Genomic DNA, 72089 nt, shown 5'->3' with positions numbered 1-72089 from the left:
AGAGTGCAATTCTAAGTTCTATGCGTGATTCAACGAAGAATTAATAAGTTAGTGAATTTTAGTGCTAAATTCTTGATCTACTTATTGGAAGCTCGGTTATATAGACCCATGGTCCTCGCACTAGTTGAGATAATATTGCTTGTAAGACTCATATAATTTGTTTTTATTAATCAATTATAATTCTCAAATTAGACTATGTCTATTTGTGAATTTTTCACTAAGTAAGGGTGAAATTGTAAAGAAAGAGTTTATAGGGGCATATTTATTAATTATGATACTTTGTATGGTTCAATTAATAAATATTATAAATGACAATATTATTTAATAATTATTTATAGTTATTAAATAGTTAGAATTGGCATTTAAATGGTTGAATTAGAAAATTGGTGTTTTTGAGAAAATCAGATGCAGAAAAGATAAAACTGCAAAATTACAAAAAGTGAGGCCCAAATCCACTAAGCATGGCCAGCCACTTTTGTAGGCAATTTAAACTGATATTTTCATTATTTTAATGCCAAATAATTCAAACCTAACCCTAGTGGAATGCTATAAATAGATAGTGGAGGCTTCAGGAAAATTACACTAAAATTTCACACTTCTGATTCAGAAAAAACTGAGCCTTCTCTCTCCCTATCTTTGGCCGAACCCACTCTCTCTCTCTCTTCCTCATTGAGATTTCGAAATTCTTAGTGTGAGAGTAGTGCCCACACACAGCAAGCGATACCTCAATCATAGTGAGGAAGATCGTGAAGAAAGACTTTCAACAAGAAGGAGTTTCAGCATCAAAGATTCAGAGAAAGAGATCCAGGTTCAGATATTGATAATGCTCTGCTACAGAAAGGAATCAAGGGCTAGATATCTGAACGGAAGGAGTCATATTATTCCGCTGCACCCAATGTAAGGTTTCTTAAACTTTATATGTGTTTATTTCATCGTTTTAGAAAAGTTCATATTTAGGGTGTTAATCAACATACTTGTGAGTAGATCTAAGATCCTGGTAAAATAATTTCCAACAGTAATGAGATTTGGAATAAAGGGTAAGCTAGCCCCAAGGTATGTTGGACCTTTTGAGGGTATCAAGAGGGTTAGGGTGGTTGCTTACTGATCAGACTTACCAGCACAGTTGGGGCATATTCATAATGCGTTCCATGTGTCTATGTTGAGGAAGTATACTCCAGATTCATCACATGTCATTGAGTATGAGGCCATCTCTCTTCAGGAAGATGTGACATATGAGGAACAACCTGTTAGAATCTTGGCGAGAGAGCTAAAAGTGTTAAGGAACAAAGAGATTCCAAAGTCAAGGTCTTATGCCAAAACCACAAAGAAGATGAGGCTCATTAGAAGTAAGAGTCCGAGATGTATATGAAGTATCTTCACTTATTTAATTTTCAACTTGTGGTTGTACTTTTAAATTTAGGGAAAAAATTTCTTCAAGGAGGGAAGAATGTAAACAATCGGTCAAACTGAGTAAAATGAGAAAAAAAAATTAGGATATAGGATGTGGGATCCAATTTTTTTTATTTAATTTCTTTTTCCCCCACCCACAAAACACACTCCCTCTCTCTTTCTCTCTCTTTCTCATTTCTCTTTCTCTTTCTCTCTCTTCAATCACTCAAGAAACCATAACCACCACCGAACCCCAACACTGATTGAAGTATTCAACTATCGAGAAGGCCATCTCCAGTGCTGTGCCTTCAACCATTTATGCCACTGAGCCCCAACACTACAAGGAATAGGCCTAGAAAGGAAAAGTGAACGTACTCGGTGAGTTCAAGCTTTGAAGCTTACTGCTACAATTCTATCACTACTACAAAATGTACTTTTGGTGTCGGTTCTAAACTGACACTTATACTTTTAGTGCCAGTTCACAAAACCGACACCTATTCCATAGTCACAAAAAGTCAAAGTTTTGTTGTCGGTTCTAAACCGACACTATTGAGTTTTGGTGTTGGTTCTAAACTGACACTTAATGTATAAATATATGTTTTTCCTTTAGTGTCACTTTCAAAACGAAATTATTGAGTTTTAGTATCGTTTTAAAACTGGCACTAAAACTCCCTTTAGTGTCGGTTTAAAATTGACACTTAAAGTGGATTAAAAAATTAAAAAAAATACTAAAATCAACAAAAAGAATTTAAAAGCATAATATAAATATTATTTACAATAAATTTAAATAATTTACTTATTAAATATAATTGAAAAAAAACTACTATCATTCTACAATAAATTATAAACTTGTTTATTCACCACTACAAAAATACATAACAAACTTAAACAATCAAACTAAATCTTGAAAATAGTTGCTAAATACAATAAGCTATATAATATGTGGATGTAAACAATACATGGCTGCAATAGCAACTATTTAAAAAATCAATGTTGAGAAGAAAACAAAGTTAGTTGTTTCTCCACTAGTGTTTCTCTGTTGATTAAGGAAGACCCTGAAAATAAAAACCAAACACAAAGCAGTAAGTGGGAAAAAGAGAAAAACAAGCATAACCAATGCTATTAATGCTTCTACCAGAATCCTTACAAGTTACAATCAATAAGTAAATAAACATTGCAATGTATTGAATTGATTATTAGTTTGGTTGTTGAATTGATTATTAGTTTAGTTTTGTTGTTGATTATTGAATTGATTATTAGTTTTGCCACTAAAACTGAAACTTTACGAGGAGAAACGTTATATCCTAAACCAAATACACAATATCAATCAAGCAATAAGTTGCTTGAATTAGAAAGAAAATGAAATATGTACACCCAAAAAAATATAATAGTATGATCAATAATTGAACATTAGAAGTAGAATCACAACTTATTATCAATATTGATATATGATCAATAATACTTTTATTAATATGGAGTTTACTATATAGCTTCTACACAACCTGAATTGTGCAAGTGAACAACAAATAGTTGAATCAACAAAACAGAGCATGTGGAACACCTCTAGAATTTATACTTAAATGACATTGTTAAGTTCTCCGGATCAATGCTAGTACTAGTGTAATGGAAGAAAAAGTAGACAAACTGAAAATGAAAGATCACAGAGCAAAACTGATCAGTCAAACCATAGAAATACGTCAAATAAATGTTAAACTTAAATACTAGTTTCATTCCCTAAAAATAATGAGTAAAGACACTATTGCTTATACAATAAGCTCTATAATATGTCTACATTATGATCAATAGCAAGCAATAGAGTTTTTTACTAAATTGTTCCTAACAATGCAACACTTAATAGGGCTTGGAAATTATCCACAAACAAAGAAAAAAGGAAAGTTGCAAGCAAAATTTCTAGAAATGTATGTTATTGATTTGGACATAGCCCCTGAGTTAAATTCCATGATAGGCTCAACATATTTAATAACATAAAAGGACCGATTCATCAAAAAATAAAAAAGGGAATGTTCATTAAACAAAACTTGCATGACAAACTCAACATCACATACAATTAATATTTCAAATTACTAAAAATTTAGCATAAATTTTATTAAACTATCTGATTCCCCTTTCATGCCATACATAGTTTAAATATTTAGATCTTATCATTCTCAAGCTTTTTTCACAAACTTTCCATTAGCAAACAAACCCATGATTTCCATGAGTTAGATTGAAAAAAGCAATGAACTTGTTCTAATTTCTACTCATAATTCATAGATTCTATAATATGCCCAATTAACCAAATCCAACAAACATAAAACACCACTAATACATAACGATTAAAGAAAATGATGATGAAATGGGTACTGACCAACTAGAATTTATAAGCTCTCTCCAATTAACAGAAAAGTGTTGGTATTATATTTATCCAGGACCTTAGATGTATTGCAAGTATGTTGATTTAACAACCTAATATTGAACTTCTAAAACGATGAACTAAACACATAAAAGTTAAGAATAACTTACAGTGATTGCAGCAGAATTTATGTCTCCTTCCACTCAGATCTCTAACCCTTGATTCCTGTCTGTAGCAGAGTATAATCAAGATCTGAGCCCGAAAGTTCTTCAGTTGGATGTGATCCTTCACAGTCTTCCAAACTATGATGAGATACTGAATGATGTGAGTGGGCACTTCTCTCTCACTAGGGAATTTCGAAATCTCTCTCTTGTTTTCTCTCTTATTTTCGTGTGATACACTTTGCAGAGCAAAGTTTCTCAAGCAACACATGCATACAAAGAGAAGAGAGGGGCTGCTATAAATAGGAAAAGAGAAGACCACAACTTTCCAACTAAACAGTTTCCTCTTTTACTGTGTAATAGAATAACTGCTTTATTTAGTGTGATTCACCACTTTCCTATTTAGGCTAGGCTTTGATTAGCAATTAAATGACAAATTAAATTGAAAAATAATAATTGGGAAAAGGCATTGATGTGGCCGGCCATGGTGTGAAAAGGGCCTCACATTGATTTTGCAGTTTCCTCAATTTTATTTCTATTTCTCCAAAAATGTCATTTTTCCAATTCTAATCATTTAAATGCCAAAACCAATTATTTAATAACTAAAATAGATTATTAAATAATATTGCCATTTAAAATTAATTATTAATTCAGACATGCAAAGTCTCATAATTAATAATTAAACCTAGAAACCCTCTTATTTACGATTTCATCCCTAAACTGTGAGAATTCACAAATTAGACATAGTCTAACTTTTAGAATTATAATTGATTAATCATAAATCAATTATAGAGTCCTACAAACAGTATAGTCTCAACTAGAATGGGGACCATGGATCTATATTCTGAGCTTCCAATAAGTTGAACCGATTTACCAAGTAAATCCCTAACTTATTAATTCCTCGTTGAATCCACTCTTAGAACTTGGAATTGCACTCTCAGACTTATATAGAGCATATCATATGTTTCACGATATCAATATGTTATCTCATTTAACCATTGTTATAATCTTAATGTGATTTAGAGATCCTCTATATAGATGATTTACATCGAGACAGGACCAATTTACCGTTTACACCCCTCAATGTATTTTGCCCATTTGAACACTTAGTTACCTGTAAATGATGTTTTAGTGATCTAATATATAGTCACTGAAACAAGAGCTCATCCATTTACTTCTATTTAACTAAGCTCAAAAGGAATCATCACTTTACTTCTATACACCAGTAGAAGCTATAGATTTCCATATTTATGTTTAGCACTCCCTATTCAGTTATGCTATCATGTTCCCAAAATATATGTATCACCCTGACTCAAAACAGGCTTTAACTAATAAATCAAAGAACAAGAATAGCACTCCTGAAATTGAGCCTAAGCATATCAGGATTTAGATTCTCTTAATCTAAGATCAACTTCTGACATTGACTTGGAAAGATACAACGGTAAGTTTACAATATCTTTAACCAAGTTCAATATCGGTCCAGTCCAATGCATACTCCATGCATTCGAAACCAGTATACTTTGCCAATGTTCTGGAAAGAACATAACACTTACTCCAAGTGTAAGTATACTTCATCGCTGATTATCACATCAGTGTAAATCCAAAACACTGACGAACAGGGACCAAATCTTTTGAATTATATAATCACAATCACATTCCACTGTATTGACGATACTGTAATTGTGAATAACTATATGTTCTGGATTTAACTGATTTTGTGCATATATCAAATATATGTATTAAACCATAAACATGTAACATACATGTAAACATGCTTCACTTCTAAATTGATAGCTAATCAGATTGTAATGAGTTTTATTTAGGGCATAAAACCCAACAAACTCCCACTTGCACTAACATAAAACAAGTTGTGCATTACAATCAATCTTTTGTCTTGATCCTCTGATCAAGTGTAGTATCTTTGAATCCACCCATATATCTGGAATCAGGTTCATGAAACACATGAAACTTTCCTAACTTATGCTTTACTCATCAAGGGATACTGAAATCCTTACTGCCCATTAAGTACATCTGAACAACCAGAAGACATATCTCTCAAATTTTAAAATTTGGAATTGAGATAATGCAGTGTAGAATTTTCTTCAGTAAAATAACTTTCTGGTAATTTTGAATTTACAAAGTTATATCTTCTCTGATGAAGCTTGAATTATTATAGATGGGTTTTAACACTCTTCTATAATGATTCCTCCACCCCCAGAGTAACCACCATCTCAAAATGAGTCGGTGTGCATATCAGGATTACTAATGAATAGTTCCTTAATAACATATACGTCACTTTTGTAAATCTTTCTTGATTGTCCCCTAATGTTCCCTATTTGATTACATCTCAGATGGCTCCCACTCAATAGCAGATGTCTGGTTAGAAACTTTTAACCTTTTACTATTGTTTCTGGGAACATCTCGTTGTGACTTATTATCTTAAGCCGAAACTGTAAGTTTCTTTAAGATTAGTTCAACAACATAGCAGTCGAGTATTTGAAGTGAAAAAATACATGCTAGAGATTTAAGCAATCAAATCAAGATACCATAAAATGTTATGAGAAATAGACATCTTGAATCAGTCTTTCGAATAGACTATGCAAGAATTCTTCTATCTTACTCTCATAATTCTGATAAGTTATTTCTATCCATGTGAATGGTTAGACTTGTTTTTATCAGAGGTGTTCTTAAGTTCCTATCACAATTATCAACCAAACGAAGATGGGTAAAGAATTTTAATATTCTCCCACTCAACCAAGGTAATGTGAAACATTATCAAAGAACTTTAATGGTATCAATAACTATTACAACAGTAAATCTAAACTGGAACATATAATCAAGATCAAGAATTTATTCTGATAATAGCTAATTTATTATATTATTTCCATGTTTAAAATTATGTGTCACAAAGGGTACTGTAGAATAAAGTCCACCCCTAAGTTTATAGAGATTATGGTCCACCCCTAAAGGTTGTAAATCTCTAAGTGTGATACAGAGTCTGTGGAGTTGAATATAATCCAGAGTTCATTAGATATAAAAAATCGTTTGAACTGCATATTATTCTTAACTTTTCTCCACCCCTATCAGATCAAAAGATCTTTTTATTAAACAAATTCTCAAATAATTGTTTTTGAAACCAACAATTATTCATAAACATAGAAATAACTTCAAGTGTTTATGTAGTAATAACTCTGTAAAGAGTTTAAATACTTTTGAATTTGCATCAATAATAAAAACACATACACATTCAAACATAATAAATATAATAATCGGTAATAGATAAAATAAAGAACTGAAGCTCAACTCATAAATTGCAATATAATTGAAAAAGATATTTTATTATAAACCAAAAATTGTTTGCAATATTTATGAGAACCAAACAGGGAATTAAGATCCCAAACTTGAAATCCAAATTGTTTGAAAAACTAAACAATTAATTCAAATGAAAGAGCTTCTTCTTTATTATAGACAATCTCCATCCACCATCCAGCTTTCTAATCCAACTCGTTAAGACAGCATCCGAGTTTAAGAAGCTTTAGCTATAAGAAGAATAATAAACAAGGTTAGTAGTCCAGAATTATTAATCCAAAAGGATAATAATTCACTAAAAACACATTAGTTTATAAAGAAAATACCTTGTTTCTTTGCAAGATACTTAGGACATTGGGATTTCCAATGGCCTTTCTCATTGCAGTAGAAACATTTTCCTTTTTGTGTATTGCCAGAAGCTCCAGCATTTTTGTTCCTAGCTGCATTCGCAGCTTGAGCTCGCTTCTTGGCATTTTTCCACTTCTTCTTATGATGGGATTTGGAAGTAGAAGCAACAAGTGCTTTAGGATTACTTGTCTTATTACCATTTCTAGAATTCTGAGGTTTATTCCCTCTTTTCTTGGGACCTCCAATAAAATTTTCATATGTCTGAAGGTCATTGACTAAAGTATGAAAGTCTTGTTCCTTCTTATTCATGACATAATTTGATGTGTAGGGCAGAAAATCTGGAGTCAGGCTATTCAAGATGAGACTCACTTGAGTAGTCTGATCCATTTCAGCACCATGATTCTGGGCTTCCTGGAAATAACTAGCCATCTGGAGAAGGTGATCACGCACATTCTGATGGGGTTCCATCCGTGCATCGATGAATTTCTTAGTCGCGTCGAAACGAGACTGAATAGATGCCATACCGAATAGCTCAGTTAACTGCGTCATGATTTCTACAGCCGTGACAGTGTTTGCAAACCTTGTTTTCAAGGTGTCAACCATGCTGGAAAGCATGAAGTAACGAGCTTTATTGTTAGCATTATGCCAACGCTCAAACTTCTCTTTTACAGCTTTGGTTGCATTGTCACTTGGCTGCTCAGGGGGCGGCTCAGTCAACACAAACGAGGCACTTTCACCTATGAGAGCAATATGAATGTTCTCTCTCCACTTTGGGAAGTTAGACCCATTTTGCTTATTTTCAGTTAAGAGTGACAACATGGGATTTGACATTTCAATTCACGATACTACAAGATAATACATAGATATCAGTTATGGTTTATCACAAAATCTCATTCAGAAATTATCAGCATACAGCAAGTAGGAATGACTAGAGAAAATACAAAAAAAAATTCAATCCTAAATAATTTCCAAGGTTTTCAACAAACTGATATCAGTGTCCCGTTTAGGCGAGAGTCAAAGCTATCATTCATTGAATTGAGTTGTCAGCTCATCTAGAATAGCAAACCTTCTAGCAACCTTTTATTCGATCGAAAAGAGAATCCGACGTTGTCCCGTTTAGGCGAGAGTCAAGGTCATTCTTATTTCATGAGCTTCTACCATTGTTTCATATGTTTGTAAGTCTTATACAGTACCCACCATTAGGGTGGTTAATACTAATATAAAACACTTACAAACATACTTATCTTTCGAGATTAAACGGCACTAACTTGCTAATGAACGTTCCTCCATTAGGGAGGATTACTCACTAAAACAATAGCTATGTAAAACCAACAATGGAGATCGAATATCTCAAAATAATAAAGCTCATTATTTAAATTGTATTTTCTTCTATTATTTATTTATTTTAAATCTATATATATTTATTAAATTTCAAATTTAGAATAGAATCTAAATAAAATTTAATTCAATATTTGTAAAATTAAACTTAGATGGTTAGGAAAATAAAATGAATTATTTCCATCTTAGTGTTAATTTTCCAACAAATATTAAGAAAATTACTTAATTTAAGTTGTATTAATTTAAATTAATTTGCAACTCAAATTAAAATTTTTCTACAAATATATATATATTGTATTTCCAAAAATACACAATTTTTGAAATACATTTAAAATAAATCAAACTTTACTTAGAAAAAATACCTCAAGCAAAAATATTATCTATCTAGATTTTCTTGACTAATTAATCCAATTTCTAATAATATATTTCAGTTCCTTTATTTTAAATTAATCATTAGATGAAAAGGTCATTGATTTAAGTTGATTCAAAATTAATTAAAATAATTAATTTACAACTTCAATCTATCTTTCAAGATAAATTCAAAATCATCTTGCATAATTAAATGCTATTTTGAAAAATGATTAATAAAATAAATAAAATATATTATGAAAATTATTCAAATTTAAGTTGTTATGGAAATACCCAACTTAAAATAATTTTCTTATTTAATTAAATATCATGAAAATATCAATATCCAAGTATCATTATGAAAATCAACTTAGACACTTAATTTTCAATTTAATTAAATGTACTAAATTCAGGAAATAAATAATTAAGTATAAAGAAGGCTTAATCATTAATTTCCAATTTAATACAAGGAAAAATATCCTTAATTGAATTGTACCAAAATTAATTATTAACCAATTAATTTCACAATCAATGATATTTTCCTAGATTAGAAATAATAATTAGTATGGAAATAACTATCTAGAAAATATCTCAATTCTACTAAGTATCTTTTCAAGATCTGGAAAATATCTAATTTAAGTTATTATAGAAGGAATCTATAATTTACAAACTTAAAATTTTCCAAACATCATTTAATTAAATATCAAAATTAGGTAGTAACTACCTAATTTAAAGATATTCCCTTTTTAAGTTTAAAACCAACTTAAAATAATATCTTCTAAGAATCTTCAATAACTAATTCCTAGAATTCCTCAACTTAACATTATTATCAAAATATATTCAAATTTAAGTTATTACGAAAAATTAGTAATTACTAATTCATAACTTAAATAAGAATATTTAATGAAATAATAAAATAAGTTTCAGAAAGAATCTAGTTAGTTAAAATTCTTTATTTAATTAAATACAAGAAAAATACAAATAGTTTATCCAGAAATGAAATTCATTAAACTATGTTTTTCTTAAATTAATTTCGAAGAAATTAATTATGTTGCTATTCAATTTTTTTATTAGGTCAAACTAATATAATTAACCTAGCACAGTTATCCAAATCAGGCAAATGGGCCTTCACAATTGGGGTTGTTCATGTGAGGGGGGGCTGGGTCCAGTATATCGCACCCACTTCTAAGGCTCCCAACTCTCACACAAGGCCCAAAAGAGAGGAATTTAACCTTAAAATGAACAACTGTTATTAATTGAATAGGCCCATTAACTAAATGAGCCTATATAAAATCTATCAGGTTATGACATTTTATTTAGCAACAACAACCTATATGTATCTATATTAGAAATTAAACATATAGGCTCACACAGGCACACAGATTTGGATGGATCCTATCATGTTACTAGGTCATACACAGATGAAAGAAGTTTGTAAAAATTACCTGTTACAAATTATCAACTTGATCTATCATCAATTGAACCATGGGTTAAAATCAGATCATTTGATCTGTCAACAAGTTAACCCTGGCAATTTAGATCAAGTAATAATAGGTTTTAGAAAAACTTACAAACAATCTAAAACACATACTCCTGCAACAAGGTTAGATCTGGATAGTTGGATGTAGGATTTATTTAATTTTAAATCTATATTTCGAAAAATAATATTAAAATTAAACCTACCATTTTGAAAAATTAGGTTTTGGGTAACCTAAATGTCATTTCAAAATAAATTGCTAACTTTCCTTTTAAATTTCATGTTATTTAATAAATTAAATAATAAAATAGAAAATGGTAAATACATACCCTTTTCTTATTTTACAACTTAATTTAATTGAAAAATAACAAAATTTAAAAGTTAACAAAAAAACCTTATTTCCTCTTTTAAAATTATCATGATTATTTGGATCTTATTTTAATTAAGGTCAAGTTACCAAAAAAAATTAATATCTGACCTTAAAAAAAAATAAAATAATCAAATTTTAAAGGAAATAAGAAAAAAAAATAAGCAAAACTTGATTTTTCCCATTTTCAAAATCAAATTGCACTAATATCTAAAATTAATTTTAAAAAATTAAAATTAATTTATTTCTGATAATTAGATTTGAAATTTGAAAAACAAAAATCAACATACAAAACTACACAAAAAATCGGAATTTAATTCCATGAAATAGCATGAAAAATCGAAGAAAACGAAGAAAATAGCAGGTGGTACGGACACCGCGCGCGTGGGAGAGGAGCCACAGCCCAAAAATCTGGGCGCAAGCACCCCTGCGCATGATTTCCGCGCGCGTAGGGGAGGTGCTCACCACCTAGGTTTTTCCCGATTTTCAAAAATTCATAACTAATTCAAATTAAATCGAAATCGAGTTCTGTAAAAAATAAATTGCTTAGAATTTTCCAAACTATCCAATAAAAATAATTCCAGATACAGACAATCAATTATTTTTCCCAGAATTCACAAACATCAATCAAACATCAATATGACACAACATGAAACCATCCAAATCACAAGCAAATCGTTTTAAGTCCAAATTTCTTGGAAGTAAATCAATTACCATGGCTCTGGTGCCAGTTGTTGGTATTATATTTATCCAGGACCTTAGATCTATTGCAAGTATGTTGATTTAACAACCTAATATTGAACTTCTAAAACGATGAACTAAACACATAAAAGTTAAGAATAACTTACAGTGATTGCAGCGGAATTTATGTCTCCTTCCACTCAGATCTCTAACCCTTGATTCCCGTCCGTAGCGAGTATAATCAAGATCTGAGCCCGAAAGTTCTTCAGTTGGATGTGATCCTTCACAGTCTTCCAAACTATGATGAGATACTGAATGATGTGAGTGGGCACTTCTCTCTCACTAGGGAATTTCGAAATCTCTCTCTTGTTTTCTCTCTTATTTTCGTGTGATACACTTTGCAGAGCAAAGTTTCTCAAGCAACACATGCATACAAAGAGAAGAGAGGGGCTGCTATAAATAGGAAAAGAGAAGACCACAACTTTCCAAATAAACAGTTTCCTCTTTTACTGTGTAATAGAATAATTGCTTTATTTAGTGTGATTCACCACTTTCCTATTTAGGCTAGGCTTTGATTAGCAATTAAATGACAAATTAAATTGAAAAATAATAATTGGGAAAAGGCATTGATGTGGCCGGCCATGGTGTGAAAAGGGCCTCACATTGATTTTGCTGTTTCCTCAATTTTATTTCTATTTCTCCAAAAATGTCATTTTTCCAATTCTAATCATTTAAATGCCAAAACCAATTATTTAACAACTAAAATAGATTATTAAATAATATTGCCATTTAAAATTAATTATTAATTCAGACATGCAAAGTCTCATAATTAATAATTAAACCTAGAAACCCTCTTATTTACAATTTCATCCCTAAACTGTGAGAATTCACAAATTAGACATAGTCTAACTTTTAGAATTATAATTGATTAATCATAAATCAATTATAGAGTCCTACAAACAGTATAGTCTCAACTAGAATGGGGACCATGGATCTATATTCTGAGCTTCCAATAAGTTAACCCGATTTACCAAGTAAATCCCTAACTTATTAATTCCTCGTTGAATCCACTCTTAGAACTTGGAATTGCACTCTCAGACTTATATAGAGCATATCATATGTTTCACGATATCAATATGCTATCTCATTTAACCATTGTTATAATCTTAATGTGATTTAGAGATCCTCTATATAGATGATTTACATCGAGACGGGACCAATTTACCGTTTACACCCCTCAATGTATTTTGCCCATTTGAACACTTAGTTACTTGTAAATGATGCTTTAGTGATCTAATATATAGTCACTGAAACAAGAGCTCATCCATTTACTTCTATTTAACTAAGCTCAAAAGGAATCATCACTTTACTTCTATACACTAGTAGAAGCTATAGATTTCCATATTTATGTTTAGCACTCCCTATTCAGTTATGCTATCATGTTCCCAAAATATATGTATCACCCTGACTCAAAACAGGCTTTAACTAATAAATCAAAGAACAAGAATAGCACTCCTGAAATTGAGCCTAAGCATATAAGGATTTAGATTCTCTTAATCTAAGATCAACTTCTAACATTGACTTGGAAAGATACAACGGTAAGTTTACAATATCTTTAACCAAGTTCAATATCGGTCCAGTCCAATGCATACTCCATGCATTCGAAACCAGTATACTTTGCCAATGTTTTGGAAAGAACATAACACTTACTCCAAGTGTAAGTATACTTCATCGCTGATTATCACATCAGTGTAAATGCAAAACACTGACGAACAGGGACCAAATCTTTTGAATCATATAATCACAATCACATTCCACTGTATTGACGATACTGTAATTGTGAATAACTATATGTTCTGGATTTAACTGATTTTGTGCATATATCAAATATATGTATTAAACCATAAACATGTAACATACATGTAAACATGCTTCACTTCTAAATTGATAGCTAATCAGATTGTAATGAGTTTTATTTAGGGCATAAAACCCAACAAAAAGATACTCCAAGGTCTGGACACATGAAATGCATACGGGTGAGCCTCTTTTTCTATTATAGCTCCATTGGTCATCTCCTTAGTTTCACGCTTCGCCATTAACAAAACTAACTACAACAACAACAAAGCTTCCACCTATATATATATATAGATCATAATCAATATAAAAAGAGAACAGAACCACAGAAGAGTAGAGGATTAATGCCACAAAAATATTAAGGAAAGGTATTCACCTAATACAGTAACGAGATAGAGAGAGAGAGAGAGAGAGAGAGAGAGTCGGATTGGGGTACCTAGATTTTAGGGGTCGGGTAGTCAGGAAATTGCCTCTATTTAGGCGGTGGACGACCAAAGTTGGTCTCTCTGGTAGGAGCAGGGAGCAGGGAGTCGCGAGGTTTAGGAAGAGAGAGACTGACAGAGTCGGTAGAGAGAGAATGAAAGTGTGATGAAATTAGGGCTTTAAACGACTGTCGTAGTGGTTGTTTTGGGAGCAGGTAGCCGAGATGAGGCCTGGTTGTGGCTGCCGGCGTGGAGCATAGGGAGCAGAGAGAGAGGGTATAGAGGGAGAGTGAGAAGGGAAGAGAGAAGGTTTTCCAATTAAGGTTTTCAAATATTCTATTTATACTTTTTTAATACTGAAATTTTTTTTATTATTTTTTTAAAAAAACAGTGTCTTTAAGTCTCAGTTTATAACTGACACCAAAAGATCTTTTAGTGCCAGTTATAAACAAACACGTATACTGAATCTGAATGTATAATTTTCTTTTAATTTTTTTTTTGTCTCAGCTATACTTTTAGTGTCGGTCTACTAACTGACACTTAAAGTCATTATAGGTGTCAGTTATAAACTGAGACCAAAGAGTTAGGGTGATCTTTAGTGTCGATTTTTTTAAAAAAAAACGTCACTCGAACCGACATGAAAAGTATATTTTGTAGTAGTGCGAGGAGGAAACAAGTGACCTCCACAGGAAGAACAAAAGGTTAGAAACTAGTGTGGCTGGTATGCAGAAAGTGTTGAGTAGCATACTCGATGGCAAAGCCCAAGCCCGTAACGCCCCGATATTTTGCCTTATTTTACAAAAAATACTATTTTCATGCATAATTTCAAAAGATGAAAAAAAAAAATTTAAATACAACAGTGGATTTTAGAAACCAAAATGCAACAGAGAAGGATCCTTCATTTGTAAAACAAGATACAGTAAGTAAATAATTTTAAATAATGTATTTCCACTGTGTTAGATTTATCAACTGCTTAAAATGAAACTAAGGCACCACCGGCGTTCTAGATCGTTTGCCCGTCCGTAGCCGCTCACAGTATACGTACCAGAACTGACCGTGCTCACTATACATACTTCCCTGTCTAATACCTGTAGGGAGAAAGTAAGGGGGGTGAGCTAAAAGCTCAGTAAGGAAATGCTTATCATACAATACCATATAATATCTCACATACCATTAATATATTTATTAAGTTTTAGCAATATCATACACCTTATTTTATAACCATAACCAAATAACTGTATACATAGAAACCTTTATCATATAGGTCCATAATAATTGTTCACACCATACATATATACAGAGATCATAACTCCAGTATCATATTCATAACATAATCATATCAATAATATAAATAATAATGTAATTACCATAACATTGGCATATCATAGCCATTACATACATAATCCAGGCCAAGCCTGGCCCTACAATATCCTGGGCCTAATCTGCCCATATAATAACCTAGGCCTATGCAGCCCTACCATTGTTATAGGATAGGCTATCTCTATATTCAACAGTAATATCACTGTATCATACCCACCATAACAATCTCATACACGGCTCAGTAAAATGTAGGGTAGGGTATCTCTACATTCAACGGCCTTATCCCGTATCATACCCCACCATGGTCCCTCACTTTACCTGAGATGTTAGCATACAACATATAACATACAACATATAACATACACCATACACCATACACCATACACCATACAACATACAATACACAACATACAACATATAACATACACATATACAAGTCATAACAACCGTAATTTATATATCAGTTTACGAATATTGTGTCCATACCACACATTCTCAGTACCATATACATACTTATAATAACAAATCATAACTCATATTTCCTTTTTGATTAATCATAACTCATATTTCATTACACAAAGAATCCAAATTTATGCAGATAAACACATATAAAACTATCTAATTTCCTTACTGAGCTTTTAGCTCACCCCCCTTACTTTCCCCCTACAGGTATTACACAGGGAAGTATGTATAGTGAGCAGGGTCAGTTCTGGTACGTATATTGTGAGCGGCTACGGACGGGCAGACAATCTAGAACGCCGGTGGTGCCTTAGAATTATTTTAAGCAGTTGATAAATCTAACACAGTGGAAATACATTATTTAAAATTATTTACTTACTGTATCTTGTTTTACAAATGAAGGATCCTTTTTTGTTGCATTTTGATTTCTAAAATCCACTGTTGTATTTAAATATTTTTTTCATCTTTTCAAATTATGCATGAAAATAGTAATTTTTGTAAAATAAGACAAAATATCAGAGCGTTACAGTTGGTATCAGAGCCTTGACCCAGCTGGAAGTGTGGTCGACGAGGACGTCGGACCCCGTCAGGGGGGTGATTGTGACAGTCAGTAGTTCCGTGATCTATAAGGGGAAGTATCGGGTAAGCTGTGCAAATAAATTGTGCAAATAAATCAATCTGTTGTCTTGATCTTCAAATCAAGTGTAGTATATTTGAATCCACCCGAACTTCTGGAAACTAGTTCATAAATACAATATGAAACATCCTTTACTATATGCTTTACTCATCAAGGGATACTGAAATCCTTACTATTTTTAAGTACATCTGAATAAACAGAAGACATATCGCTCATATTTTAAAATATGAAATTGAGATAATACAGTGTAGACTTTTCTTTAGTAATATAACTTTCTGGTAATTTCGAATTTACAAAGTTATAAATCTTCTCTGGTAGAGCTTGAATTATTATAGAATAACTCCTCCACCCCAAGAGTAACCGCCATCTCCAAATTTCGAATGAGTTGGGGAAGACAGAAGGATAACTGATGTACAGTTCCTTAATATCTAACATATAGATCACTTTCATAAATCTTTGTTGAATATCTTCTAATGTTCCTTATTTGATTACATCTCAGATAGCTCCCACTCAATAGCAGATGTCTGGTTAAATAATACTTTTAACCTCTTTATTCTTTGGAGAGTTATCTAGTTGCATGTGACTTATTGTAGTAGTCTGAAACTTTAAGTTTCTTTTAAGACTAAAACATCAACATAGCAGACTAGTATTTGAAGTGAAAAATACTTGCTAGAGATTAAGTAATTGAAATTAAGATACCATAAAATGTTATGAGAATTACGAAATCTAGGTTCAAGTCATTCGAATAGACTGAATCAGAATTCTATTATCTTATTCTCATAATTCTGATAAGTTATATCTATCCATGTGAATGGTTAGATTTGCTTTTCAGTAGAGTTCTTAAGTCCCTATCACAAGTTTCAACCTAATTAAGATGGGTAAAGAATTTTAAAATTCTCCCACTCAATTAAGGTAGTGTGATACATTATCAAAGAACTTTTATAGGTGTCAATTTTACTAAAACAGTAAAACTAAATTGGAACATACAATCAAGATCAAGGATTTATATTGATAATAGCTAAGTCATTATATTACTTCCATGCTTAAAGAAAATATGTTTTACATAGGGTATTGTGGAGTAAACTCCACCCCTAAGTATATAGAGATTATGATCCACCCCTAAAGGTTGTAAAGATCATGATTCTCTAAGTGTGATAGAGTTTATGTGGAGTTGAATACAATCCAGAGTTCATTAGATATAAAAGATCGTTGAACTGCATAGTTTTCCTAACTTTTCTCCACCCCTATCAGATCAAAAGATCATTTTATTAAACAAATTCTTAATAATTGTATTAGAATTAACAATTATTAATAAACATAGAAATAATTTCTAGTGTTTATTTAATATAACTCTATGAAGAGTTGTAAATATTATAGAATTTGCATCAATAATAAAAACACTTACACATATAAACATATAAATATAATGTGGTAATTGTGGTTTAAGATAAAGTAAATGAAGCTCAATCTCATAAATTGCAATTTGTTTGAATAGAAAATAAAATAAACTTTATTAATAATAAAAAAAATATATATTGCAACAATATGAAGAAAACAGGGATAAGTATCCCTAACTAAAATTCGAAATCCAAATTGTCTTTAAACTAAAATAATTAATTCAAAAATAGATAAATGAGCTTCATCTTCATCTTGGACGATCTTCACCCTTTGTCCAGCTTTCTGATCCAACTCATGAAGATAGCATCTGAGTTCAAGTAGCTTGGCCTATAAGAAGAAGAAACAAATAAACAAAGTTTTTCCAGAATCAATAATCCAATTGGATAATAATTCACTAAAACTCTTAAAGTTTATAGAAAGAAATACCTTGTTTCTTTGCAAGAAGTTTAGGACATTGGGGTTTCCAATGACCTTTCTCATTGCAGTAGAAACACTTTCTTTGAGTGCCTCACCAGAAGCAGCAGCCTTTTTGTTTTTCATAGCTTTGGCACGCTTCTTGGTGTTTTTCCACTTCTTCTTCGATTTGGGTTTAGAAGCAGAGGCAACATTTGCCTCAGGTTTGACCGTCCCATTACCATTCCTAAAATTTTGAGGCTTACTCCCTTTCTTCTTGGGTCCTCCAATCAAATTTTCATATGTCTGAAGGTCATTGACTAACTCATGAAAGTCTATCTCCTTTTTATTCATGACATAATTTGATGTATAGGGCAGAAATGCTGGAGTCAGAATATTCAAGATAAGACTTACTTGAGTAGTGTGGTCCATTTCAGCACCATGATCTTGGGCTTCTTGGAAATAAGTTGCCATGAGGAGAATATGATCACGCACGTTTTGATGGGGTTCCATCCGTGCATTGATATATTTCTTAGTCGCGTCAAAGCGAGACTGAAGAGATGCCCTACCGAATAGCTCAGTTAACTTCGTCATAACTTCAGCAGCCTTTTCGGTTTTAGAAAACCGAGTTTTAAGGGTGTCAACCATGCTGGAAAGCATAAAGTATAGAGCTTTGTCATTTGCTTTCTGCCAACGCTCATACTTTTCTTTCACAGCTTTGGATGCATTGTCCCACGACACTTCTGGAGACGGCTCAGTTAACACAAACAAGGCACTTTCTCCTATGAGAGCAATATTAATGTTCTCATTCCATTTAGGAAAGTTAGATCCATTTAGCTTATTTTCGATCAAGAGTGATAACATGGAATTCATCATGGCTATACAGGATACTACAAAATAATAAATAGAAATCAATAATGGTTTAACACAAAATCCAATTCAGAAATTATAAGCACATAGCATGTAAGAGAAAATACAAAAAAAAATACAATCCTAAATAATTTCCAAGGTTTTTCAACAAACTGATATCAATGTCCCGTTTAGGCGAGAGTCAAAGCTACGATCCATTGAATAGAGTTGTCAGCTCATCTAAAATGTTAAACATTCTAGCAACCTTTTATTCGATCAAGATTGGAATCCAGCGTTGTCCCGTTTAGGCGAGAGTCAAGGCTATTCTATCTTATGAGCTTCTACTGTTGTTTCATATTTTGCAAGTCAAATATGGTCACCACAATCAGCGTGATCCATACCATATAAAACACTTACAAAGCTACTTATCTTTCGAGATTAAACAGTGCGAAATTGCTAGTGAACGTTCCTCCATTAGGGAGGATTACTCACTAAAACAAACGCTATGTAAAACAAACAATGGAGATCGAATATCTTTACTCAATTAAAGCCCAATATGAAAGTCTATTAGAGTTTTATAGATTATTTAGTGGGTTTAATTTATTGTATGAGTGCATTAAATAACATTATAATGGAATTAATGTTAAAAAAATTCGTAGGTTTGGATAAATTCGCAGGATTAAAAACTGTTTTAGTAAAATGATCATATCTAAAGTTTTAGAGCTCTGATTGAGGTCATTCTAGTGGCGTTGGAAAGATAATTCAAAGATCTATAAATTTTATAGAAATAGTTATATCATAACTCGGAAATTTTCTAGGTGAAAACTGAGCCTAAAGTTACGAGATAAAGGGCTTACTTTTAAAATTTAAAAATTAGATATTTGTTGATTTAATAATATTTTAGCATTTTATTATATATTATTATTTTTAGTTAACCTAAACCTATCTAAATACGATATCTCATAATCTTTTTGTCAAACCCTAAACTATCATAGTTTTATTTTTTCTCTCCCAACCAATTAGTCAAAGCTTCATTCTTCTTCATGGTTGCTCCTCTCAAACCTTCCACACTTCTTCTTATTTTTCTACCTTCATTCTTAAATTTTTGGATTTATAATCAAGGCTTGGGGGCTTGAGACATCAAATAGAAAGTTGTGAAGATGTATGAAATATTTTCTTGCTCAATAATGCTAAATGTTATCTAGGGTTCAGACGTATTATATTTTTCGTTTTCAGAAAAGACAAGCTTCAGTAAAGTGACGATATCTCTCTTGATATTGATCCGTTTTTAGAGATTTTTGTATCGTTGGAAAGCTTATTCGATGATCTAAATTTTTTATCAAGAAACTATGCACCAATTGGGTGTTCTTCTATGTCGAAAATCATTATCTTTCTGCTATGGTTGTAATTCGTTTTCTTTTTATTTCTAGAAAAAAGTACTTTCACTTAAAATACAATAACTCTCTCAATTCGCATCCATATTTGATGATCTATGTGTGGTTTTAAAGCTTATTTAATTTCCCATAAGTTTTATGAAGAAACGTTTTGTTAATTCGAAGTCATACTATGTAAAAAAGTTTGTTTTTTTTTTTTTCAATATCATGTGATTCGTTTCTAGAATCTTGTTCTTGCAAAACTGTTTTGGTAAAATTGTAATATCTCTTTGAATATAATTCCAATTTCAAAGATTTTGGTATTATTGGAAAGGTAATTTAATTTCCTAAAACTTTGATGAAGATGTTATCTTCTAGTTCTGAACCACTCAATGTCAAAAGTTTGTATTTTTTTCTAATTTGTGTAATTCGATACTCCAAATTTCTTCTCAGAAATAGTTTCAGTAAAACAATCATAACTCCCTCAGTTTTAATCAATTTTTAATGATCTTTATATCATTGGAAAGATAATGAAATTTCCTATACTTTTTATGAAGACAACTTTGACTGAATTAGTATAGTTGTTGGTCAAAAATAGTGATCTTTCTGCTGTACTGTAAGAGTACGAATTTTAATGTTAGGGGATTGTCACGATATTTTGGTTTAAGAATATTTCTTTAAAGATTATTGCTCGATTACTTTTGTAAAATTTAATGCTTAAAAATTTGTAAATGAATCAAGTGATTTTGTTTTAAAATAATGAGATCTCATGCTTTAATTATTTTCAATAAATTAGTTTATTGTTTTTATTATAAATGGTTTTAAACGGACTAGCGAGTGTGACGTCTCGGGAAATCGGGGCGTTACAATATGGTATCAGAGCAATATGGTCCTAAAGGATGTGGATGACCCTAACATGTAAAGTTCATTGCCACGAGACGAGCTCGACTCACTGTACTGTAAGTTTTGGTTAATATGTTCATATTAGTTTTACATATTTTATCTTGCGTTACATCTTTAATGTAACTAGAAGTTTTCTTTGTGTTTAGAAAAATATGTCTTAAAATTTTATGGGTAGAATTCGATCAATGAGATATTTTTGGAAGAAAAAAAAATTAAGAAAATGTTTCAAGGTATTGCTATATTACGTAATTTAAGTTTGATTTTTGATAAGTTGTACTTATTTTCATAAATAAGGAGCATAAGAAGAGTATTTTTCAAAAGAAATTGTGTTATAAGCAGATTGGAATAGAGTATGTTAGGAAAAAAAGGAATTTAGTTGTTATATTAGTATTTCTAACTAGAGTGTATGTTTCAGGTCTAATAAATTACACATATATAACTATTGGTACGTTCTTAAGTTTGATTTTTTTAAGTGTTAATGGATAGATAATTTTAAGCTCTACTCTTTTATTAGAAATAATTAAGTTGAATTTTGGTTAAGGGTGAAATCTAATCATTAAGGTTATAATAGAAGAACAGATTGTGACAGTCAGTAGTCCCGTGATCTGTAAGGGGATATACCGGGTAAACTGTGCAATCTCACACCGCTTGGGGAAGGTCAAGTTTGATGATTCTGAGGTTGTGTAGGTATGGGACTACACAGCTGAAGATGGCTTAAATGGATTGATTGGTACCATTAGTAGCCAGAGTAGCGTACTCGTGTATAAGAGTCATTCATTCTGTGGGTGTAAGGACCCAATGGCGGCTTGAAGCGGGGCCGTTATAAATGGTATATGATTAAGCGAGTAAAAGAAAAATGTATATGAGAATTGGATTAAGTGATTTTTGTTCTCGTGTTATTCTTAGAAAGAGTGATTTTGATAGTAAATTTTATTCTATTTCATTAGTTGGATGGATTAGTAAATGTTTCTTTTATAGTGATATGCATGTAGCTCATTCCTAAGAGTATGTTAACTTGTGTGCTTCTAAGCCTATATATTTGCTAGCTCGCATGTGTAAGAAGACCTTTAACGATCTTTAGCTTACATGTAGTTTATGTAATTTATAGAAGACATATGGTCTGTTTGAATGACATCGGTTTGTTGATGATATATTAGATCGTTATGTGTAGGGCAACATTCTTAATAATTATGCTACGAAACTATAATAACGGAATTGTAGCTTTATGGAGGAAATTAAGTAAAAAAAAAATAACATTCAATGAAAGAATGGGAACAATTGAAGAGAAGTTTGCATAAGTTCTTCTACCCTACTCTTTGTTGTTTGTTATTTTTGTATTGTATAATGTGTTCTCAAGTGGCATATAAGGATGTTCATAAGAGAAGAATTTTTTTTATAAAATTACGAGCATGCTATTGCAAAATTTATGTATTTAAAGCACGTATATGTAAGTATTGTGATGGAGTATGTTTTGTTATTTAAGTAATGTATAAAGGAATAACAATACTTAAATTAGACTGTATATGTTATATGTGTTGTAGTTTGACCAATAAGATAAAAGTTAAGTACATATTTGTTGGGTCCATATGGTAGATATGGAGGTCGTGTAGTAAGTGGTGACAAACACATGAAGTCCCTCGTGTATTTGGTAGTAAAATTTCGAGGACGAAATTTCTTTAAGGAGGGTAGAATGTAATACCCGATAAAAATATACATATATTTTGAATTTTATTTGTTATACAATTTGTGTGAGAATAAGTATTTATTTATTTCTACTAATAGTGAATAGAGACTATTGCTTTGAATAGTATTGATAGATTTCTAAACATAGTTGAAATTATAGTAAGTGTCTAAGGTAAAATTATGGTGTTTTTACGAATTAGGATAATTACTCAATTAAAGCCCAATATGAAAGTCTATTAGAGTTTTATAGATTATTTAGTGGGTTTAATTTATTGTATGAGTGCATTAAATAACATTATAATGGAATTAATGTTAAAAAAATTCGTAGGTTTGGATAAATTCGCAGAATTAAAAATTATTTTAGTAAAATGATCATATCTAAAGTTTTAGAGCTCCGATTGAGGTGATTCTAGTGGCGTTGGAAAGATAATTCAAAGATCTATAAATTTTATAGAAATAGTTATATCATAACTCGGAAATTTTCTAGGTGAAAACTGAGCCTAAAGTTACGAGATAAAGGGCTTACTTTTAAAATTTAAAAATTAGATATTTGTTGATTTAATAATATTTTAGCATTTTATTATATATTATTATTTTTAGTTAACCTAAACCTATCTAAATACGATATCTCATAATCTTTTTATCAAACCCTAAACTATCATAGTTTTATTTTTCCTCTCCCAACCAATTAGTCAAAGCTTCATTCTTCTTCATGGTTGCTCCTCTCAAACCTTCCACACTTCTTCTTATTTTTCTACCTTCATTCTTAAATTTTTGGATTTATAATCAAGGCTTGGGGGCTTGAGACATCAAATAGAAAGTTGTGAAGAGGTATGAAATATTTTCTTGCTCAATAATGCTAAATGTTATCTAGGGTCAGACCTATTATATTTTTCGTTTTCAGAAAAAACAAGCTTCAGTAAAGTGACGATATCTCTCTTGATATTGATCCGTTTTTAGAGATTTTTGTATCCTTGGAAAGCTTATTCGATGATCTAAATTTTTTATCAAGAAACTATTCACCAATTGGGTGTTCTTCTATGTCGAAAATCATTATCTTTCTGCTATGATTGTAATTCGTTTTCTTTATATTTCCAGAAAAAAGTACTTTCACTTAAAATACAATAACTCTCTCAATTCTCATCCATTTTTAATGATCTATGTGTGGTTTTAAAGCTTATTTAATTTCCCATAAGTTCTATCAATAAACTTTTTGTTAATTCGAAGTCATACTATGTTAAAAAGTTTGTTTTTTTCAATATCATGTGATTCGTTTCTAGAATCTTGTTCTTGCAAAACTGTTTTGGTAAAATTGTAATATCTCTTGGAATATAATTCCAATTTCAAAGATTTTGGTATTATTGGAAAGGTAATTTAATTTCCTAAAACTTTGATGAAGATGTTATCTTCTAGTTGTGAACCACTCAATGTCAAAAGTTTGTATTTTTTTCTTATTTGTGTAATTCGTTACTCCATATTTCTTCTCAGAAATAGTTTCAGTAAAACAATCATAACTCCCTCCGTTTTAATAAATTTTTAATGATCTTTATATCATTGGAAAGATAATGAAATTTCCTATAATTTTTATGAAGACAACTTTGACTGAATTAGTATAGTTGTTGGTCAAAAATAGTGATCTTTCTATTGTACTGTAAGAGTACGAATTTTAATGTTAGGGGATTGTCACGATGTTTTGGTTTAAGAATATTTCTTTAAAGATTATGGCTCGATTACTTTTGTAAAATTTAATGCTTAAAAATTTGTAAATGAATCAAGTGATTTTGTTTTAAAATAATGAGATCTCATGCTTTAATTATTTTCAATAAATTAGTTTATTGTTTTTATTATAAATGGTTTTAAACGGACTAGCGAGTGTGACGTCTCGGGAAATCGGGGCGTTACAATAACACTTACTCCAAGTGTAAGTACACATCATCGATGATTATCACATTAGTGTAAATCCAAAACACTGATGAAACAGGGACTTAGTCTTTGATTCATATCATCACAATCACATTCCACTGTGTTGACGATACTGTAATATTGAATAAACATATGATCTCGACTTAACAAATTTTGTGTGTAAATGTAATAAACAAATTAAACCATTAGCATGTAAAATTCATGCAAACATCAATCACTTCAAATTTCTTATATTGATAACTAATCAGATTGTAAAGGGTTTTATTTAGGGCACAAAATCCAACAGAGGTCTCATGCTAGGGGCACTTTGCCTATGGCTCCTCACCAAGTGCAAGGTAAGCAGAAGGCCTTATTCATCAGCTTTAGTGGTAAGTTACACACTATTTGGACAAGAGGAGTACCCTCCACAAGCCCTATACAAACCACATGAAAGACCCAAGTTCCACTCACTTACTCCCGAGAGAGGTGTAAGAAATATGTTTATCTAGGATCTTAGATCTACTCACAAGTATGTTGATTTAACAACCTAATATTGAACTTCTAAAACGATGAACTAAACACATAAAAGTTAAGAATAACTTACAGTGATGGCAACAGAATTAATGTCGCCTTCCACTCAGATCTCTAACCCTTGATTCCTGTCTGTAGCAGAGTATAATCAAGATCTGAGCCCGAAAGTCCTTCAGTTGGATGTGATCCTTCACAGTCTTCCAAACTATGATGAGGTACTGAGTGATGTGTGTGGGCACTTCTCTCTCACTAGGAATTTCATCCTTAAATTTTGAGAATTCACAAATTAGACATAGTCTAACTTTTAGAATTATAATTGATTAATCGTAAATCAATTACAGAGTCTTACAAATAGTATAGTCTCAACTAGAATGGGGACCATGGATCTATATGCTGAGATTCCAATAAGTTGAACCGATTTACCAAGTAAATCCCTAACTTATTAATTCCTCGTTGAATCCACTCTTAGAACTTGGAATTGCACTCTCAGACTTATATAGAGCATATCATATGTTTCACGATATCAATATGCTATCTCATTTAATCATTGTTATAATCTTAATGTGATTTAGAGATCCTCTATATAGATGATTTACATCGAGATGGGATAATTTTACCGTTCTCACCCTTCAACGTATTTTGCCCCTTAAAACACTTAGCTACCTGTAAACGATGTTTAGTGATCTAAGAATTAGTCACTTAAACAAGAGCTCATCCATTTAATTCTATTTAGCTAAGCTCGAAGGGAATCATCACTTGACTTCTATACACCAGTAGAAGCTATAGATTTCCATATTTATGTTCAGCACTCCAACTCAGTTATGCTATCATGTTCCCAAAATATATGTATTATCCTGAACCAAAGGTAGGCTTAACTAATAAATCAAAGAACAAGAATAGCACTCCTGAGATTGAACCTAAGCATATCAAGATTTAGATTCTCTTAATATAAGATCAACTTCTGACATTGACTTGGAAAGATACAACGGTAAGTTTATAATATCTTTGACCAAGTTCAATATCGGTCCAGTACAATGCATACTCCATACATTCGAAACCAGTATACTTTGCCAATGTTCTTGAAAGAACATAACACTTACTCCAAGTGTAAGTATACTTCATCGCTGATTATCACATCAGTGTAAATCCAAAACACTGATGAACAGGGACCAAATCTTTTGAATCATATAATCACAATCGCATTCCACTGTATTGACAATACTGTAATTGTGAATAACTATATGTTTTGGATTTAACTGATTTTGTGCATATATCAAGTATATATATTAAACCATAAACATGTAACATACATGTAATCATAATTCACTTCAAAATTCTAAATTGATAACTAATCAGATTGTAATGGGTTTTATTTAGGGCATAAAATCCAACAAACTCCCACTTGCACTAACATAAAACAAGTTTTGCATTACAATCAATCTTTTGCCTCGATCCTCTGATCAAGTGTAGTATATTTGAATCCACCCATATATCTGGAACCAGGTTCATAAAACTTATGAAACCTCCTTAACTATATGCTTTACTCATCAAGGGATACTGAAATCCTTACTTCCCATTAAGTACATCTGAACAAACAGAAGACATATCTCTCAAATTTTAAAATTTGGAATTGAGATAATGCAGTGTAGAATTTTCTTCAGTAAAATAAATTTCTGGTAATTTCGAATTTACAAAGTTATATCTTTGCTGATGAAGCTTGAATTATTATAGATGGGTTTTTAACACTCTTCTATAATGATTCCTCCACCCCCAGAGTAACCACCATCTCACAATTCTTAATGAGTCGGTGTGGATATTGGGATCACTAATGCATAATTCCTTAATAACATATAGGTCACTTTTATAAATCTTTCTTTATTGTCCCCTAATGTTCCCCATTTGATTACATCTCAGATGGCTCCCACTCAATAGCAGATGTCTGGTTAGAAGCTTTTAACCTTTTACTATTGTTTCTGGGAAAATCTCATTGTGACTTATTATCTTAAACTGAAACTGTAAGTTTCTCTAAGACTAGGTCAACAACATAGCAGTCTAGTATTTGAAGTGTAAAATACTTGCTACAGATTTAAGCAATCAAATCAAGATACCATAAAATGTTATGAGGAATAGACATCTGAATCAAGTCTTTTGAATAGACTATGCAAGAATTCTTCTATCTTACTCTCATAATTCTGATAAGTTATTTCTATCCATGTGAATGGTTAGACTTGTTTTTATCAGAGGTGTTCTTAAGTTCCTATCACAATTATCAACCAAACGAAGATGGGTAAAGAATTTTAATATTCTTCCACTCAACCAAGGTAATGTGATACATTATCAAAGAACTTTAATGGTATCAATAGCTATTACAACAGTAAATCTAAACTGGAACATATAATCAAGATCAAGGATTTATTCTGATAATAGCTAATTTATTATATTATTTCCATGTTTAAAATTATGTGTCACAAAGGGTACTGTAGAATAAAGTCCACCACTAAGTTTATAGAGATTATGATCCACGCCTAAAGGTTGTAAATCTCTAAGTGTGATAGAGAGTCTGTGGAGTTGAATATAATCCAGAGTTCATTAGATATAAAAGATCGTTTGAACTGCATATTATTCTTAACTTTTCTCCACCCCTATCAGATCAAAAGATCCTTTTATTAAACAAATTCTCAAATAATCGTTTTGGAACTAACAATTATTCATAAACATAGAAATAATTTCTAGTGTTTATGTAGTAATAACTCTGTAAGGAGTTTAAATACCTTTAGAATTTGTATCAATAATAAAAACACTTACACATACAAACATAATAAATATAACAATTGGTAATAGATAAGATAAAGTACTGAAGCTCAACTCATAAATTGCAATTTATTTGAAAAAGATACTTTATTATAAACCAAAAAATTATTTGCAATATTATGAGAACCAAACAGGGAATAAAATCCCAAAACTTGAAATCCAAATTGTTTGAAAAACTAAACAATTAATTCAAAAAAAAAAAAAGAGCTTCTTCTTTATCGCAGACGATCTCCATCCACCATCCAGCTTTCTAATCCAACTCGCTAAGACAGCATCCGAGTTTAAGAAGCTTGAGCTATAAGAAGAATAATCAACAAGGTTAGTAGTCAAGAATTAATAATCCAAAAGGATAATAATTCACTAAAAACACATTAGTTTATAAAGAAAATACCTTGTTTCTTTGCGAGATACTTAGGACATTGGGATTTCCAATGGCCTTTCTGATTGCAGTAGAAACACTTTCCTTTTAGTGTATCACCAGAAGCTCCAGCCTTTTTGTTCTTAGCTGTTTTTGCAGCTTGAGCTCGCTTCTTGGCATTTTTCCACTTCTTCTTATGATTGGATTTGGAAGTAGAAGCAATATATGCCTCAGGATTACTCGTCTTATTACCATTTCCAGAATTCTGAGGTTTATTCCCTCTTTTCTTGGGACCTCCAATCAAATTTTCATATGTCTGAAGGTCATTGACTAAAGTATGAAAGTCTTGTTCCTTCTTATTCATGACATAATTTGATGTGTAGGGCAGAAAATCTGGAGTCAGACTATTCAAGATGAGACTCACTTGAGTAGTCTGATCCATTTCAGCACCATGATTCTGGGCTTCCTGGAAATAACTAGCCATCTGGAGAAGGTGATCACGCACATTCTGATGGGGTTCCATCCGTGCGTTGATGAATTTCTTAGTCGCGTCAAAACGAGACTGGATAGATGCGATACCGAATAGCTCAGTTAACTGCGTCATGATTTCTACAGCCGTGACAGTGTTTGCAAACCTTGTTTTCAAGGTGTCAACCATGTTGGAAAGCATGAAGTAACAAGCTTTATTGTTAGCATTCTGCCAACGCTCGAACTTCTCTTTCATAGTTTTGGTTGCATTGTCACCTGGCTGCTCAGGGGACGGCTCAGTCAACACAAACGAGGCACTTTCACCTATGAGAGCAATGTTAATGTTCTCTCTCCACTTTGGGAAGTTAGACCCATTTAGCTTATTTTCAGTTAAGAGTGACAACATGGGATTCGACATTGCAATTCAGGATACTACAAGATAACACATAGATATCAATTATGGTTTAACACAAAATCTTATTCAGAAATTATTAGCACACAGCAAGTAGGAATGACTAGAGAAAATACTAAAAAAATCAAACCTAAATAATTTCCAAGGTTTTCAACAAACTGATATCAGTGTCCCGTTTAGGCGAGAGTCAAAGCTATCATCTATTGAATAGAGTTGTCAGCTCATCTAAAATGACAAACATTCTAGCAACCTTTTATGCGATCGAAAAGAGAATCCGACGTTGTCCCGTTTAGGCGAGCGTCAAGGTCATTCCTATTTCATGAGCTTCTACCATTGTTTCATACGTTTGTAAGTCTTATACAGTAGCCACCATTAGGGTGATCAATACCAATATAAAACACTTACAAACATACTTATCTTTCGAGATTAAACGGCGCTAACTTGCTAATGAACGTTCCTCCATTAGGGAGGATTACTCACTAAAACAATAGCTATGTAAAACCAACAATGGAGATCGAATATCTTAAAATAATAAAGCTCATTATTTAAAATTGTATTTTCTTCTATTATTTATTTATTTTAAATCCATATATATATTTATTAAATTTTAAATTTAGAATAGAATCTAAATAAAATTTAATTTAATATCTGTAAAATTAAACTTAGATGGTTAAGAAAATAAAATGAATTATTTCCATCTTAGTATTAATTTTCCAACAAATATTAAAAAAATTACTTAATTTAAGTTGTATTAATTTAAATTAATTTGCAACTCAAATTAAAATTTTCTACAAATATATATATTGTATTTCCAAAAATATACAATTTTCGAAATACATTAAAATAAATCAAATTTTACTTAGAAAAAATACTTCAAGCAAAAATATTATCTATCTAGATTTTCTTGACTAATTAATCCAATTTCTAATAATATATTTCAGTTCCTTTATTTTAAATTAATCATTAAATGAAAAGATCATTGATTTAAGTTGATTCAAAATTAATTAAAATAATTAATTTACAACTTCAATCTATCTTTCAAGATAAATTCAAAATCATCTTGCATAATTAAATGCAATTTTGAAAAAAATGATTAATAAAATAAATAAAATATATTTTGAAAATTATTCAAATTTAAGTTGTTATGGAAATACCCAACTTAAAATAATTTTCTTATTTAATTAAATATCATGAAAATAACAATACCTAACTATCATTATGAAAATCAACTTAGATATTTAATTTTCAATTTAATTAAATGTATTAAATTCAGGAAATAAATAATTAAGTATAGAGAAGACTTAATCATTAATTTCCAATTTAATACAAGGAAAAATATCCTTAATTGAATTGTACCAAAATTAACTATTAAACAATTAATTTCACAATCAATGATATTTTCCTATATTAGAAATAATAATTAGTATAGAAATAACTATCCAGAAAATATCTCAATTCTACTAAGTATCTTTTCAAGAATTTGGAAAATATCTGATTTAAGTTATTATAGAAAGAATCTATAATTTACAAACTTAAAATTTTCCAAACAAAATTTAATTAAATATCAAAATTAGGTGGTAACTACCTAATTTAAAGATATTCCCCCTTTTTAAGTTTAAAAACAACTTAAAATAATATCTTTTAAGAATCTTCAATAACTAATTCCTAGAATTCCTCAGCTTAATATTATAATCAAAATATATTCAAATTTAAGTTAAAAGGGAAAATTAGTAATAACTAATTCATAACTTAAATAGGAATATTTAATGAAATAATAAAAGTAAGTTTCAGAAAGAATCTAGTTAGTTAAAATTCTTTATTTAATTAAATACAAGAAAAATACAAATAGTTTATCTAGAAATGAAATTCATTAAACTATGTTATTCTTAAATTAATTTCGAAGAAATTAATTATGTTGCTATTCAATTTTATTAGGTCAAACTAGTATAATTAACCTAGCACAGTTATCCAAATCAGGCAAATGGGCCTTCACAATTGGGGTTGTTCATGTGAGGGGGGGTTGGGTCCAGTATGTCGTACCCACTTCTAAGGCTCCCAACTCTCACACAAGGCCCAAAAGAGAGGAATTTAACCTTAAAATGAACAACTGTTATTAATTGAATAGGCCCATTAACTAAATGAGCCTAAATAAAATCTATCAGGTTATGATATTTTATTTAGCAACAACAACCTATATGTATCTATAACAGAAATTAAACATATAGGCTCACACAGGCACACAGATTTGGATGGATCATATCATGTTACTAGGTCATACACAGATGAAAGAAGTTTGTAAAAATTACCTGTTACAAATTATTTACTTGATCTATCATCAATTGAACCATGGGTCAAAATCAGATCATTTGATCTGTCAACAAGTTAACCCTGGCAATTTAGATCAAGCAATAATAGGTTTTAGAAAACTTACAAACAATCTAAAATACATACTCCTGCAACAAGGTTAGATTTGGATAGTTGGAAGTAGGATTTATTTAATTTTAAGACATTAATCTTTATTTCGAAATTTAATTAAAAAATTTCGGTTTTAAAGAATAAATTAAAATTAAACCTAAAATTTTTGAAAAATTAGGTTTTGGGTAACCTAAATATCATTTCAAAATAAATTTGCTAACTTTCCCTTTTTTTTTAAATTTCATTTTATTTAATAAATTAAATATTCAATAAAATAGAAAATGATAAATACATACCCTTTTCTCATTTTACAATCTAATTTAGGTAAAATAACAAAATTTAAAAAAAAAAAGTTAGCAAAAATATCTTATTTCCTCTTTTAAAATACCATGATTATAGTAATCTTACTCTAAATAAGGTCAATTTACCAAAAGAAATTTTAATAAAAACAAATAATTTCCGACCTTTTATTCAAAAATAAGATAAAATAATCAAAATTTAAAAGAAATAAGAAAAGAGGTAAGCAATACTTGATTTTATCCTATTTTCAAATTCAAATTACACTAATATCTAAAATTAATTTTAAAAAATAAAATTAATTTATTTCTGATAATTAGATTTGAAATTTGAAAAACAAAAATCAACATACAAAACTACACAAAAAATCGGAATTTAATTCCATGAAATAGCATAAAAAATCGAAGAAAATGAAGAAAAATAGCAGGTGGTACGGACACCATGCAAAGCATGCTGTCCGCGCGCGTGGAAGGGGAGACATAGCCCAAAAAACTGGGTGCAAGCACCCCTGCGCATGATTTCCGCGCGCGTAGGGAAGGTGCTGACCACCTCGATTTTTCCCGATTTTCAAAAAATCATAACTAATTCAAATTAAATCGAAATCGAGTTCTGTAAAAAAGTAAATTGCTTAGAATTTTCCAAACTATCCAATAAAAATAATTCTAGATACAGAAAATCAATTATTTTTCCCAGAATTCACAAACATCAATCAAACATCAATATGACACATCATGAAACCATCCAAATCACAAACAAATCGTTTTAAGTCCAAATTTGTTGCAAGCAAATCAATTACCGTGGCTCTGGTGCCAGTTGTTGGAAATATATTTATCCAGGATCTTAGATCTACTCACAAGTATGTTGACTTAACAACCTAATATTGAACTTCTAAAACGATGAACTAAACACATAAAAGTTAAGAATAACTTACAGTGATGGCAGCAGAATTAATGTCTCCTTCCACTCACATCTCTAACCCTTGATTCATGTCTGTAGCAGAGTATAATCAAGATCTGAGCCCGAAAGTCCTTCAGTTGGATGTGATCCTTCACAGTCTTCCAAACTATGATGAGGTACTGAGTGATGTGTGTGGGCACTTCTCTCTCACTAGGAATTTCATCCTTAAATTGTGAGAATTCACAAATTAGACATAGTCTAACTTTTAGAATTATAATTGATTAATCATAAATCAATTACAGAGTCTTACAAACAGTATAGTCTCAACTAGAATGGGGACCATGGATCTATATGTTGAGCTTCCAATAAGTTCAACCGATTTACCAAGTAAATCCCTAACTTATTAATTCCTCGTTGAATCCACTCTTAGAACTTGGAATTCCACTCTCAGACTTACATAGAGCATATTATATGTTTCACGATATCAATATGCTATCTCATTTAACCATTGTTATAATCTTAATGTGATTTAGAGATCCTCTATATAGATGATTTACATCGGGATGGGACCAATTTACCGTTTACACCCCTCAATGTATTTTGCCCCTTTGAACACTTAGTTACCTGTAAATGATGTCATAGTGATCTGATATACAGTCACTGAAACAAGAGCTCATGCATTTACTTCTATTTAACGAAGCTCAAAAGGAATCATCACTTTACTTCTATACACCAGTAGAAGTTATAGATTTCCATATTTATGTTCAGCACTCCCACTCAGTTATGCTATCATGTTCCCAAAATATATGTATTATCCTGACCCAAAGGTAGGCTTAACTAATAAATCAAAGAACAAGAATAGCACTCCTGAGATTGAGCCTAAGCATATCATGATTTAGATTCTCTTAATCTAAGATCAACTTCTGACATTGACTTGGAAAGATACAACAGTAAGTTTATAATATCTTTGACCAAGTTCAATATCGGTCCAGTCCAATGCATACTCCATACATTCGAAACCAGTATACTTTGCCAATATTCTGGAAAGAACATAACACTTACTCCAAGTGTAAGTATACTTCATCGCTGATTATCACATCAGTGTAAATCCAAAACACTGATGAACAGGGACCAAATCTTTTGAATCATATAATCACAATCACATTCCACTGTATTGACAATACTGTAATTGTGAATAACTATATGTTCTGGATTTAACTGATTTTGTGCATATATCAAGTATATATATTAAACCATAAACATGTAACATACATGTAATCATAATTCACTTCAAAAATCTAAATTGATAATTAATCAGATTGTAATGGGTTTTATTTAGGGCATGAAACCCAACAAGAGGATGAGCGAAATGATGAAGGAGTTAGAGGCAAAAATGTAAGACCTACATCGAAAGATAATGTAGACCTCTAAAATTGATCAACCAACAAAAGGATCGTACAGATCTGATGCTTGCCATGTGTGTGCAAAAATAAGAATAAAAAGTAATAGACAATAAGATTTGTTATAGAGGTTCGACCCACTGTGAAAGAGGGTAATGACCTACTCCCCTTTTAATTGTATTATATTGAGGGAATTACTATTTAGATTATTATAGGTGGGATCTACTATAGTACCCTTAGGATTACAAGGTATAAATCAATATTGATAAAACTCAAGTGTTTAAGAGCACTAGTGTTTAAGAGAGAGAGAGAGAGAGAGAGAGAGAGAGAGAGAGAGAGAGAGAGAGAGAGAGAGAGAGAGAGAGAGAGAGAGAGAGAGAGAGAGAGAGAGAGAGAGAGAGAGAGAGAGAGAGAGAGAGAGAGAGAGAGAGAGAGAGAGAGAGAGAGAGAGAGAGAGAGAGAGAGTTTATCAGACACTTAGAGTTTAAGATCAGGTTTCTAGCTTAGAGGTGTTGGAATTTTATGCTCTAAATAAAACCCATTTCAATATAATCTGATTTTTATCAATAGAAGATTAGAAGTCATTTATGTTTACATGTAGTTTTCATGTTTATGGTTTAATGTGTACATTTTCTATTAAGTCCAAAAAATATAGTTATTCACAACCACAGTTATATCAACACAGTGGAAGGTAATTGTGATTATATGCTTCAAAAGTTAATGTCCCATGATTCATCAGTGCACTAGATTTACACTGATGTGATAGTTAGCGATAAAGCTTACTTATACCTTCGATAAGTGTTATGTTCTTTCCATAACATTGGTAAAGTATGCTAGTATCGGATGTATGAAGTATACATTGGACTGGGACCGATATTGATCTTGGTAAAGATATTATAATCTTACCATTGTATATTTCTAAGTCAATATCACTGGTTGATCTTAGATCAAAAGATCTTAATCCTAACATAGTTAGGTTCGATCTCAAGAATGTTATTTGAGTTCTTTAATTTGTTAGTCAAAGCCTACAATTTGGTTCGGGTCACACGTACAGCTTGGGAACATGATAGTATGATTGCATTGGAGCGCTAAACATAGATATGAAATCTATAGCTTCTATCTAGTCATAGAAATGAAATGATGATTTGCTTCAAGCTTGGCTTAATAGAGATAAATGGAGATCATGGGCTCTATGGGCTTCTGTTGCTTTGAGCTTTTGTCTTCGACAACTAGGACTTCGAGTTTGGGCTCGTGATGGAGTGTCATATCATAGAGCTCCCTAGCTTTTCTATATTCTCCAGCAATGCGGGGTCCTCCTATTATGACCCCTAGATGTCCTGCCACGGATGGTGGCATCGTATCTCCATTTTAGCCTCCTCGCACCTAGGTCTGATTGTCTTACAAATAACAATGCTGGTGGGGATTTTTATGCCTTATTGAGTACTCAATCTCCCTCTTCAGATTTTGACACTCATTAGTGTCGTGGCCGAAGTTGGTTTGATATTTGTAGAACTTCGACATGTCCCTCTTGACCATCTCCCTTCTAATGGGAAAGGGCTTTTGGTATCAGACCGTTCCCTAAGTGGCCATGAGGATGGTTTTAGGCTTCTCTGTTAGGAGGGCAAAGCAACTATACTTCTCCTCCTTGTTGGTGTCATGCTTGTTTCTAGTGTTTTTACCACTAGAAGTCTTGGCAGAGTTGCTTTTGTCTGCCTGTGCGCCTTGTGGGTCATGAGGCTGCTGGGTGCCTCATGAGTGCTTGCTGTTAACATGCCCTGCCTAGGCCTGTCGTATGGCTTCCTCAAGTTTGATAAAGTCATCTGCTCTATTGAGGTACTCCTTCATGTTATTGGTGGATATCCTCTGGATATCTTTCTAGAAGTCGCTTAGTGAGAGTATGGCCCCCAGTATGGCTGTATATCGACCTTCTTCTGTAAGGCATTTGACTTTTGTAGCCTCGACCATAAATGTCTGAATATAATCCTTAAGAGATTCCCCTTGTTGTTGTTTGACTTTGACAAGGTCTTCCAGCTGTAATGGTACAAGTCTTGAGGACGAAAATTGTGTATAGAATTCTCGTGACAACTTAGCCCAAGAGTTGAATCTTCCCGCGGTGAGTTTAAAGTACCATTGTAGGGTTGTCTCCGACAATATGGCTAGAAATATGCGACAACGCACATCACCAGTAACCTTCTGGAGGTCGAGCTACATCTCAAAGTATTTGATGTGAGCCAGCGAGTCCTCTCGTCTGGTATACATCTTCCATACTAGCATTTTGAACATTGGGAAGGGCAAGGCATTTATGTATGCAGAGATGGTGATCCCCTTGTTCGATCAAGTTCAAGGTCTGAAGGCTTTGGGCCAGCAATGCCCTTGTAACACCCTAACTAGCATAGGCGTATTACGTGATTTTTAAACATACTGTGCAGCTCGTTGCTAATCAACGAGGTTTATGGAAAACGTGATTAATTAAAATTTTTGCTTTTTAATTAAACTTGTAAAATATTTATACAAAAGACTCGGGATCCCGATTACAAAACCATTAACAAAAGTTTACTGTTTATACAAAATACTTGTCGCCTAGCGACTAATTACAAAAAAATAGCCTCGCTGTCCCGATGATCGTACGCTCCAGGCCTAACTGCCCCGACATGTACAATCTTCACCGGCTCGCTCACTGTCCATCAGCTCTAGCCTTGCCCTTACCTACACATAAACATAGCACTGTGAGTCCACAGACTCAGTAAGAAAAGCATAATAATATTCATACATAAATCCCGGTCATGATCAGACGCCCATACCCCTGATCATAACCCTAACTGCCGTGTCCAACACGATACTGAGTCCCCCTAACTGCCGTGTCCAACACGGTGCGAGTTACGAACGTTCATAGGGACGGTACTATTGACAAATAACAGCCTAATCGGTCGAACAGGTCATACTCGACTCTTTGGTCATACTCCGGCTGTACTGACGTGTTACGGTATCGGCCTAATCGGTCGAACCGGTCATACTCATTTCTTGGTCATACTCGAGGCTGGTCATACTCCGGCTGTCTCGTACCGATGTGATACGGCAAATAGTACGGATCCACCCACCTAAGTATCAGCCTAATTGGTCGAACCGGTCATACTCCGGCTACTGGTCATACTCCAGCCTGTACCGACGTGATATGGCAAATAGTACGGATCCACCCACCTAAGTATTAGCCTAATCGGTCGAACCGGTCATACTCCGGCTGCTGGTCATACTCCAGCCTGTACCGACGTGACACAGTTGGATGGTTCAAAGCCAACATACATATCTAATGTAATCTAACAGGCTTCCTACATGCACGCTAAACATTTAATCTACAGATGCATACTGTTATACTAATCTTACACGGATTCGAATTCAGTGTCTTGCGGTCAACCCGATTTGGAACTATCTGCGCGGCGGATTACAGGCTCCTAAACCATAAAAATCACAACACTATAAGTGATATGCTAAATCACTTCCCGGGGACTTTAACTAGGAACTAAAAGTTTCTCTATCGATAAAAAGCATGGCAATACCTCAAATAACATAAAAACGAGGAAAACTAGGGTTTCTGAAATTTCCCCAACCGGTCGACCGGTTGCCCAACCGGAATTTCGGTTCTGGGAATTTTCGAAACCCATCCGGAATTTCGGATGCACAACCGGAATTCTGGTTCCTCGCAGAAAGAACTTCAAAAATTCACACAATGCTCAAATCTAATCCAAACAACCTCAAACCTTCCAGACCTGTTCTATAGGACCCAAATAACATTTCTAAGGCAACAAACTCACCCAGATTGCACAGAAACAAAAAGTGCCATTAAAGCCTCAAGCTTTGAGTTCTAAACTTAAACTTGATCAAACACTATTAACATGCATTCAAACCAGTCCAAACCTACTTAAACATGCATAAAATAATCTCTGAAAACTACTACAAACATCAACAAAGTCACGGCAACAGATTTTGACCAATTCTCTTTGAAAACCATAGTTTTGAGCTAAAAATTCCAAGCTTGAAACAAAGCAAATATCATGCATTACTAACAGCTTAAATACTTCAAATTATCATGCTTTAACTACAGAATTAATCATCAAAAACCATCAGCAAGAACAACTTAAAACTAAGCATGCAACCTACCAAATCTCTTCAAAAATTCAAGAAAACATACAAGAAAGGTGTAGAAAACATACCAACAACTATGAACACTTAAACTTGCTAAGGAGGGCTTGAAATCCAAGAGGAAAATCCTCTTTTCTTGCTGCTCAAAGGGGGCCGAAAGAGAGAGGAAAAGAGAGAGAGTTTTGAGAAATTTTCTATTTTTTTTTCTAAGTTTTTGAAAAGAAAAAGAAATTTAAGGCACTTAACATATTTTACTTCAGCCAAAAAGAATAATTAAATAACATATATTTTTCAATTTATTAAGTCACAAAAGACAAACTAACAATGGGGCAAAATGACCATTTTGCCCCTTTACACTAAAATCATAAAAATAACACTAAAGGGGTATTTTTGGGAAATTCTATATTCCCGGCCATTCCCGACATTCCCAAAGTCTGATAAATCGTCCCAAACTACTAACATACTAAGTTGTGATTTTACTGAGCCAAACACCGAGTTCCATGATACCGGGCACCGGAAAAGCAAAATTATGAGAACTACTAAATGACATAAAAATGCATCTCTGAATTCAATAATAACAGTATAAATAATTATTTAAATAGCTATAAATAATTTTCATAATTAAACATGATTAACTACTAATTTCCAAATTAAACTAAGCGGTCTTTACAGCCCTGGATCATGTCCCTAAGTTAGTTAATTGCACTTGCACAGAAATATCTATTGCCTTAGGGACTTGATTGACTGGCCCACCTTAGGGAGGTTGTAGATTCTGAAGAGATAGGGGCTAGCTAGCCATACCCTGGAGAGTGTATGGTGAAAATTAGCAAGGCTCTACAGACCGTGGATGGCCATTCCTAGGTACGGAAGTTGGCCTACGTCGGCCAAGCTTACACATGGTTGCTATGTTTAGTCAGCTAGACGTACATTGGGCAGGGTCTGGCCACCCAGTACTCCTCCATGGCCAACCAAACCTACAAAGGACAGGGTTTGGCCACGGGTGACGCTTCCTTAGCTGGCCAGACCTACATTGGACAGGGCCTGGCTGCCCTAGACTCCACAGTTGATTGGTGTTGGTTGTGTGTTGCTTAGGGGTAGATCACACCATTTATTGGAGTTTGGTGGATCTACATGCCTGAAGTGATCAGTTTCACTTCTCAAATTGCCATTTTGGGTGTTTCCACCCACTCTTGATCCTCTTCGGTTGAAGATCATCCTCTATGCACCTCACTCCCTTTATGGAGGAAGTGATGTACTCTGGGCGGCCATTGGTACTCATGTTGATGGCTGGTTGGCCAGTGGCTACACAATGGGGGTGCTGTTAAGCCTGAGATCCCTGGCTGGCCCCCCCTATGCTACTGGTTACCGGGATCTAGCTGTTCTTGCCATTTGACCTTTAAGAAAAGGTTTGTCCTCTCTCTATTAGGGGAAGATTTGTCCTAGTTCCTCAGGAACTTCGCAGCAGTCTTCCTTGAAGTGGATCCCTAAGGAGATCTTGGCCTCTTCTATTGGTTCTCTGATTGAACCGTCTTATTAGATTCCTGGCCTCTCGATTGCGGTGATCTAATTTTGCTTGATGAGACTGATCTACTCCTAGTCATCCATCCATCTGAAGAATTCGCGTCTCCATTGAGCAAATACATCGTTATCAGCAGTGTGTGGTTCTTCAGTTAGGCCTGCATGACCTACAGCTTCCCTGAGTTTGGCTAACTCAAGGTCTTCTCCTAGGTCCAGGTGAAGCTCACCAATTGCTGGCTTGCCCACTCTCGGGCTGTTCTCCTAGGTCTAGGTGAAGCTCACCAATTGCTGGCTTGCCCACTCTCGGGCTGATCTCTCTAGTGTAGGACTGGAGTTGACGTCGAGTTGTTGTTCTAGGGGGCTGTCGTCCCTAGGTCCTTTCTTCAGTGGGAGGCGACAATGGTGTGTCTACTCTTAGAGGCGTGGGCCTACCACATGGATCCATTGTTGGGTTTTGTGCTCTAAATAAAACCCATTTCAATATAATCAGATTTACTAATTAATAAAGATCAGGAACTGTATTTTATGTTGCATGGTTCACATGATTTATTTCATGATTATGTTTAATGTATAAATTCTATTAAGTCCAGAACATATGTAAATATATGCATATATGTTTGTTCATGATTATAGTGTCGTCAACACAGTAGAATATAATCATGATTATATGTTCAAAAGTTTAATTCCTATTATTTGTCTGTTCACTGGATTTAGACTGGCATGATAATCAACGATAAGGTATACTTACACCTTGGATAAGTGTTATGTCCTTTCAAGGGCATTGGCAATATAAAGTATACACTGAAAGGACTAATATTGTTCTTGGATAAGATATCATAAACTTACTGTGATATCTTTCTAAGTCAATATCAATGGTTGATCTTAAATCTATGGATCTTAATCCTGATATGGTTAGGTTCAACTTAGTTGTATTATTTATGTTCTTTGATTAGTTCGTGGAAGCTAACTTTTGGTTTTGGTGGATACTTACATCTTGGGAACATGGTAGTTCAATTTAGTGGGAGCGCTAAACATAGATATGGAATCTATAGCTTCTTTAAGTATTTAGAAGTGAAACGATACTTTCTTTTTAGCTTGGCTGAATAGAGATAAATGATTGAGGCCTGACTTTAGTAATTATATAAGTTTACTAGTAGCATTTATAGGTTGCTAAGTGTTTTAAGGATAAACATTGAAGGGTAGAACGGTAAATTTATCCCTATTCAATGTAGATCATCTATAGAGGATCCTTGACTATTAGGATTGTAACAATGGACAATCATAACGTATCTATATCGTGGTACAAATAGAGCATTCTATATAACTAAGAGTGTATTCAATTCGAAATCTATAGTGGCGCAAGGCAGAATTAATAAGTTGAGAATTTACTTGGTGAATTCTAGATGTACTTATTGAAAGCTCGGTTATATAGGCCCATGGTCCCCTCATTAGTTGAGATAATATTGCTTGTAGACTCAGTTAATTGGTTTTAATTAATCAATTTTAATTCTAAAATTAGACTATGTATTATTTTAGAATTTTCACTAAGTAAGGGCTTAATTGTGAAGAAAAGAGGTTTTGGGGTCAATTTGTTAATTAAGAGACTTTGCATGGTCTAATTAATAAATTACATAAATGACAATTTTATTTAATAATTAATTATAGTTATTAAATAAATAGTTTTGGCATTTAAAGGTTTGAATTAAAAAATATGGTATTATTGAAAAAAAGAATATGTGGTTGAAATAAAGTGGCAAAAATCTAACTAGAGAGTGGTCCACTATTGTGTACGGCCATAAGCGATTTTTGCCCAATTTTTTATTCTTTTTTAATCAATATAATTCAACCCTCAACCCTAGTTGAAACACTATAAAAGGAACGTGATACTCTCACGCATCCACTTGATGCCTTCAACCAAATCATACCTAGTTTTCTATGTGAGAGTTCCTTCCTTAGTGACTTCAGCCTCCTTCATTGTTCTTCACCATTCGAACCTTGAGTGAATGAGTGTCGTGCCCACACATAGCAAGTCAAGTACTCAATCATAGTGACTAAGACAGTGGTAACCAAACCCGAAGAAGAGAAAGAAATTCAGGTTCAGATCTTGATAATGCTCTTCGACAGAAAGGAATCAAGGGCTAGAGATCTTGAATGGAAGGAGTCATATTATTCCGCTGTAATCAATGTAAGGTTTTCTTAAACCCTTATGTGTTTATTTCGTTGTTTTAGAGAATTCATATTTAGGATGTTAATTCAACATACTTGTTAGTAAATCTAGATCCTTGAAATATATTCCCAACAACTGGTATCAAAGCCTTGGTAATGATTTACTTTCATGAAATATGAATTTAAAACGTTGAATATTGTTTGTGTGTTGATTTGGATGTGTTCATGTTAGTTTATGTGTTATTTGATGATTGAATGTGATTTACGAAATTTTTCCATGAAAATTATTTTATTTTCAATTTTAAAATATTTTATTTGGATTCCTTGTGAAAAATTAAGCAACTTTGTTTTTTACAGAACTCAATTCCGATTAAAAATGAGAAAGTTATGGAAGTTTGAAAATTGGGTGCCATGTGTTGGATTATTGTTTTACTAGGATCTAGATTTACTACCATGTATGTTGTTTAACATCCTAAATATGAATTTCTAAAACAATGTAATTTAAACACATATAAAGTTGAAGAAATCTTACATTGGTTGCAGCGGAATTAAATGACTCCTTCCGCTCAGATCTGTAACCCTTGTATCCTTTCTGTAGTAGAGTATCACCAAGATCTGAGGTTGATTCTCCTTCACTTGATTTGGATTCTTCACAGTCTTAAACACTATGATTGAGTACCAACTTGTTATGTATGGGCATGTACTCCATCACTATAGGGTTCGAAATTGAAGAGAGAAAGAGAGAGAGAAGGATTCGAATGAGAGATAGATAGAAGGCTCAAAATTTGATTAAAAGGCTTGAATGCATCATCTTTTAATTTGAGACCATCACTATAAATTTATAGGAATCCAACTAGGTTTAGGTTAAATTTTGTGGCATTAAAAAATTGATAAAATAAATGGTAAAATAGACCCCAAGTGGTCGGCCATAGGATGTGGGCCCATCACTGCAATTTTACTATTTTTCAACTATTTATCTTATTTTTCTCAAAAATGCCATATTTTCCAATTCAACCACTTAAATGCCTAAACTATTTATTTAATAATTAAAATTAATTATCAAATAAAATTTCCATTTAATATATTTATTAATTAGGCTTAATAAAGTCTCTTAATTAACAAAGAAACCCTAGAATCTCTTTTCTTCACAATTAAGCCCTAACTTAGTGAAAATTCATACACTAGACATAGACTAATTTTAGAATTATAATTGATTAATTAAAATCAATTAACTTAGTCTAACAAGCAGTATTGTCTCAACTAGTATGGGGACCATGGGCCTATATAACCGAGCTTCTAATAAGCAGATCTAAAATTTACCAAGTAAATTCCCTAACTTATTAATTTCTCATTGAACCACTATAGAACTTGGAATTGCAATCTCAGCTATATAGAACACTCTATATGTTCCACGATATAGATACGCTAAAAATATTTAACGATCGTTCTAATCCCAATAATCAAAGATCCTCTATAGATGATTTACACCGAGTAGGGATAAATTTACTGTTTCACCCCTCAATGTATTTTATCCTTGAAACACTTAGCTTCCTATAAATGATATTTTAGTAAACTAATATAATCACTGAAATAAGAGCTCTTCCATTTATCTCTATTAGGCCTAGCTCGAAGGAAATCATCATCTCACTTCTATTTCCAGATAGAAGCTATAGATTCCATATCTATGTTTAGCGCTCCCACTCAATTATACTATCATGTTACCAAAATGTACGTATTACCCGAACCAAAAGGTAGACTTAACTAACAAAATAAAGAACACAAATAACACTCTTGAGATTGAACCTAACCATGTCAGGATTGAGATCTTTTGATCTGAGATCAACCAGTGATATTGACTTAGAAAGATACAACGTTAAGATTATAATATCATTACCAAGATCAATATCGGTCCCAGTCCAATGTATACTCCATACATCCGAAACTAGCATACTTTGCCAATGTTCTGGAAAGAACATAACACTTATCCAAGGTGTAGGTATACTTTATCACTGACTATCACATTAGTGTAAATCCAGTGCATTGATGAATCAAGGGACATTATCTTTTGAAGCATATAATCACAATTACCTTCCACTATGTTAACAACACTATAAGTTTGAATAACTATATGTTCTGGATTTAATAGATTTTGTACACATTAAACCATAAACATGAAAACTACATGTAAACATAAATGATCTCTAATCTTCTATTGATAACAAATCAGATTACATTGAAATGGGGTTTATTTAGGGCATAAAATCCCAACAAACTCCCACTTGCACTAACATAAAACAAGTAGTGCATTTCAATCAATCTATTGTCTTGATATCCAGATCAAGTGTAGTATATTTGACTAAACCCAAATTACTGGAACTGTAAGTGTTGGGTTTTATGCCCTAAATAAAACTCTTTACAATCTGATTAGTAATCAATATAAGCAATTTGAAGTGATTGATGTTTGCATGAATTTTACATGCTAATGGTTTAATATGTTTGATATGTTTATTACATTCATACACACAAAATCAGTTAAATCCAGATCATATGTTTATTCACAATTACAGTATCGTCAACACAGTGGAATGTGATTGTGATCATATGAATCAAAAGACTTGGTCCCTGTTTCATCAGTGTTATTGGATTTACACTAATGTGATAATCAGCTATGATGTATACTTACACTTGGAGTAAGTGTTATGTTCTTTCCAGGACATTAGTAAAGTATACTAGTTTCGAATGTATGGAGTATACATTGGACTGGACCGATATTGCAACTAAGTTAAGATATTACAAACTTACCGTTATACATATCTTTCCAAGTCAATATCAGTGGTTGATCTTAAGATTAAAAGAATCTAAATCCTGATATGCTTACGCTCAACTCAGGAGTGCTATTCATGTTCTTTTATTTATTAGTTAAGCCTACTTTTGGGTCAGGGTGATACGCATATTTTGGGAACATGATAGTATGATTGAGTGGTAGTGCTGAACATAAATATGGAATCTATAGCTTCTACTGGTGTATAGAAGTCAAGTGATGATTCCCTTCGAGCTTAGCAAATAGAAGTAAATGGATGAGATCTTGTTTAACTGACTAATTATTAGATCACTAAACACCATTTACAGGTAGCTAAGTGTTTTAAAGGGAAAAATACATTGAGGGGTGAGAACGGTAAAGAAATCCCATCTCGATGTAGATCATCTATATAGAGGATCTTTAAATCACAATAAGATTATAACAATGGTTAAATGAGATAGCATATTGATATCGTGGAACATACAATATGCTCTATATAAGTCTGAGAGTGCAATTCTAAGTTCTAAGAGTGGATTCAACGAAGAATTAATAAGTAGGAATTTACTTGGTAAATTTGGTTCACTTATTGGAAGCTCAGCATATAGATCCATGGTCCCCATTCTAGTTGAGAACATTCTGCTTGTAAGACTCATTAATTGATTCGTGATTGATCAATTATAATTCTAAAGTTAGACTATGTCTAATTTTATGAATTTTCACTAAGCAGGGGTGAAATTGTAAAGAAAAGAGTTTCTAGGTTTATTTATTTATTAATGGACTTTATATGTCTAATTAATAATTAAATTAAATGACAATATTATTTAATAATCTATTTTAGTTATTAAATAATTAGTTTTGGCATTTAAAAGGTTAGAATTGGAAAATTGGCGTTTTTGAGAAAATAGAGATAAAATTTGATAAAACTGCAAAATCAAGTGAGGCCCAATACTACACCATGGCCGGCCACTTAATGTGGGATTTCAAATTAATATTTTCATTATTTTAATGCCAAATAATTCCTAACCTAAACCTAGTAGTTGCCTATAAATAGAAAGTGATGGCTCAGTCAAATACACATCTTTGACTATCATCTTCTGACAGAAAATTCTCTCTTCAGAAAAACTGAGCCTTCCCCACTTTCTATACCTGGCCGAAACCCTCTCTCCTCTTTTCTCCTTGATAAATTTCGACCCTAGTGAAAGAGTAAGTGCCCACACACAGCAAGCAGTAACTCAATCATAGATTGGAAGACTGTGAAGGATCAAACTTGAAGAAGAAGGACATTCGGGCTCAGATCTTGATTATACTCTGCTATAGAAAGGATTCAAGGGTTAGAGATCTGAGTGGAAGGAGACATTAATTCCGCTGCATCAATGTAAGGTTTTCTTAACTTTATATGTGTTTAATTTATCGTTTTAGAAAGTTCATATTTAGGGTGTTTAAACAACATACTTGTGAGTAGATCTAAGATCCTGGTAAAAAATATTCCAACAACTGGCCTCAGAGCCATGGTAATTGATTTACTTGCAAGAAATTTGGAGTTTAAAACGATTGTTTGTTTGTTTTTGGATGGTATCATGTTTTATTGAGTGTTATTTGATGAATGATTGATGTTTGTGAATTTTCGTGAAAAATAATTGCGATTCTGTTTCTGGAATTATTTTTATTGGATAGTATGAAAAAAATTAAGCAAGTTACCTTTTTTACAGAATTCAAATTCGATTTAATTTGAATTAGTTATGATTTTTTGAAGATTCGAAAAAAACGGAGCTGTGCTGAAATTTTCCTGCGATCGCGAAAACTGTCCGTACAGGTCACAATTTTTTCCTTTTTCTTCGACTTTTCATGCTTTTTCATGGAATTAACTTCCTTTTTTTGTGTAGTTTTGTATTTATAGATTTGCTATTCCTAATTCAATTCTAATTATCATTATGAATTAATTTAATATTTTTTAAATTTTAATTCAAGATATTAGTGTAATTTGAATTTTAAAATAGTAAATATCTATCTTATTGCTTAATTATCTATCTTATTTTTAAATTTGATTATATCTTATCTTATTTTTAAATTTAAGGTCAGATTTTAACTATTTTTAAATTAAATCTTTTTTTTTAAATAATTTGACCTTATTTAAATTTAAAATAAGATAACTATAATCATGTAATTTTAAATAGATGTAAGATATTTTGCTAACTTTTAAATTTTGTTATTTTATTTATTTAAATTAAATTTAAAATCTGAAGAGATTTTTCATTTATCTTTTCTAATTTTTATTTTTAAAATAACATTTAATTTTTAAAAGTAGTTAGCAAATTTTTGAAATGATATTTAGGTTGGTTGAAACCTAATTTTTGAAAATAGTAGGTTTAATTTTAAATATTTATTTTTTAAATAATTTTGAAATTTAAATTTTTTTTTTATTTTCGAATTTAAAAATATTTTTTTTATTTATTTATTTAATTATTTATTTTCGAAATTATTTATTTAAAATTAAATAAATCCTACTTCCAACTATCCAGCTAATCTTGTTGCAGGAGTATGTGGTTTTAGCTTGTGTGTAAGTTTTCAAAACCTATTATTACTTGATTGCAAATAGCCATGGTTACTTTTTGCCAGATCTAATGATCAGATGGCTCCCTTGGTCAAGTTAATAATTTGTAATAGGTAAATTTTACAATCTTCTTTCATTTGTGTATGACCTAGCAACATGATAGGATCCATCCAAAGTGTGCATGTGTGAGCCTATATGTTTATTTTGTTTTAATATAGATACATATAGGTTGTTGCTAAATAAAATGTCACACCATGATAGATTTTATTTAGGTCCATTTAGTTATTGGACCTATTCAATTAATAACAATTATTTATTTTAAGGTTAAATTCCTCTCTTTTGGGCCTTGTGTGAGAGTGGGGAGCCATAGAAGTGGGTACGACATACTGAACCCAGCACCCCCTCACATGAACTACCCCAATTGTGAAGGCCCATTTGCCTGATTTGAATAACTGTACTAGGTTAATTATATTAGTTTGACCTAATAAAATTAAATTAGCAACATAATTAACTTTTAAAATATATGAAATTTATTTTCATTTTAATATTTTAAAGTTAATTTTAAGAAAAACACTTTTAGTTTTAGATATTATTTCTAGACAAACTATTTGTTTTTTTCTTGTATTTAATTAAATATAGAATTTTAACTAACTAAGATTCTTTCTCGAGCTTATTTAATTAAATATTCCTATTTAAGTTATAAATTAGTTGTATCAACTGATTTTTCTTATCTAACTTAAATTTGAATATTTTATTTAAATTTTAAATCAAGTTGAGGAATCCTAGACATTAGTTATTAAAGATTCTTAAGATATTTTTTAAGTTAATATCTTTTCGAATATTAACTTAAAATGGAATATTTTAGATATTTTTTAGGTTAATATATTTTCGAATATTAACTTAAAAAGATATCTTCAAATTAAGTGGTTATAACTTAATTTTGATATTTAATTAAATCTAAATTTGAAATTATTTAAGTTTTAGATTTTTTCTATATAACTTAAATTAGATATTTTTCAAAAATTTTTTTGAAAAGATACTTAGTCAAATAAGATATTTTCTAGATAGTAATTTCTAGACTACTTATTATTTCTAATATTTACTTTGTGAAATTAATTATTTAAATAATTAATTTTGGTACAATTTTATTAAGTATATTTTTCCTAGTATTAAACTAGAAATAAATAATTAAGCCTTCTCTACACTTAATTATTATTTCTTGAATTTAATACATTTAATTAACTTGAAGAATCTAAATATCTAAGTTGATTTTCATCATGATACTTAAATATTTATTAATTTTTCATGACACTTAATTAAATAGAAAATTATTTTTAGGTTGAAATTTAATTTTTCAACTTAAATTTAAATAATTTTCAATATATATATTTTTCTTTATTTTCTTAATAAATTTCGAAAATTGCATTTTACTTATGCTATATTTTCGAATTTTTATCTTGAAAAATAGATTGAGTTGTAAATTAATTATTTATTTTAATTAATTCTTGGACCAACTACAATCAATAATTTTTTCATTTAATTGATTAATTTAAAATAAATGAATTTAAAATATATATATATATTATTAGAAATTGAATTAACTAGTCAAATGAAAATCTAGATAGGTGATATTTTTGCTTGAAGTATTTCTTTTCTATTTTTATTATTTTCGAAAATTGTATTTTTTATATACTTTAAATTTTCGAACTCAATAAATATATTCTCAAAGGAAATTTTTAAGTTGCTAATTATTTAATTTAATTCAACTTAAATTATTTTCCTTAATATTTATATTTAAGATTATTACTAAGATGGAAATAATTAATTTTATTTCAATCACCATCTAAGTATAATTTTATAAATATTATATTAAATTCTTATTTTTGAATTTCAATTCTAAATTTCGAATTTAATGAGAATTTATTTATTATAGTAATAAAGAAAATACATTTTAAAGAATGAGCTTTATTATTATTAAGATATTCGATCTCCATTGTGGGTTTTACACTGCGTTTGTTTTAGTGAGTAATCCTCCCTAATGGAGGAACGCTCATTAGCAATTTCGCACCGTTTAATCTCGCATGATAAGTGGTTTGTAAGTGTTTTATATGGTATAGATCACCCTAATGGTGGCGACCATATTTGACTTGCAAATTGCGAAACAATGGTAGAAGCTCATGAGATAGAATAGCCTTCACTCTCGCCTAAACGGGACAACGCTGGATTCCAATCTTGATCGAATAAAAGGTTGCTAGAATGTTTAACATTTTAGATGAGCTGACAACTCTATTCAATGGATGGTAGCTTTGACTCTCGCCTAAACGGGACACTGATATCAGTTTGTTGAAAAACCTTGGAAATTATTTAGGATTGAATTTTTAAGTATTTTCTCATATCATTCCTACTTGCTATGTGCTTATAATTTCTGAATTGATTTTGTGTTAAACCATTATTTATTTTTATTTGTTGATTTATATTATTTTGTAGTATCCTGTATTATCAAAATGAATCCCATGTTATCACTGTTGACTGAAAACAAGCTGAATGGATCTAACTTTAATAAGTGGAATGAGAACATTAACATTGCTCTCATAGGAGAAAGTGCCTTGTTTGTTTTAACTGAGTCGTCACCTGAAGTGCCTGGGGACAATGCTTCCAAAGCTGTGAAAGAAAAGTATGAGCGTTGGCAGAAAGCAAATGACAAAGCTCTATACTCTATGCTTTCTAGCATGGTTGACACCCTCAAAACTTGGTTTTCTAAAACTGAGAAGGCTGCTGAAGTTATGACAAAGTTAAATGAGCTATTCGGTAAGGCATCACTTCAGTCACGCTTTGCCGCGACTAAGAAGTACATTAATGCACGGATGGAACCTCATCAAAACGTGCGTGACCATGTTCTCCTTATGTCATGTTATTTCCAAGAAGCCCAGGATCATGGTGCTGAAATGGACAGTGCTACTCAAGTAAGTCTTATCTTGAATAGCCTGACTCCAGCATTTCTACCATACACTTCAAATTATGTCATGAATAAGAAGGAAATTGACTTTCATGAATTAGTCAATGACCTTCAAACTTATGAAAATTTGATTGGAGGACCCAAGAAGAAATGGATTAAACCTCATAATCCTGGGAATGGTAATGGGACGATGAAACCTGAAGCAAATGTTGCCTTTGCTTTGAAGCCCAAATCGAAGAAGAAGTGGAACAACACCAAGAAGCGAACAAAAGCCATGAAGAATAAAAAGGTTGTTCCTTCTGGTGATACTACACTTAAAGGAAAATGTTTCTACTGCAATGAGAAAGGTCATTGGAAACCCCAGTGTCCTAAACTTCTTGCAAAGACACAAGGTATTTCTAATTATAAACTTTAAGAGTTTAGTGAATTGTTATCCAATTGGATTTATGATTCTGGACTAACTTTGTTTATATGCTTTCTTCTTCTTATAGGCCAAGCTACTTGAACTCAGATGAGTTGGATCAGAAAGCTGGACCAAAGGGTGAAATCATCCAGATGAAGATGAAGCTCTTCAATTTATTTTTGAATTAATTGTTTTAGTTTAAAGACAATTTGGATTTCAAATTTTAGTTAGGGATATTTATCCCTGTTTCTCTCATATTGTTGCAATACATTTTTTTTATTAATAAAGTTTTATTTTCGAAATTCAATATTGCAATTTATGAGATTGAGCTTCATTTAATTTATCTTCATCAATTATTACCACATTATATTTGTATGTTTGTACGTGTAAGTGTTTTTATTATTGATGCAAATTCTATTATATTTACAACTCTTCATAGAGTTATATTAAATAAACACTAGAAACTATTTCTATGTTTATTAATAATTGTTCATTCTAATACAATTATTAAGAATTTGTTTAATAAAAGGATCTTTTGATCTGATAGGGGTGGAGAAAAGTTAAGAAAACTATGCAGTTCAACGATCTTTTATATCTAATGAACTCTGGATAGTATTCAACTCCACATAAACTCTATCACACTTAGAGAATCATGATCTTTACAACCTTTAAGGGTGGATCATAATCTCTATATACTTAGGGGTGGAGGTTATCTATAGTACCCTATATGTATATTATTAGGGGTGGAGTACATTCCACAATTCCCTATGTAACACATATCTTCTTTAAACATGGAAGTAATATAATGAGTCAGCTATTGTCAATATAAATTCTTGATCTTGATTGTATGTTCCATTTCGATTTTACTGTTGTAAGTAAAAGTTTGATACCTTTGAAAGTTCTTTGTTAAAGTTTCACACTACCTTAATTGAGTGGGAGAATTTTAAAGTTCTATACCCATCTTCATTAGGTTGATAATTGTGATAGGTACTTAAGAACACTACTGAAAAGCGAATCTAACCATTCACATGGATAGGAATAGCTTATCAGAATTATGAGAATAAGATAAAGAACTCTAGTTCAGTCCATTCGAATGACTTGAACCTAGAATTCTTAATCCTCATAAAATTTTATGGTATCTTAATTTTGATTACTTTATCTCTAGCATGTATTTTTCACTTCAAATACTAGTCTACTATGTTGATGACTTAGTCTTAACTTAAAGTTTCAGACTAATACAAAAGTCACAACTAGATAACTCTCTAAACAAACAGAGGTTAAAAGTATTATTTAACCAGACATCTGCTATTGAGTGGGAGCTATCTGAGATGTAATCAAATAGGGAACATTAGAAGATATTCAAGAAAGATTTATGAAAGTGATCTATATGTCAGATATTAAGGAACTGTGTATCAGTTATCCTTGTATCTCACCATCTAATTTGGAAATTCTTGAGATGGTGCTTACTTTGGGGGTGGAGGAATTATTGTATAATAATTCAAGCTCTACCAGAGAAGAACTATAACTTGGTCTATTCGAAAATACTAGAAAGTTATATCACTGAAGATAAGTCTACACTGTATTATCTCAATTACATATTTTAAAATATGAGAGATATGTCTTCTGTTTATTCAGATGTACTTTTAAAACAGTAAAGATTTCAGTATCCCTTGATGAGTAAAGTATATAGTAAAGGATGTTTCATAAGTTAATTTATGAACTAGTTCCAGAAGTTTGGGTGGATTCAAATATACTACACTTGATCTGAAGATCAAGACATCAGATTGACCTATTTGCGCAGTTTGTTTTATATTAGTGCAAGTGGGAGTTTGTTGGGTTTTATGCCCTAAATAAAACTCTTTACAATCTGATTAGTTATCAATATAAGAAATTTGAAGTAATTGATGTTTGCATGAATTTTACATGCTAATGGTTTAATATGTTTGATATGTTTATTCCATTCATACACACAAAATCAGTTAAATCCAGATCATATGTTTATTCACAAATTACAGTATCGTCAACACAGTGGAATGTGATTGTGATCATATGAATCAAAAGACTTGGTCCCTGTTTCATCAGTGTTATTGGATTTACACTAATGTGATAATCAGCGATGATGTATACTTACACTTGGAGTAAGTGTTATGTTCTTTCCATGACATTAGTAAAGTATACTAGTTTCGAATGTATGGAGTATACATTGGACTGGACCGATATTGGAACTAAGTTAAGATATTACAAACTTACCGTTATACATATCTTTCCAAGTCAATATCAGTGGTTGATCTTAAGATTAAAAGAATCTAAATCCTGATATGCTTACGCTCAACTCAGGAGTGCTATTCATGTTCTTTGATTTATTAGTTAAGCCTACTTTTGGGTCAGGGTGATACGTATATTTTGGGAACATGATAGTATGATTGAGTGGGAGTGCTGAACATAAATATGGAATCTATAGCTTCTACTGGTGTATAGAAGTCAAGTGATGATTCCCTTCGAGCTTAGCAAATAGAAGTAAATGGATGAGCTCTTGTTTAACTGACTAATTATTAGATCACTAAACACCATTTACAGGTAGCTAAGTGTTTTAAGGGGCAAAATACATTGAGGGGTGAGAACGGTAAAGAAATCCCATCTCGATGTAGATCATCTATATAGAGGATCTTTAAATCACAATAAGATTATAACAATGGTTAAATGAGATAGCATATTGATATCGTGGAACATATAATATGCTCTATATAAGTCTGAGAGTGCAATTCTAAGTTCTAAGAGTGGATTCAACGAAGAATTAATAAGTAGGAATTTACTTGGTAAATTTGGTTCACTTATTGGAAGCTCAGCATATAGATCCATGGTCCCCATTCTAGTTGAGAACATTCTGCTTGTAAGACTCATTAATTGATTCGTGATTGATCAATTATAATTCTAAAGTTAGACTATGTCTAATTTTATGAATTTTCACTAAGCAGGGGTGAAATTGTAAAGAAAAGAGTTTCTAGGTTTATTTATTTATTAATGGACTTTATATGTCTAATTAATAATTAAATTAAATGACAATATTATTTAATAATCTATTTTAGTTATTAAATAATTAGTTTTGGGATTTAAAAGGTTAGAATTGGAAAACTGGCGTTTTTGAGAAAATAGAGATAAAATTTGATAAAACTGCAAAATCAAGTGAGGCCCAATACTACACCATGGCCAGCCACTTAATGTGGGATTTCAAATTAATATTTTCATTATTTTAATGCCAAATAATTCCTAACCTAAACCTAGTAGTTGCCTATAAATAGAAAGTGATGGCTCAGTCAAATACACATCTTTGAATATCATATTCTGACAGAAATTTCTCTCTTCAGAAAAACTAAGCCTTCCCCACTTTCTATACTTGGCCGAAACCCTCTCTCCTCTTTTCTCCTTGATAAATTTCGACCCTAGTGAAAGAGTAAGTGCCCACACAAAGCAAGCAGTAACTCAATCATAGATTGGAAGACTGTGAAGGATCAAACTTGAAGAAGAAGGACATTCGGGCTCAGATCTTGATTATACTCTGCTACAGAAAGGATTCAAGGGTTAGAGATCTGAGTGGAAGGAGACATTAATTCCGCTGCATCAATGTAAGGTTTTCTTAACTTTATATGTGTTTAATTTATCGTTTTAGAAAGTTCATATTTAGGGTGTTTAAACAACATACTTGTGAGTAGATCTAAGATCCTGGTAAAAAATATTCCAACAGTAAGTTTGTGGTAAACTACTGCTTTCTCCACCATTACATCCTTTGTGTTCATAAAACATTATGCAGCATCATATTCTATACACATTACTCATCTACGAATACTGAATTGCTTACTACTTATTAAGTGCATCTGAATAAACAAAAGACAATGTCTCTAATTCTATCCAAAATGGAATAAAGATAACATAGTTAAGAACTTTCTTCAGTTAAATAACTTTCCAGTGCTTTTCAAAAGCACCTAAGTTATGTATCTTCACCGATGGAGCTTAAATTATTATAGATGGGTCTTTACATCCTTCTAGAATAATTTCTCCACCCCCAGAGTAACCACCATCTCGAATAGGTTATGAGTTGGTGTAGATATAAGGATTCTAATGTACACCCTTATCATCTCACATATAGGTCACTTTTAGAGATTTTTCTTGACTGTCTCCTAATGTTCCTTGTTCGATTACATCTTAGATTGCTCCCACTCAACACTAGGAGTGTAGTTAAATTCATACATAGAAGTACATTTAACCTCTTACTATTGTTACTCAGGGACATCTTGTTGTGACGTATTATCTTAGTGTGAAACATTAAGTTCCTTCTAGACTAAGTCGTCAACATAGCATTCTAGTATAAACATTAATGTACAATACTTGCTTAAGATTAAGTAATCATTAGAGATACCATAAAACATTTCTTGAAGATTAGGTATTTTTTCCAAGTCATTCAAATAGAGTTTGCAAATTTTCTTATCTTATCCTCAAAATTCTGATAAGTTATTTCTATCCATATGAATGGTTAGATTTACTTTCTCAGTTGAATTCTAAAGTTCTTATCATGATCATAACATAGTAATCTATCACTAGTGTCATCCAAATAAAGATGAGCTTAGAATTTGAAAATTCTCTTACTCAAATAAGGTAATGTGATACTATGTCCAAGAAATTTATTGGTATCAATTTCTATTACTACAGTAACATATTAATTGGAACAAAAAACAGGATAAAGAATAAGTTCTAATAAATTTGCTAATTAGTTCATTATACTATATCCATGTCTAATCAAAATATGTGTTATAGAGATACTATAGTGTATTGAGTATAGTCTAGAGTTCAAAATGAACTACATATGTCAATAGCTTTTTCCACCCCTAAGTGTTATAGAGATCATGTGGAGTTATTAATATATCTAGAGTTCAATAGATATAAAAGATTGTTGAACTGCATATGTTACTTCTTAACTTCTTCTATCCCTATCAGATCAAAAGATCCTTTTATTAAACAAAATCTTTATAATTGTTTAAGAATTAACAATTATTCATAAACATTGAATTTAAATTCAAAGTGTTTATGTGGCATTATCTCTTTCCAAAGATGGAAATATCATAGATTTTGAATCAATAATAAAACACAAACACATACAAACATGATAAACATATAAATATAATTTGTATTGGCATACACAAGATAAAGAAAATATGAAATTCATAAATGTAATTCATAAAAAAATTGTCATAATGAATCGTCTGCAATAATATGAAATAGAGAATAAAATCTCAAACCAATAATTGAAACTATAAATTGTTCATGAATTGAAACAATGAAATAAAAAATTAAAAGAAGATTTGAGCTTCATCTTCACTTGGACAATCATCATCCTTATGTCCAATCATCCGACTCAACTCGCTAGGATAGTAATCCAAGTTTAAGCAGCTGGAGCTGAAATAAGAAGAAAACAGAACATGGTTAATAGATCCAGAGTTAATAACCCAAAGGGATAATAATTTCTAAAACACATGAGTTTATAACAGAAATAGAAATACCTTGTTTCTTTGCCAAAAATTTAGGACACTGGGGTTTCCAATGGCCCTTTTCATTGCAATAGAAGCACTTTCCTTTTTGCTTTGCACTTGGATTAGCAGTCTTTTTCTTATTAGTCGTTTTAACAGCTTTAAGAGGCTTCTTGCTATTCTTCTAATTCTTCTTGTTGCTGGGTTTCGAAGCAGAGGCAATGTTTGCCTCAGTCTTGCCCGTACATTAGCAGTGCTAGAACTAGGAGCTTTAGTTCCTCCTTTCTGTGGTCCTCCAATCAAATTTTCAAATGTTTGAAGGTTGTTGATCAACTCGTGAAAGTCAAACTCCAACTTGTTCATGACATAATTTGCTGTAAAAGGCAGAAAAGCTGGAGTCAAACTATTCAAGATCAAACTCACTTGAGTTGTCTGATCTATAACAGCTCCATGATTCTCAGCCTCTTGGAAGTAACTAGTCATTTGGAGCAGGTGATCACGCACAATTTGATGAGGTTTTATCCGTGCATTGATAAAATTCTTGGTCGCCTCAAAGGGAGCTTGAATTGACGCCATCCCAAACAGTTCAGTCAACTGGTTCATGATATCTGCAGCCGTGATAGTATTGGAAAACTTTGTTTTCAAGGTGCCGACCATGCTAGACAGCATAAAGTATCGACCTTTGTTGTTAGCATTTTTCAAACGCTCGAACTTTTCAATGACTGCCTTGGTCGCATTCTCACCTGGCTGCTTAGGAGCCTCTTCTTTCAACACAAACAGGGCATTTTCACCAATGAGAGCAATATTAATGTTCTCTCTCTATTTGACGAAGTTAGCTCCAGAGAGCTTGTTGTCAGTCAACAGTGACACCATGGGGTTGTTCATAGTCATATTGGGTACTACAAATATCAATAAATAGAAATCAAGTAAGGTTTAACAAAATCATACACATTTAGAAATTATTAGCACTTGGCAAATAGGAATGACAAGTGAAAATACAAAAACATACAATCCTAGATAATTTCCAAGGTTTCCAACAAACTGATACTAGTGTCTCGTTTAGGCAAGAGTCAAAGATATAATCCATTGAATAAAGTAGTCAGGTCATCTAAAATGACAAATATTCTAGCAACTTTTTATTCGATCACGATGAGAATCCAGCATTGTCCTGTTTAGGCGAGAGTCAAGGCCATTCTATCTTATGAGCTTCCACCATTGTTTCATACTTTTGTAAGTCTTATCCCTAGCAACCACCATTACGATGATCCTTACTGAGAATAAAACACTTACAAATAATAATTATCTTTCGAGACTCAACGACATTAAATTGCTAATGAACGTTCATCCACTAGGGATGATTACTCACTAAAACAAGAACTATGTAGAACCAACAATGGAGATCGAATATCCTTATAACAAAGCTCATTATTTAAATTATATTTTCATCTAATCTTTATTTCAATCTATTTATTTTAAAATATATATTTATTCAATTAAATTACCAATTTAGAAAATTCTAGATATAAATTTTAATTTAATATTTATAAAATTATACTTAGATAGATCTTAAAATAAATAAAATTATTTTCCATCTTAGTAATAATTCTCAATAAATATTTCGAAAATTATTCAATTTAAGTTAATCAAAAATTAATTAAAATTAGTTTTCAACTCAAATTTAATTTTCTATAAATATGTATAGCAAAATTTGAAATCCAATGTATTTAAAATAAATACATTTTCGAAATTGGCCTATAATAAAATAAATTAAATCTCGAGAAATTATTCTAATTTATGTTGGTCCAAAATTAATTAATAAATTTATTTTTCACACAAATATAATTTTCCTATTTAATTAAATTTCTATGAAAAAATATCAAATATTTAAGTATCTTGAATAAAATCAACTTAAATATTAATTTTCTATTTAATTAAATATAACTAGAAAAATACTTCAAGCATACAGTAAATAACTATCTAGATATTTCACTAACTAATTACGTATTTTCTAATTAAAAAATATAATATATTTTAGTCTATTTATTATAAAAAATCATTAATGAAAAATTTACTTGATTTAAGTTGATCTAAAATTAATTAAAATAATTAATTTTTAACTTTAATCTATTTTTCAAAAAAAATTCAAAATTATCTGCATTAAATAAATGCAATTTTGAAATTGGTGGGGAAATGATTAATAAAATAAAATAAAATATATTTGGAAAATTATTCTAATTTAAGTTGCTCTTGAATTAAAATTTCCAACTTAAATATAATTTTCTATCTAATTAAATATTCTGAAAAATAACTAATATTTAAGTATCTAGATAAAATCTACTTAAATATTTAATTTTTAATTTAATTAAATGTATTAAATCTAAAAAATAAATAATTAAGTAGCTTGAATAAAATCAAATATTCTAATTTAAGTTGATCTAAAATTAATTAAAATAATTAATTTTCAACTTAAATATATTTTTCTAATTAATTAAATATTAGAAAATATAATTAGTTACTAGAAATAACTATCTAGAATATATCTCATTAAACTAAATATTTTTCAAAAATTAATTTTAAAATATTCTAATGAAAAATAAATTTCATATATTTTAAAACTAATTATGTTGCTAATTAAATTTTAATTACGTTAGACTAATATAATTAACCTAATACAATTATTTAAATAAGGAAAATGGGCCTTCACGATTGGGGTTGTTCGTGTGAGGGAGGACTGAGTTCAGTATGTCGTACTCACTACTAATGGCCCCCTAAATCTCACACAAGGCCCAAAGGAGAGGAATTTAACCATTAAATAAATAATTGTTATTCATTGAATAAGCCCAATTCTAATTGGGCCTAAATAAAATTACCTTATGTGAAATTTTATTTTAGCAAGCCAGTCCATTTAATTAATAAAACTTAAATGGGTTTCCTATATATAAGCCCAAAAGCAAACATATAGGCTCACACAGGTCAAATGATTTGGATGGGCCCTATCATGTTACTAGGTTTACACAAATGAAAGAAATTGTATAATTTACCTGCTACAAATTATTTATAAGATCTATTGACAATTGGACTATGATTAAAATCAAATAAAAGAAGTACAAAATGTACCTGTTACAAATTATTTATCAAATTAAATTAAATATCTAATAAGATAAATAATTTAGAAATAACCAAATAGATATTTTTAATATCATTTTCTAATCTTATAATTTAATAAAATTATTATCTAATTTTAATCATAGTCCAATTGTCAATAGATCTTATAAATAATTTTACCTGTATGAGCCTATATGTTTGCTTTTGGGATTAGATGCATATAGGAAGCCCATTTATTTCTAGATATTTAAATGGACTAGGTTGCTTAAATAAAATGTCACCTATGATAGTTTTGTTTAGGCCCAATTAGTATTGGGCTCATTCAATGAATAACAATTATTTAATGAAATGTTAAATTTCTCTCTTTTGGGCCTTGAGAGAGAGTTAGGAGCCATTAGTAGTGGGTACGACATACTGAACCCGGCCCTCCCTCACATGAACAACCCCAATTGTGAAGGCACATTTGCCTTATTCAAATAATTGTATTAGGCTAATTATACTAGGTTAACCTAAATAAAATTTACTTAGCAACATAATTAATTTTGAAATAAATAAAATTAATTTTTCATTAGATTATTTTAAAATTAATTTAAAATAAATACACTTAGTTTAATGAAATATTCTAGATAGTGATTTCTAGTAACTAATTTATATTTTTTAATATTTAATTAAGTAGAAAAATATATTTAAGTTAAAAATTAATTTTAATTAATTTTAGACCAACTTAAATTAGAATATTTTTCTTAGAACTTAAAAATAGAGTTAATAATTAAATTAATTTTATTCAAGATACTTAATTATTTGTTTCTATTTCATGAAATTTAATTAATTAGAAAATATATTTAAGTTGAAAATAAATTTTTTTAATTAATTTTGGACCAACATAAATTAGATTATTTTTCTTAAATATTAAATTAGAATTAATAATTAAGTTGATTTTATTCTAGATACTTAATTATTTCTATTTTAATGAATTTAATTAAATAGAAAATTATATTAAAGTTGGAAAATTTTTCAATTTCAGATCAACTTAAATTAGAATAATTTTCAAAATATATTTTATTTTATTTTAATAATCATTCAAATAATTTCCAATTGCATTTATTTATTTTAAATGTAGGTATTTTAAAAACAAATTAATTTTGAGAATTAGATTAAAGTTGAAAATTAGTTTATTTATAAATTTTAGATCAACTTGAATCAAGTAATTTTCATTAATTGTTTATTTAAAATAAATATACTAAAACATATTATATTTTAATTAGAAAATAAGTATTTAGTTTATGAATTATCTAGATAGATTTTTTCTAGGTAAACTTTTGGTATTTTTCTACATATATTTAATTAAATAAGAAAATTAATATTTACGTTGATTTGTTCAAGACAATTAATTATTTGATGTTTTTCTTAAGAGATTTAATTAAATAGGAAAATTATATTTATGTTGGAAATTAATTTAATTAATTTTAAACCAACATAAATTAGAATTTTTTTTTTCGGTTTTATTTTATTTTATTTTAATGATTATTTCAAAAATATATTATATACATTGGATTTTGAATTCTATCATATATATATTTATAGAAGATTAAATTTGAGTTGAAAATTAATTTTAATTAATTTTGGACCAACTTAAATTAAGTAATTTTCATAATATTTATTGGAAAATTAATACTAAGGATGGAAAATAATTTTTTTTATATTGGAGATCTTCCTAGGGTATAATTTTATAAATATTAAATTAAAATTTATATTTAGAGTTATCTAAATAAGTAATTTTAATTAAATAAATATATATTAAAAAAAATAGATTAAAATAAGTATCAACTGAAAATACAACTCTTTAAAGCAATGAGCTTTAGTCATAAGGATATTCGATCTCCATTGTTTGTCCTACATAGTTAATTTATTTTCAATATGACCTGCAGACGCTAGACTTCGTCCCCCTAATGGATGGTTATGTGTTAAAGCATTTACCATCGTAACGATCTCTTATGATAAGTATTTTGTAAGTTTTCGCCTCTATTAGACTCTCCCCTACGGTGACTACTTAGAGCTAAATTTACGAAGTATGAAACTGTTATCCCAAATTTTGCACTCTGACGTGGCATTACGAGAATGGTGACACGTGGAGTCCGCTTAGAGCGTCTGCTCGGGAAGATAGACCGAGCAGGATGCCCCGCTGGCACATCCTGAGTAAGATATTCAGCGACCCGTGCAGAGCAATCAATACTTAGCGAATTCAGCTTTCGCATCATGAGTCATCAGCTCAATCCCTATAACTCAGGGATCAACTCACGTGGATACGGCATACACACGATCCCACTATCAGTGTATTGAGCCTCAATCCAACGATCCTTGCATTCAACATTGATCACACGATCTTTCTGTTTATGCGCATTGAACGAGAGAGGAAACTCTTCCTCCTGAAGTTTCCCAGCCCTATAAATGGCGAGGTATGTTCACTGGGCAAAGGGACCGAGAGATTGAAAGTTGATATGTAGCTAAGCTAAGACTATATTATTATCTAAGAATTATATATTCAGAGATACTGTTGTAAGAGCTATAAGAAAAGGAATCTTCTTCCTTGTTCTTGAGTCAATACAAAGAACGAGGATTAGGCTATTACCGAAATGCTCGGGGTTGAACCTCTATAAAATTCCTATGTCTTACTATTGCTTTATTATATATTTATTACGACATATCGTTTATCGCTTATAAAAAAGACTCATTGTCGTTGGCTAAAAGCGAAGTCAACATTTTGGTGCTTTCATTGAGAGAAGGATCACAAATCACTCTTTTCGACACTCAACCACCAACACGATGGTGCAAACTCGTAGAGGCCTGTCTAACCCAACAAATTCACAGACGTTGGATTCGGCATGGGTTCCGCCTGCTGTCAATCCTGGAGAGACGGGAAGCGTGGTGAAAGGTGAAACAGCTCCTGTTACTGAAACTGCGCCTGGTGTGCAAGAGACTGGGAATAACAGTTTTGCACACAGCGAGGGCATTCATAACACGACAGTTCTGCTTGGAACCAACGCCTAGATGACCATCAGAGACGCAACCGAATTGCAAAATCTCCGTGCCGCGCTCGGACTCATGCAGAGTCATAGCAACACTCTGCATCATGATCAGGATGAACTGCGTGCTGCAGTAAATCTCGCATTTGACGAACAAAGGCGTATGTTCGCTGAATGGAGAGATAAAGAGATGGAGGCATTAAGAGCTCACCATGCAGAGATCGAAGATCGCAGTCGGCAAGCTACCGTGCTGATATGAAGAGCCTACCAAACTGTAGGACAGCAAACGCCGAATGTCATTCCCCTGGGAGAAACGGAAGATGACCCGACGATGAATACTTCCCAGACAAATAATGGTCAGCCGCCCAATCCCCGGTTACGAGTTCCACTCGTGAACCAAGAGGTAGGCGGGCAGACCTTGTCCGAGAATTCATCAAGAGGAGCCATACCTGACGGTTCCAACCAGAATAATGGCGTTATTCCACCTGTCAACCAAGCGAATCAATCGCTGAGACAACCAGGCTCTTTTGTGTTCGATAGGTTGGGAAAAACCCATGACCTAAGGAACGATCTAAACAGAAGAAGGGGAACAGACGAGCAGAATACTACGAGGATCGTGCAGCGCGGAGCCCATACTCAAATTCCTGCTTAGAAAGATGCTGACATAGTCCAAGTCGACCAGAATGCCGAGCAAGTCAGCCCAGCCGTACAGGCCCAGCTTGACGAGTTGAAAATATGTTTCATGGCATGGCAGGACAGCGTAACAATGATCTTGAGTTACACTGTGCTCGCGGAACTCCCTTCTCACCAGAGATCAATCTCCTGCCACTACCTCACAAGTTCAAAATGCCAACGTGGAAGATGTATACTGTAATATCCCAATAAGTCTAATGGTAAATAATTACGGTTTATATTTATGTTATGAGTTAACCAGGTAATAAGTGGGATTATGATCCTACTAATTTATTTCAGTATAAAATTTAAATTTTGCTATAAGTGAATAAATAATCGTAATTTGTTAATTACGGCGATTAATATAGCATGTGTGAATGTAATATGAGCTATATGTAGAATAAAAATATTTTCAGGTTCGGGAACCCTGAAGACTCGATAAGTGGATATATATAAGCGTAATTTGTTACTTACGGGGATTTATTTGAAATACGTGGATATAATATGAGTTATTTGTGAAATAAAAATATTTTCAAATTTGGCGCCCTGGAGATCCGATTCGAGGCCAAAAATGTCACAACAGTTTTAGTTAAAATATTGATGAGATTATTGGGATAAGTTGATTTTAGAAATATCGGGGTATTTTAGAGTACTCGAAGTTGGCCAAATACTCTAGAAATAGAGATTTATTAATGACTAAGAAATAATAAGATAACTATTAATAATGAAGTTTTTATTAATATTATTATATTATTATTATTACTATTAATATATTATTATTATTATATATATAAAAATGAAACAGAAGTTTCGTTATGTTTAAATATATATATTATAACAGTACTGAACGAACAAATTAATGAAGGAACGAAACCCTCGTTCTCTCTCGACAACACCTTCTCTTCCTATATTCCATTTTTTCTTTTTTCAATCCAAAACTTAGCGATCTAAGCTCCGGTAGTAGCAGGATAGCAAATCCTTGAAAAGGGAAAGCTTAAGGTATGGTTTAATTTCGTTTTAAGTTTAAAAACAATTAGTTCCGTGTAGGAGTTTTGTGAATTAGAATATTTATGAAGGTTCTGACCTTATAGAATTGTTCTCGGGTAGTCATGGGACTAGTTCTGATATTTTCTTGTTGAATTTGAAGTGATTTTGAGTTAGAAATCGAGTTTGGAACTTTTTAAAGCTTAGTCCGAACGTTAATGACGTTTTTTATTTAAGGGGTCGATTTTTATTTTTGTTACCTAAGGAGGGTAATATTTATGGTATATATGCGCCCTGTGAAGTTTGGAGTGATTTGGATAAGTTTTTGTAGTGTTTCGGTGAGTGCGAAAATTGGGATTTTCGAGTTTATAGTTTTTAGAAATTTCTAAGAGATCAGAAATCGTATTTTTGTCATAACTTTTGACTTGGGTGTCCGTTTTGAACATTCTATATACTTTTTCGAAGCTTGCAACGAGCTCTACAGTATAGTGCATGTTTTAGAGCCAAAATATAAGTTTTATTTTAGTATATTTATACCGCGGGGTTTGGTAGAAAACCCTAGATTGTCTTATGTGATTATTAAGCAGTGTTTTGGGATAAACACTTATTGGTTTGCGGTTGTTGTGACATAGGGCCAAGATCATCGGGGATAGTTCTCCACTTGGGTTGACCGAAATGTATGAACCTGGATTAAAAGTAAGAAAAGTATATTGTACTGCATAGTACGTCGTATGTAATACAATTAGTGTTATTTTGAATTGATTAATATTGAGATATAGTTAATATTGTTATATATTGAAAAGTGTATTGTACTGCCTAGTACGTTGTATGTAATACAATTAGTATTGTTATGAATTGATCAATATTGAGATATAGTTAATATTGTCATATATTGAAAAGTATATTGTACTGCATAGTACGTTGTATGTAATACAATTAGTATTGTTATGAATTGATTAATATTGAGATATAGTTAATATTGCTATACATTGAAAAGATTGATTGTGGTTGAATATTGATAATGTGATAATATTATGCATGTAATATATGTACTCACTGTTGGGTTTTATGCCCTAAATAAAACTCATTTCAATATAATCAGATTTACTTATTAATATAGATCAGAAATAACATTTAATGTTGCGTGGTTCACATGATTTATTTCATGATTATATGTACATAATGTACAAATTCATCTGGAACCCTTTTCACATACTTGATCCTGTTTATTGTGTTGCCAACACATTGGAAAATAAACATGACTATGTGAATAAAGTTTCCTAGATTTATCAGACATAGGGTTTTACTGATATGATAATCTACAACAGAGTTTACTTGCATTTGGAGAAGTGCTATGTTCTTTCTAGAGCATTGGTTAAATTAAAGCTCAGGTTGGATGCATGGAGTATGCATCGGAAGGGGCCGATATTGAACTTTGACTTAGATTTATTAAACTTACCGTAATATCTAGTCAAGTCAATATCGCCTAGTTGATCCTAGATCAAATGATCTTAATCCTGTTATGATTAGGCTCAATCTCAAGAGGCTATTTGTGTTCTTTGATTTGTTAGTTAAGCCTACTTTTGGGTCAGGGTGATACGTACATTTTGGGAACACGGTAGTACAATTGAGTGGGAGCGCTAACATAATCATGGAATCTATAGCTTCTATCTGGCGAATAGTAAGTTAAGGATGATCTCCTTCGAGCTTGACCAAACGAAAATAAATGGTGGAGATCTCATTTCACATAAGCTGAAATATCATTTATACGGGGATAAGTGTTTTAAGGATTAAATACATTGTAGGGTGTAACGGTAATCTAATCCCTTTACAGTGTAGATCATTCATATAGAGGATCATTGATCAAATTAGGATTATAACAATGGATAACTAATGATGTGTCTATATGGTGGAACATATAGAGCATTCTATATACTGAGAGTGCAATTCTAAGTTCTATGTGTGGATTCAACGAAGAATTAATAAGTTAGTGAATTTTAGTAATAAATTCTTGATCTTCTTATTGGAAGCTCGGTTATATAGACCCATGGTCCCCGCACTAGTTGAGATAATATTGCTTGTAAGACTCATATAATTGGTTTTGATTTTTTTTTTTTTTTTTGAAAATTAGCGTGAAACTTCATTGAAACCAAAAGCTAGACCTCACGGTCATTACAAAGTAGGTTCTCCGGCAAAGTAGAGACCGGAATACAACCAAACATTTGATGGGTAAACACCCACTTAGCCACATTATGGGCAGCAAAGTTACAGTGTCTACTGATATTCAAAAAATTACAACTAGAAAAAGAGGGAGATGATCTCAAACAAAAGGAGACATAGTTCTCAAGGGCCCAATGGGACTCCTTCCCATTGAGGACATTGATTACTAGTCTCGAGTCACTCTCAATAATAATAAACTTTAAACCTAAATCAATTGCTAGAGAAATGGCTGAACAACAGGCCGCTGCTTCTCCACACAAAGCATCCGAGAAGTCCAACTGAGTCCTGTGGATCCGAATCACTTCACCTAGGTGGTTTCTAGCAACAACAGCTGTGCACATGCTTGCCAATCCCACTCGAACATCACAGTTAAGTTTGATCCAATCCTCAGGGGGAGAATTCCAATTTTCTGACAGAGTCGGAGTCGGTGACGGCACTAGAGAAGCATGTAAATCTGCAAAAGAAGTGTAAATAAGGTCAATACATTTTGAAACATCCGGGGAAAGGTTATTGTGAACTTTTTCATTGCACGCCCTCCAGATGTTATCAGTTACTATAGATGCATAGAGAAAGACCTCCTCTTCACGGATACCCCTGTTTTTATGACTCCAGAGAAACTTCACCCAATCCCAAACACGAATTCCATTGTCACTGCGTGGATATATGCCCCAAGGGGAAGATCGCCAAAAGTGTAACGCCACATCACAAGTTAGAAAAAGGTGTTCAATAGATTCCTCCCCCTGTTCACATAAGGGGCATCTGGAATCTTCAATTTGGAATCTCCTGCCAATAATAGCTCTGACAGGAAGCGCCGATGAGAAAATGCACCACCAAAGAGTCTTGTGTCGCTCCTGGATTTTACTATTCCATAGTTTGTTCCAGAGCGAAGGAGCCACCTCACAGTGGCTGGCTCTTTCCAGAGCTTGAGCAAGGTAAGCAGATTTACTTGTAAACCTCCCACTGGACTCTAAGGTCCAACCCCATTTATCCATACCCTGGCCCGATGGATTGTCTCCCTTCAAAATAGCCGAAACAGTATCTCTATCGAACAATCTTGTTAGTTTGGAAGTGTCCCAAACACCAGAAATTGTGATGAGATTAGCCACCCAAATCAAATTTGGCGGGATTTCTCCCCTTGGTTTCGGAATGAAACCTTTTAAATGAGGGATCCAAGGGTCCCTCCATATGCAGGTGTCTCTTCCATGACCCACTAGCTTACAAGCCCCTTTCCTCAGAATTGCATTAGCTTTAACCACATTTTTCCATAACCATGAGTCAGAATCTTTATAATTGCAGTTGAGAAAATCTTATCCTCGAAGATATTTGGCCCTAAGAACTCTGCAGCATAAAGATTGACAACCATTCAACATCTTCCAACCCCACTTGGCCAAGAAAGCCAGGTTCATTTCCTTCGTCTTCCGAAAACCAAGCCCTCCTAAAGACTTAGGAAGGCAGAGTTTATCCAAAGCTCTTAGATGCAGGCCATGATTTCCTTTCTCAAAACCCCACCAAAAATCCCTAACTAGCCCATCTATCCTTTTCACCATTTTATCAGAAAGTTTGGTGGTTTGCATGGCATAAAGAGGAAGTGAAAGACCAACTGATTTAATCAATTATAATTCTCAAATTAGACTATGTCTATTGGTGAATTTTTTACTAAGTAAGGGCGAAATTATAAAGAAAGAGTTTTAGGGGCATATTTGTTAATTATGATACTTTGTATGGTTCAATTAATAAATATGATAAATGACAATATTATTTAACAATTATTTAATAATTATTTATAATTATTAAATAGTTAGAATTGGCATTTAAATGGTTGAATTACAAAATTGGCGTTTTTGAGAAAATCAGATGCAGAAAAGATAAATCTACAAAATTGCAAAAAAGTGAGACCCAAATCCACATGTATAGGGCCGGCCACTTTTGTAGGGTTTTCCCTCTGATATTTTCATTATTTTAATGCCAAATAATTCAAACCTAACCCTAGTGGAATGCTATAAATAGATAGTGAAGGCTTCAGGAAATTTACACACTTTTCTTCTGACTTTTCATTCAGAAAAATTGAGCCTCTCTCTCTCCCTATCTTTAGCCGCCACCTTGCTCTCTTCCTTCTCTCTTCAATTTAGAAATTCTTAGTGTGAGAATAGTGCCCACACACAACAAGTGATACCTCAATCATAGTGAGGAAGATCGTAAAGAAAGACTTTCAGCAAGAAGGAGTTTCAGCACCAAAGTTTCAAAGAAAGAGATCCAGGTTCAGATATTGATAATGCTCTGCTACAGAAAGGAATCAAGGGCTAGATATCTGAACGGAAGGAGTCATATTATTCCGCTGCACCCAATGTAAGGTTTCCTAAACTTTATATGTGTTTATTTCATCGTTTTAGAAAGTTCATATTTAGGGTGTTAATCAACATACTTGTGAGTAGATCTAAGATCCTGGTAAAATAATTTCCAACAACTGGCCTTAGAGCCATGGTAATTGATTTGCTTGCAAGAAATTTGGACTTTAAAACGATTGTTTGATGGTTTGGATGGTATCATGTTGTATTGAGTGTTATTTGATGATTGATTGATGTTTGTGAATTTTCGTGAAACATAATTGAATATCTGTTTCTGGAATTATTTTTATTGGATAGTATGGAAAAAAATTAAGCAAGTTACCTTTTTAGAGAACTCAATTTCGATTTAATTTGAATTAGTTATGATTTTTTGAAGTTTCGAAAATATCGGGGTGGGTCGCTGCACCTCGTGCGCGCGCGGAAATCATGCAACCTCCCCCTGCGCCGAGTTTACACGCCCAAACACCCCCCCATGCACGTGCGGACATGTATGCTCAGCATACTGTCCGTACAGCTCGCATTTTTTTCGTTTTTCTTCGATTTTTCATGCTTTTTCATGGATTTAACTTCCGATTTTTTGTGTAGTTCTGTATTTATACATTTATTATTCCTAATCAATTCTAATTATCATAATTAAATTAACTAATATTTTTTAAATTTAATTCATGATATTAGTGTAATTTGAATTTGAAAAATAGTAAATATCTATCTTTTTTGCTTAATTATCTATCTTATTTTTAAATTTAAGGTCAGATTTTAAATTTTTAAATTAAATTTTTTTTAAATAATTTGACCTTATTTAAATTTAAAATAAGATAAATATAATCATGTAATTTTAAATAGATGTAAGATATTTTGCTAACTTTCAAATTTTGTTATTTTATTTATTTAAATTACATTTAAAATCTGAAAAAGATATTTATTTATCTTTTTTAATTTTTTTTAAATTTTTTTTTAAATTTTCGAAAATAATTTTTTTTATTTATTTAATTAATTATTTTTTCGAAATTATTTATTTAAAATTAAATAAATCCTACATCCAACTATCCAGCTAACCTTGTTGCAGGAGTATGTGTTTTAGCTTGTTTGTAAGTTTTCAAAACCTATTATTGCTTGATTGCAAATAGCCATGGTTAACTTTTTGCCAGATCTAATGATCTGATGGCTCCCTTGGTCAAGTAAATAATTTGTAACAAGTATATTTACAATCTTCTTTCATCTGTGTATGACCTAGCAACATGATAGGACTCATCCAAAGTGTGCCTGTGTGAGCCTATGTGTTTAATTTCATTATAGATGCATATAGGTTGTTGTTGCTAAATAAAATGTCATAGTTCTTGATAGATTTTATTTAAGCCCATTTAGTTTTTGGGCCTATTCAATTAATAACAGTTGTTCATTTTAAGGTTAAATTCCTCTCTTTTGGGCCTTGTGTGAGAGTTGGGAGCCATAGTAGTGGGTACGACATACTGAACCCAGCACCCCCTCACATGAACCACCCCAATTGTAAAGGCCCATTTGCCTGATTTGAATAACTGTATTAGGTTAATTAAACTAGTTTAACCTAATAAAATTGATTAGCAACATAATTAATTTCATTTATTTTGAAATTAATTTAAGAAAATTATAGTTTAAAGAATTTTTTATTCTAAGCTAAACTATATGTATTTTCTTGTATTTAATTAAATATAGAATTATAACCATCTAGATTCTTTTTGAAGCTTAATTTAAATTTTTAATTAAATATTCCTATTTAAGTTGACATTTAGTTATCTATAACTAACCAGCTTAAATCTAAATATCTGTTGGATTTAAAATTTCAAAATTAAGTTGAGGAATTTTAGGTATTGGTTATTAAGATTCTTTAGATATTTTTTAAGTTAATATCTTTTCGAATATTAACTTAAAATGGAATATTTTAGATATTTTTTAAGTTAATATCTTTTCGAATATTAACTTAAAATGGAATATTTTCAAATTAAGTGGTTACAACTTAATTTTTGATATTTAATTAAATTTAAATTTGAAAAATATTTAGGTTCTAGATTTTTTCTAATACAACCTAAATTACATATTTTTTCAAATTTTGTGGAAAAGATACTTAGTCAAATAAGATATTTTCTAGATAGTTATTTCTAGACTACTTATTATTTCTAATATTAAATAGGAAAATATTATACATTGTGAAATTAATTATTTAAATAATTAATTTTGGTACAATTTATTTTAAGTATATTTTTCCTAGTATTAAACTAGAAGATTAATAATTAAGCCTTCTCTACACTTAATTATTTATTTCTTGAATTTAATACATTTAATTAATTTGAAAATTAAATATCTAAGTTGATTTTCATCATGATACTTAAATATTTCTTTTTCATGACACTTAATTAAATAGAAAATTATTTTCAGTTGAAATTTAATTTTTCAACTAAATTTAAATAATTTTCAAAATATATTTTTTCTTTATTTTATTAATCAAATTTCGAAATTGCATTTCTTAAATGCTGGAATTTCGAATTTTATTTGAAAAATAGATTAAAGTTGTAAATTATTTATTTTAATTTTGGACGAACTTAAATCAATGATTTTTTCATTTAATAATTAATTAAAATAAATGAAGTAAAATATATTTAATTAGAAAATGAATTAATTAGTTCATGAAAATCTAGATAGATATTATCTGTTTTTGCTTGAAGTATTTTTCTAGTGTATTTATTTAAATAGAAAATTAATATTTAAGTTGATTTTCATCATCATACTTAAATATTTGAAATTTTTCTTATATATTTAATTAAATAGAAAAATTATATTTTTTGTTGTAAATTAATTTTATTAATTAATTTTGGGCCAACATTAAATTAGAATAATTTTTCCAGGATTTATTTTTTATTTTAACATGCATTTTTGAATATTTTATTCTTAAATACTGTAATTTTTCGAAATCAGTATATATATTTATAGAAAATTAAATTTGAGTTGTAAATTAATCTAAATTAATTTTGTAACAACTTAAATTGAATATTTTTCTAAATATTTATTGGAAATTATTACTAAGATGGAAATAATTCATGTTATTTTCATATCCATCTAAGTAAAATTTATAAATATTAAATTAAAATTTATATTTAGAATTT

Source organism: Cannabis sativa, chromosome 2, assembly GCF_029168945.1.
Source record: "Cannabis sativa cultivar Pink pepper isolate KNU-18-1 chromosome 2, ASM2916894v1, whole genome shotgun sequence".
Classification (NCBI taxonomy): Eukaryota; Viridiplantae; Streptophyta; class Magnoliopsida; order Rosales; family Cannabaceae; genus Cannabis; species Cannabis sativa.
The sequence above is the reverse complement of the archived record's forward strand: the minus strand, read 5'-3'. Positions refer to the sequence as shown.